Consider the following 72,089-nt stretch of genomic DNA (forward strand, 5'->3'; position numbering starts at 1 on the left):
CTATTTTTTTCTTTTTTTGGTTTTTATTACTTTTTCTTTAAGTTTTAATATTGTTTTGTTAATTAATAATATGTTTATTATGTTTTATTTGTGTATATTTTTAGTGTATTTACAATTACAAAAGTGTATTTACAAAAATTACATTTTTTTCCTGTAATTTGTAAATAAATTTCAGTAAAAATAGTAATTAAAAAACTGTAAGTTGGAAGCAACCCCAAAACTTGGTATTTAGCCAACTTCAATGAAGTTTTCTATCTATCAATCATTAAAACACCACAGGAGTGTGAAGGTAAAGTATAGATATTGGCATTACAAAAAGGGATAATAAAGGTGGAATGTAGGGGAGTTTGTTTTGTTGACAACTAGCTAGGTGTGAGAATTATCCATTGAATAAGAAAGCCTTTGGAAAGCCTTTGATTCTATCTCATTTTTTTCTTACTATTCTAATCAGAAGAAGCAAATGATAAATAATAACAAAGAAAACCAGGGAGAACAAGAAAAAGCCTAAGATTTATGTGGAATACTATAGTTTTGTCAAAGCATTCAATTTAGTTTTACTTCCTCCTTGGGTTGCAAGAAACACTCAGCCATGACTAACTTAACCACAGTTTTCTCAGTTAACCCAATTTTCTGGATTCATAAGACACACTAAAGGTACAGATTTGGTCTGTGCAATGCAATATGGTAAAATATGACTGGCCAGCTGATGGTTCAGTGTGTCATTTGAACACAGTCTGTGGGCTGGAGTAGAGGAGTCTGGTTGCCTTACGGCTATAAGCCTTAGGTGCCAATTCTGGAGGCCTGTCAAAAGAAAAGTGTAATTTTAATATAAGGGGGAAAGTATTAAATATGTGGAGTAGGTACCATTCTGAATGCATTTACAAATTTAGTTTTTGGTCTGGTCCTACTTATCACTTTCTCTAAGTCCACCGACTTTTTGGAATTTGGCTTCCAGTGTGTGGAAAACCAAATATGCCTGTTGGCTAGAAAAAAAAGGGTTATCCTCCTGTGTTAGAGCTGAACAGCAGAAGTTTAGTGGAGCTTGCTGGCTTAGAAAAATCAGCTAGAGCAAATGGAGGAACTGATTTCTGGACAAGAAGAACATGGTGTTCCAACATCTTCCAAAAATCAGCCTCCCTCTATGAAACTACTAAATGAACGCCTGACATTTGAACAAATAGAAATGACAGCTGGTTATCTGGTTGGGGAGTTCAGCCAGCTTTGAAAGACTTTGATGATATTAGTATGATTAGCCTGCAAATGGCAGATTACAAGGAGAAGAAAATACATCCAAAGATTTTGAACAGTCTTTTTTCTTTTTGCACAAAAGTCAGTGGAGTCCTGTTGAAAACTATTGTGTGACAAAACAGTTTCCATTTGGAATTTCTGACCTGTATGAGAGTGTGCTTGACATTTCCATTAGGACTTTGTAACCTGTATCAACCTAATTTTGATGTTTCCCACAGGTTTTGACTATTTATAATAACTGAGAACTGCTGTGAAAAATATCAGTGATTATTCTGTAACCACTTTCAAGATCTCAGCTGAAAGGAGGTTTAAGAATTTTAAAGCCAGTCAATAAATGTAATTGCTTTTGATCTGCAAATGCACTTGGCTGAAGTTGTATCTATGCCCACATTTAAAGAAAAAGGGAGAGCAAAATGTATGTGCCACACCAGCCTTTTTGCCTTGGCAACAAAATGGAGGCATTGAAGCAGCAGAAGGCCAGACCTCCTGCCAGTTTCTATGGAGACAGCCGGGAGCCGCTGGACACTTGTCAGTTCCACTGGTTTGTGTTACAGGCCAGAGAACTCAGAACAAAGACAGGCAGCAGTTAGGTTCCTGTGTTCCCCTGCTGAGTGAACGAAGAGCACGAAGAGAACGAAAAGGCCCAGGTGACTTTTTAGCAGGTCAGAAGGAAAAGTTTGCAGTGTTGGACTATCTGCAGTGCTTCATATGGCTTGAACTGATAGAACCAGGTGGGGGACCAACAAGGGGTGAACCTAGGTTGAAATCCACATCTTTGATGTGCAGTTGTGCTCTTCCATTCTGCTACAATTCAGTGTACAAATGCATCCTTTGAGTCTTAATAAACATACAGTTATGTAAGAACATAGTTTAGAGGGCATTGCATTTTTAATTTTTATTTAAAATTATATTTTTACTTTATGGCAGATCATTTACTGAAGCTGAAATATTGCAGAGTTTGCAATATTTGCTGCATTTACCAAGGCATTTTGTTCCCATGGGTAAGCACTTTTATGTTCAATTGTTGTCCATGAGAGATTTATGGATGATATGAAAGTGTTTCAGTTTGACTAATTTGTGAAGCATAACTGTGTCCTAAATTGCAACATTTGTCTGACCAGAAGGGCAGTTGGAGTGGGAAGTAACAGGAAAGGCCTATCCCAGGGTTTCTCAACCTTAGGAACTTTAAGATATCTGGACTTCAACTCCCAGAATTCCCCAGGCAGCAAGCTTGCTGGCTGGGGAATTCTGGGAATTGAAGTCCACACATCTTACAGTTGCTAAGGTTGAGAAACCCTGGCCTATCCTATCCTCTCCAAAGTTATGGAAAGCAAGAGCTTGTTTACCACTCATCATCCCATCTGCCAGATTTTGGCTAACCTCCCTAAAAGTACTTAATAACTTTTCATAGAGGAATGGTCCATATATAGAAATGGATTCACTACATGACTGAAGGGGTTTTGGCTCCTCACCCAGGAGAGACCATCATTCACCTGGTGCCTTCACTGAATTCCTGCAGCATAATCTTAAATGCACCATTACTGTAAACACAAGGCATTTCCAACTGCACTGTTACCTTAAATACACACTTTTTCAGAAGGAACTGCACTTTATACACCCATAAAAACACTCTTCATGAAGAGAGCAGTCTACTAAATCATTCATTGCTGGTTTGTCCCATGGTGCACCATTTTGATTTTTTATGGTTGATAAAGTGAAACACAATGAAGAAGGAGGTGTATTCTTGGCTGGCTAAACTGACTGGTAGGCCTGGCTTGGACCAAGCAATGGCCTTCTCTCTTTTGGGGCTTGTAGAAATGGGAGTTAGAAATATGAACTTCTGCTGTTGTTTCCTGGGCACTTTGTGAACTAGTCACTGTCATCTGGGGACACCTGCAAGGGAGGGGGGTGTCAAAAAAGTCAAGAAGGAGGCTACAACCATGCAATCAAAGCCATGATGTCATCGACTGATGCATGGTCTCAGCAGTTGTGGTTCTCTCATTCACAATGTTTGTATTAATTAGTTCCTTGCAACCTTGTTTTGCTCAAATTTTTATGGTGTGATCAAGAGAAGGAAGTTGTAGAACAGCTGCTCCCTTCTATTACAGAGCCGTATCTGTTTTACCTATGTACAACATAGACTGAAGAGACAGGGCTAAGAATTGTTCTGTAAATAATTTTGAATATTTCTCTAGTTAAATTACCATATGTTACCTCCATGCCTACATTTCTGATAGGTTAACAGGGTTGGTAAATTGGATGGGGACCCTTATACTTAAGGTTAGGGCTGGTAATTTTGGCAGGTGTTTGGGGTTTGTTTGTTTTTAAGTAGGATTTATCCTACAGTTTCCATATGTCTTTTCCTCACAATGGTGAGAAACTGTTTTCAGCTTCTGGAAATCACAGTCCTGTGCTCATTCCTGTTCTGTCGTGTCCAGCTACTGTAGGAAGAGTTGCATACTGATTTCCTACAGGTAGCGCTGAGAGTCATCTATCTGGAAGACCTCCCTTCTAGCAATTCATCCTCACTGAAGTCTGTAAGTAATGAGCTTTCTGGCTTGTCGGAAAAACTTTTTGCCTTTGTTTTTACTAAAAAGTGTGGAATTGAAGAATACGTAACTATAGATGTTTGGTCAGAGCTGTTCATATCCATTTACTGGAAGAAAATTTAGTTGCTCAGAAACCCAGCATTTGAGCTAAAACCCACTAATGGTGGCATTGAAAAGAAATGTTTCAATAGTTTGTTATCCTTTTGTAAGCTTATGAGTGAAGAAATAGTCCATATAGTCACTGCAAGTGCTGTCACAACAGTACGCTACAAGTCACTTACACTTGCTGTCTGTTACATGCAATCCACCCGCCTAGAGGCCCTGTTTGCCTGCTGAGCGGGAATGCAAGAAAGCCCCATGCAGTTTGCTTAAGGGACAATAAGATACTTGACGATTACGATCTTTGCTTGAGAAACCTTCTAGATAGCCCACCTGATTTCTTAAACATATAGCAGATAATGTTTTTATACCACTGCGAAATGAATACTAAAACTTTTATTTTAGTTGTAGAAGTAACACTAAGGGTCTTATTCAAGACAACTGATAACTCTGAGAAAGGTGAGTTTTGATGTCCAGATGCCCAAGTTCATTGGATAAGCCCATATATTGCCACATTCAGAATGCTATAACCAATTCAGATGATATCATCTCAAAGACACTAGCTAAACAATTATGTGGAGGGAATTTCTATTCTGCATGCCTCCTACCAAGGTCATTATTGGTTCCTAAATATCTCTGCCTTTGCTTGCCTATTTAACGTAAAAGTCCATCTATTTAGCCACAATAGCCTTAATTGCTAAGTCAACTTTCTCCTATAAATGCCATGCCTATTCCTTCATGGCATACATCCTTCTAGAGTTGTGTCTTTTGATTCACAAACTGTATGTCTCCATAAACCACAACATTCTCAGCTATGTTGATAATGGGTATGTTTACAACTCTCCCCAAAGTAGGATGCCAGGTCAAATTGTTAGTGCCTGATTGGCATTCACACTTCTCAAAGTCCAAGTACTCTGATTGTAAATTGTGTTCTTTCTGAACATATGGATATCCTGATTCCTGTGTACCCCCATCTGTACTCCTTGTCATTTACAAAACAATTCATTGTCCACAGTCAAATATGTACATATGCCCATCTTCAATCTATGTAACCCTATATAAGGACTTGGTTGACCAGTCTCTGGCACTCTTCACTCAATAGCAGGACAAAAGTGACACACTGTAACTTACTAACTTTAATTAAACAGTAGCTGGATCATCTCCAATTGGTGTGGTCTTAGCTGAGTTTTCTCATCACAGCTACCTCTCTTTTTTATATGTTGCTCCTCATATCTATGTTCTTTTCCTCTTTTCCTCAATACTTTGAATGATGTTTTTGTTATATCTGTTTCCTTTAAGAGCTCAAGGCAACATACATGGGGCTTTCCTGTCCTTTACATTGTACAAGAAATCTGTATATGTGGTTGGATTGAGGAAGAATGATTGACTAACTCCAGCTACTTCCACTGCCAAGCAGGACTTGAACCAGGGCTGTTTGGTTTCTGTGCACAACTGTAACCATTTGTCAGCCCAACAAGATAGACCAGACTAAGAAACCAAAGCCATATAGGTCAGGACTACTTTACTGTAATAGCAAGAGTAATACAATCTTGCAAGTTCCCCCTCCTTCACTTGATCGTCATGTGAACCAGGGAGGGGCTTGTCTGAGATGTTTTCTCAAGTTATTTTCTTGGCCTGGGCTCAAGCCCCTCTTATCTGACCATTGCCTTGGTAGTGGCTCTTCCTCTTGTCCTTCAAAGCCATTCCTTATGCCCTCTATACCATTTTAAAAAGTAGAACAGAGCATGATTTTTTTTAAAACTAAAACAGGACTTTAGAGATTTATAGTGGAACTATGATTTAGTGGATCTGCCTGATGGGGCATGATAGAGTAGGAGAGAGGTGAGGGGTGGGTTGTTTTCATTTCACATATGCCTGCTGCAAAGGAAATGAGAGACATGCTCTTCGCTTTTGAAAAAAAACAGCCCTTGAATGGAAATAGCTCATTTTCACTACTTTTATTTCAGCTTGTGGATTCATGCTGTTCTAACATTCTGGGCTAAGGATGCCCTGGGAGCTTTGCCACTAACTCTGACTATGCGTTAGGCTGTAAAGCACCCACTCTCCCAGAACACAATTTTTGGTGTTTTGTTTTTGAAAATGCAGCTGGTGCTGGAGTTCTCAAATTTGTTCCAGCTGCAGTGCTCATGTGACATGGCTATTAGCTTGATTGGTAGGCTAAGCAAGATGTTTTAAGGACAGTTTAATGTGATAAATTATTGTGTTGCAGGCTGGGTTTAAAAATACTTCTAAGTGAAATGACTGCTTATAGCGTTCTAGAAAGGGTCAAAGTGTTAAATAACCTGATTTCCAGGCTTTGTTCAAGAAAGTACTTATTCATGACCACTGTTACTTTTGAGCTGCCTCCTCTCAAAAACAGTTCTACCATAATGTTTCAAAGGCAGATTATGATTGAACCTAGCACATAGTTTCTGTACACACAAAGGGATTAGGGAATTTTAAAGGATGCTTACATAGATGAGAAGAAATTCAACAAAAAGAAACTAACTAGATGTTTGGGAGTGATGGGCAGTGTAACACATCTCCAGGCTCCAAGGTTGGGGAATGCTGGCATAGGAGGTGTAATAAAAGGCTTCTAACAGGATGCGCAGAGGCAAAGTAAGTGGGATGAGAGAGGGCTGCTGAATATAAGCAAAGATTAAAGAAAGGAAAAATCAGTGCCCTGTGTACAAAGAGACCCAGAAAACAGGATTCCAGATTCAGTGGCCCCTGGAGAGAGAGAGGGAGGGAGGGAGGGAGAGGATGCTGGTGCTTTTAATGCTCAGAAAAATGGCAGAATGACCCTGAAAGAATTATGCTGTTCTTTATAGGTTCACTGTGCCCTTATACAAAACATAAGGTCAAGCAACTATAGTGTATCCTGTATAAAAAAACAGAACTAACAGATGTGAGAAGAATCCAGGGGCAAAAAGAGTGATTTGAAAAGTTACATGAACAACATCCTGCTGTTCAGCTGAGTGGTAAATGGAGAAGAAAGAATGGCAGCATCAACAATGAGGATAAGGAAGATGAAATCTCACAGTAGTGCTGGGATGAATTTTCTCTGCCTGAAATTTTGGGAACTATGGCCAGTCACAGAACGCTGGCATTCTCCATCCTGCAGTCCATTGTTCATTTGGGGGGATACATTAGGAAGGCCCAGTATGGAAAAGGCTGTGACAGACAATACTGGGATAGATCATACCTGATCACTGTATGGCTTTGAGCAGCATTTGCCCCCACACTTTAGTTCAGTGCTCAGTGAGTACCTGTGCCTCTTCACTCTCACTTGTCTTCTCCCTCCCGACTTAACAATGAACTTTACAACACAACAATTTTACCATGTTTCTGCTACTACAGTACACATGTCCTCATGGATTTCATGACAGTAACAACCAACCACCCTTGATCTAGATCAAATTTCTGAAAACTCCAGTTCCTTACCACTCTTGCAAACCCAGTTTTTTTCTCCTACAACACTCATGCTATTGATGGAACAAGATCATCTCATTATTATTCATTATTCATTCATTCCTCAAAGAATGCTGGAGACTCTGAGGGAGCCATTAAACTCAATGATTAAAAAGTCCGAAGCTTACACGTAACCCATGTAACCTACTCAGTAACTAGGTTTAAAGCCACTATGTTGGAAATAAAAAAATGCTCATTTTCTGAGTAAGGGCATGATGCTCTTGGATCAGGAGAGAATTAACAATGCTCCATTACATCACTAGACCCTTCCCCATTGACAGACAGAGATAGGCATGACTTGGCTATTGCAGTCAAAGTTTGGACAATGCGTTCTGTGCTGCCGGACCTTGGCAGTGAGTTTCTAATAGGGAGGCTTCTTTTTCAGATACTCTTTCTCTAGTTTTTTTTCCATTTTTGGAGGATTAGGTAGGCTAAATGAGGCAGTTGACTGGAGTTTTGGTGTTCCCACAATGCAGTTGAAATGGAATTAATTAAAACCTATGCAAATTTGGGTTTGTTTGGAGGGAAGTTCTATGATTGCCAGAGTGTTTGGGAAGAGGGTCATTCATTAAATCCTACATAACATCTCTAAGTCAGGAGGAAGTAGGCAAGTATGCACATATACTTGGAAAGATAACTACAGGGAGAAATTATGCTTGCGCATAGATCTATGTACATATTTATAAGCATGGGTGGTTTCTACTGCATCATCAAGCATTGTATTTAACCCTAGAGGCTGAATTGCTTGTCCATCCATGGGTTAGAGGAACATGAACCTTAACATAGTGTAATGCAGCTCCTTATGTATCTATGATTTGTTCTGAGATCAGTCAATAGTTGATAAATGGGACTTTCACATTCAGAACATTTCTCAAATTGCCAGAGCAGGGCCATAACCTTTCCAGAAAGGTCACAACAACTGTTTTGAACTCTGAAGAGGCCACTTCAGATTTGAAAGGTTTTGCACCCCACTAGTTAGCAGTACCCATTCTAGTAGCAAGGGAGAAAAGTGATGGTAAAACAATGTCACAGAACATTACCCATTCTAATGTGTTTAGCACTGAATGGGGTTGATGTTCTAACCACATTCCAGGAGGAGGTTTAAAAAAAACCTTATTTAATCCTGCTCTTAAAGACAAACATGTAATGGTCTCAGGTCTGTAAAGCAAAGGAAAGCTGAAGTAAGATCATAAGCACAAGAGTGGTTTCACTTAGCAACTGCTTCACTTAATGACTGAGTTGCTGGTTCTAATTGTGGTCCCTAAACAAGGATTATCTGTAAAGAGGAGATTAATCCTATGGAGGGAAGGCAAAGGCAAATTTAGGTAAGATCATGAACGAGAAAGACATCTCAGTGAAGACAAAAATTTGATTCGTTAAAAGTTGTAGTCTTTCCAGTGATAATGTACAGCTATGAAAGCTGGGCATAAGAAAAGGAGAAAGGAAGATAGATGCTTTCAAATTATAGACATTGTTAGCAAGACTACAGTGGTCTGCAAGAACCATTCAATCAGTCCTTGATCAAACAGATACTTATTGATCCCTTGAATCAATGATCATCGAGCAAAAATATAGAAAGGGAAGACAACTGAAAAGTTGGATCGGTGGAATCAAAGAGGTTACTGGAATGTTTTTGAAGCAGGTACAAGTAATACTAGACAGAGTCAGGTTGGGACTCACTGACACCTTACATCTTTCATAGGGATGGATCCTGTTATTAAGATAAGGATGAAAAGGTTTTGATGCTAAGAAAAATCTGGAAACAATTAATACAATTTTTGTAACCAAATTGTTATCAAGGACACTGAAGGGGACTGGGAAGAAGTTAGGAATTTCTCTTGGTCAATAAAGAGACAAAAGTTGTTTATCAGGTCTGGAAATTACCATAGGAGGAAGGGTAAAATCTCCTCTGCCTTTCTCAATGAAACCTCGTGATAGAGGATAAAATAGGAGGAAATTGAAAACTCCAGCAACGACAGGCTGATGAGTAATTCCTTCAACAATAGCTGAATGGTGGTCATGTCTCATTCAATTACACTGAGGAGATGTCTGGGATGGCCCCACAAATTCAGCCATGAACAATCCATTCTGAGTAAATAAGGCTTCTTGCTTTGTTCTTGATCCTCTGAAATAGCATCCTTGGACTGGCTCCCCACCCCCAAAGACTATGAGGAGACAACAACATCCAGTTTCCCCAATCTGACTTCTGCTGAAGCTCTTTGATAATTTGTTATTAACCTTGCAGCTGCTTAGGAGGTTAGTGTTTCCCTGTCTGCTTTTGTACTTCTTGTGGCAAAATGAGTGGGTTAAAGGATGGGAGCCCCTGTCTCTTTCCATGCTATGCAAATCATTAATGATAACAGGTAATAGGAAGAAAAAAAGTATCACTGAGATACTTCAGTTTACTAAACACAGAACATAGAATCATAGAGTTGGAAAGGACCTTAGAAGTCATTGAGTTCAACCTACTCCTCATTGTAGATCTACTAGAGCATCTTTAGGGAAAGTTGAATACATGGAAAGTGGGAGCAGAGACAAGTATCTGATCCCTATCCCTCCTGTACAAATTTTGACTGAAGGTTTGAAGAAAGTTACTGTGATGTGCAACTGAGAATCAGAAGTAGGCTGCATTTTTATTGTTGTTTTTGTATTGATACTCTTGAGTATTTTGATGGATATTTTCTGGCTTCTAATCTTTCATAGCCTGAACTTTATGGTAGTATTGCTATCAAAATGGGGCTAAATTTTCTCAAGGAAGACAGAGCCATTAGTGAAGTTGGATGGAGGGGAAAAGACTTCTAGAGAAAGATTAGATTGTAGCTCCATCAAATGGTATGTGCATGCAAGCTGTCAGACTAAATAATCATCATCCAGACTTTGACATTTACAACACTGACTTCTCACTGGCAAATAAGGAAGGTACAAAGTTTGACAAATTAAGGACAATATCCACTTTTTCTTTCACCAATGTCAGAATTTTCATCCAAATAAAATCTTGTACTCAGAATTTTATACTCAACAAAAACATGAAATAGATTTCAATCAAATGGGGAATTCTAACATGATTTCTGTGAAATTCTCACTGCTAGAAAGACATGTATTAGATTGCAGAGCACTTCCACATAGCAGCCTTAAGCTGCTCTTTTTCTGTGCTGAAATGACGGCTTAATAAGTTTAGGTACTCCCTTCCCACCAAAACAGATAATACAACAGTTGTACATTCTTCCTGCCTCTTGGTCTGGAAGGGGAAACTGTCAGAAATTTTTTCTATTTCACATGATTAAAAAAAAGTCATCCCTTTCACCAGCCCACAGTGAAGCCCATAAACAAAGTGGCAGTTGCACACCAATCCACTGACGAACCAGTGGGAGATTTTGTTGTATTACAAAATCTGATGTCATGCAGGAGAATGAGTGGTTATGGAAAAGTTCAGATGTGACTTTAATGAGTGAAACGGGCAATTTTCCTAATAAAGTCTGAATTATACTGTTGTTTGAGACAAGGAAAGGATGGTGATACATTAAAGAATTTTGTAAGGCCATTTGAAAATAGAACAGATTTAAGAAAGGTTATGTATGGTTAGAAGGCAGATAATTCTCATTTGCAATTAGTTTTGCTGTCTTATTTTGCTGGATTTTCTTTTGTGTTGAAAGTATGTTGCCATAAGTTATTCATCTGACCTTTGGTATCATTCAGAAGGAAGGGAAACAGATGTTCTGAAGTGAATAGAAAGTTGTCCCATATTGATCCTATAAATATACATCAGGCACTAGGGTGAACATCTTTTATGGAACCAATTTCAATATGACTTGAAAGAATATGGAAGCTTTTAAATAAATCCAGCCCTTTCCCCCGCTATCGGATTAGGAAATCAATCAAGCAATAATTATAGTCAAGATCAAGGTTACATGCTTATGCAAGTAATTTAAATAGATTTGCATAGTTGCTGGCAAACTGCATTTTTCTATATTTACTTCCTTTGTAACATACAGATACACTGAAAGCTTTTGAAACCCACAAGTCTTCTAACCCTTCAATATCAACACAAAGCAGTAGCACCCAAAGCAGAAATCAAGACTTATGTAAAAGAAAGTGTTTTCCAATGTTCCACAGATACAGTTTCACAACCATTAAATTTATTGTATGCTGTCTTCATGAGTTTCTCTGAATCATTACATTTCTGCAGCTTTTGCTAGTAACATTTATATATTTTACAGTTTTGTTTATATTATGCTGCTCTTTCATTTTATAATTAAATGGTTAAATAGTTTCTAGGGGGGAATGATTTCTCCAGCAAAGTGTTTCAGGGACATCAAGAAAATATGCAGTCAAGAATATGTGCAGCTTGTTATTTACATAATATTATCTATTAATTTGAGTCTGAAGAACATTTTCAGAAAATAAAATATAGATCTATAGGGCAGTTTCCACAAAGATGTCTCAAATAAATCCTGGCAAGCACTTTGTGATGCTGAAGGATCATTTCCAAAGTCAACTAAAATACCAATCAAAGCGAATATTTAATATCAACTAAAATATTTCTAATTAAATTAAATTCTGGTTTGAGCAAAATGTACAAGTGAGTATGAGTATATTGTGATAGAAGTAGATCTGGTTGGCCAAAAGATACTCCTAAATTAAATCAGCCCCTATTTTCCAGTAGCATAGTATACAATTCCCACATTTTATACTGTCTTGCTGTATGGTATAATTCTCATGTGGTCCTTTTGCTGCAGCAGTGTAAGAACTATGTGAGCAGATGAAACAATTATTTCAGGAAATACTGGCAATAATTCTACATATAGGCATAACAAATTGAATCTCCTTATTGATATTGGCCAAATGATTTCAGTGAAAAATCTATATATTTTAGGTGTCAAAAGAGACACAGAGTTTAATAAAATAGAATTTTCAGACGGGACAGACTCATCTGTTGGATTGCTTTGGATACAGAACATCAGTCCCCAAAAGGATGTTGACTCTAGGAATATACTTTCACTCTCCTGACTGGTAGAAGTGAAATTCAGTTGGAAAGTGAAATTAAAACACAAACCCACAAAAGAATTAATAGTGAGGGATTTCACTAGGCAAGGTATAAGAGATCAATGCTGTTATGAACTGGTTATAAAAGACAAAACAGAGTTTCAATAGGTGTTTTTTTTTAATGCTGGAGAGATGAGCAAAAGAGCTCCCCAGGATTTGTAGCAGAACTGGACTGTCACTTCGATATCGACATGGAGGAGAAAGTGAGAAAAGAACAGCCAAAATATTAGTGAGTTACAATAGTTTGCCTGATCAGAAAAGCTACAGTACTGGGGGCTTTTGGACATGATAGAAATACATAAAACCATGGAAAATATGGGCAGACAGAAGTTGTTCTCCCTCTCCCACAGTATCAAGCTATCCCTTGAACTAAATGTGGAGAGATTCAGAATTGATAAAAGAAAAAAAAAACTTACACAGCACATAGAAAGTATGGCATTTACTGCATCAGATGTTTGATTGATGTGAACTTCAAGAGGTCTGCAGAAATTTATCACTGGTTTTTAATCTTGATGACTGCATCCTACCTCCTGAATCACCAGAAGGATGCTTTAAACGCCAGCTGGTAGAGATGACAGGAGAAGAAGTCTATTGCTCTCCTGTCCAGGCTTGTCAGCTTCCTGTCAGAGAAGCTGGATTAGATGGACCTTTGCCTATATTCAGGGTTGTTCTTTCTATTCTTAGGTTTCTACCAACTTCAACAGGTAAATCGTAACAGATTGTATGAAAGATTACTATAGGCTAAATTTGGAATAGTGCTATTTTGTTTTAGCTGTTGTAACTTTCTAGACTTTTAAAATAATTATTTTGGTCTTCCTCTGAATATACACGTTAGTGTGCAGTGAACAGTAAAGGCCAAGAAAAAATTCCCAAGCAGAACCCAACACTTCTGCTTCACTCCAGATAGATATTTATTGCTTTGCTCTTGAAAGAAAAACTGAGTCATTGCTTGGGATGATTGGGTACCCCTGTAGGTGGATGAAAGTTTGTTTAACCACCTTCTCCACAAAACGGCCCAAGATGGGGATCTGGAATCCTGCTCATAAAAATCTATAGCCCTGTGTTGCCTAGCAACAGAAAGGGGCATCAGCAGAAGGGAAATAGCTTTTCAGAAAGTTGTAGGCAACACATATTCACCTTGCCAAACCAAACAAATGCTGTGCTGTGCAAAGTATGTTTTGCTGGTGTAAAAAGCAGTGGTTTTTGCTGGTTTCAAAGTGAGAAAAACTAGGATTTCTCAAATTTCATGATATTGCAACCCCTTAAAATGATAAATGAATTAATTTAATTACTTTATATAATTTAAAACTAACAATGTCATTGAGGTTATGGGTTGAGTGATAAATATGCCACCTACTTTTAATAATTAAATGTTATTCTAAGCATAGAGAGGATGGCCTTGAGGGAGATTGGGGAGAACCGTTAGGGAGAGAAGGAAAACATAAGTCTGGGACATGTGAAATGTGCGTGCAGACATCTCAGACAGACACCTCCCTAATTCACATGGTTGAAAAAGAGGAGAAGGGGAGGAGCACATTGAAACTTGCAAGATTTTTAGTCTTCCATGGGTTTTTTTCTTAGTCTGGTCTGCCTCGTAAACATAGAACTCTCTGATCTTACAGGATGGGCAGGAACAATGGGAGAGAGATGACCCCTCAAATTAATGCTTCTTTGGGAAAATACTGTTTAAAAGATGTTATTCTTCTCTTCCACATATTTCATAAATATATGTAAGTGATATTTGAGCAGAGTGAATGGACTCAGGTATATATTGAGGGTGCCATCATGTGGGTTTCTATTTTAGATGAATACACTAGATGACTACATGACTTATTACTGAAGAAGTACCTAAACTATTTGAGGTTAAGTTGCTGGTTCGACTGTTATGCAGTGTTCTGTTAGGATCATATCCCATTTATGTACATCCAGAACAGTGCAATCTAAATATTTCTGTTATGGAGATCACTGGTGAGGAAGGAGGGGGCCTCTTCCAGGGGGAAAAAGGCACGCACGGTGTCGAAAGCCTTGGGCACCTGGCCAAGAGGATCAGACAGGACCCGCCTTAGAGTTTCTGGAGTTTTCCCCTTAGAGTTTGCTAGTTCTGCTCAGTTTTGGCAAGATTCTATTATAGGGTAGAAACAATAAAGACTTGTTGTTTCTTCACCTAATTCCTGACCATTTCTGAGTTTAGTGCTTCAGAATCCCTTTTGTGTCTACAGACTGGGGTTTGTCTGATGATCAGTAATCTCTGGTAAAGCTTAACTTCTGTCCAATGGTTCTGGTTCCTTTAATAATTCCTGGCAAATTAAATTTGGCCTGGAATGGGACCCTTCTTTTTCCCTCTCCTCCTCCTCTCTTTCCCCTGGAGGGTGTCAACTCTTAATGCTATTCATTGTTCTTGATCTTTGTTTTCAACCACTGAGGATTCTCCTGGGAAACTATAGTGCTGTAATTTTCCCTTGCCTCTGGTATTGCTGTTAGTGGTAAGGATGAAAGACATAGGGTGTCTTTCATCCTTACCACTGTATATGCCACTACATTTTTCCAGACTATACACTTTTATTTGTAGTTGCTGCTGCTAAAGCAGCTTCTCCTCTTCCAGAATTATGCTTATTTAGTGCTGGGACTGTTGCAGAATGCTGGGAAAGCCTTTAGCCCAGGAGAGATCAGAAAAGTCACACACCAGGCATTTCTATAAAAATAATTTATTTACAAAAAGCAAAACAAAAGCAAAACATATTTAAAGGACTTAGCTCTCATTGAGAGCTACCTAGCTTGGCTACATATCGGCACAGAGAAAAAGAAGAAGTAAGAAACTAGTCCGGGCAGGTTCCTCCCCCCAGGCGATTTGCATCAAGCACGTGAAAGGAGACAATCAAATACAACCTCTTCACCCGGCCAAAATGATTAGGTACAATAGCAGTCTTAATCATTAGTAGGAAAACCTCAACACTCCCCTTTTTACACTACAGATTAAGATACATAACCAATCTTCTCTGACAACTGTATATGTCTTTCCATTCACATTACTTTACCATTATCTCCCCTTTGGTTTAACAGAAAGTTACCATTCTTCTTCCTGTGTTTTTCCAAACCTAGGTTGTTATAATTCCAAGGCTTTTTAATGTGAAATGGCTTTTCATGCAGGCTTCAAAATCAAGCCTTTGTTTTTCTGTTGATGTGAACAGCAGCAAATCATCAACATAAATGCACAGATACATACAGCCTTGTTTGTCCTTCTTCATATATACACAGGGATCTGCTTTTCCTTTTTCAAAACCAAAATTCTGCAGTTTTTCATCTACTTTTTGGTTCCAGGATCTAGCAGCTTGTTTTAACCCATAGATTGACTTCTGCAGTTCACAGACTAGATTCTCCCCTTTTTCATAGCCAGGGGGTTGCTGCATGTATAATTTGTGATCTAAATCTCCATAGAGAAATGCAGTTTGAATGTCATAGTGGTGAACTGACATTCCTTTCAGTGCATCAACTTTTAACAGTAATCTAATTGATTCACCTTTAGTAACTGGTGCAAAAGTCTTGTCAAAGTCTAAATCTTTCCTTTGAGTGAACCCTTTTGCAACCAACCTTGCTTTATATTTTTGGATTTTGCCATCAGCATCCCTTTTCAGTTTGAAAACCCACCTACAACCCAGACAGCGTTCATTGGGAGGTAGATTTACCAGTTTCCATGTTTTATTTTCTTTCAAGGATGCTAATTCCTGTTGCATGGCAGAATGCCAATTTTGTGCAATCTCAGGTGGTAAAGCATTCACTTGTTCTAAAGACTCAGGTTCTGTGAATATGTGAAAAGCCTTTACTGTTTCAGCCTGAAAACGTGATGGAGGAACGCCTTTATTACTCCTCTGAGATCTGCGAGGTAATACAGGGCTTAAATTCTGACTCCTATCACTTTCCTGAGAAGCATCTGTCTCATCAGACAGCTCTTCAGTTTGCTTTTCTGGTTTAATGTCCTCATCAGGCAAAAGATCACCATCAGCAAGTCCTTGCTGTTCTCTTGTGGTGGTCAGTTCAACTGGAGAGCTAGAATTTAATCTCGCCCAGTTTTGTTCAGCAAAAGAAGCGCTTTTGCTAATTATTAATTTCTCTCCCATTATGAACCTGTAGCTCCTCTGGCTTTGTTCATAGCCAACAAAGATGGCTTTCTTTGTTGTGGGGCCTCCTTTCCTTCTCTGTTGTTTTGGAATATGAACCCATGCAGTGCTACCAAACACTCTAAGATGGTTTACTTTTGGTTTCACACCATAAAACAAATGGAATGGAGTGTCCTGAATCACAGAGTTATACAGTCTGTTTTGTACATAACAAGCAGTAGATATGGCCTCTCCCCAGTACTTAAAAGATAATTGTGAATCTTTAATCATGCATTCCATCGCATTTTGCAAGGTTCTGCCCTTTCTTTCAGCAACACCATTTTGCTGAGGGGTGTAAGGGTTAGAAAGAATTTGTTCTATCCCTTTTTCCACTAGGAACCTTCTGAATTTGTGAGAAAGGTATTCTCCTCCTCTATCACATTGGAGTGCAGATACAGGCCTAGGGAATTGTCCATTTGCCCATGCCACAAAACTTTTAAATTTCTCAAATGCCTCATCTTTATGTTTTAAGATGTAGATAAATGTGTATCTTGAGAAATCATCAATGATGGTCATTGCATACCTTGCTTGTCCAAGACTTGGAGCAAAAGGACCAATAATGTCAGAGTGTACAATTTCCAAAGGTCTAGTTGTAACTCTGTCACTGTGCTTACTCACAGGAGCTTTTAGTGTTTTGCATTCTTTGCAAACTACACAGTCTAAGTATTTATCACAGGGTTTTATCTTTAGGTCAGCACACAGCTGTGGCATTTGTGCTATATACTTGAAATTAGCATGACCAAATCTCCTGTGCATCAGGTGTACACATTGGTCATGATATGGAGTGTTGCCAACTGCAGCCTTGCAGCTTGGCTTCCTTGCATTTTGCACAATGTACAAGGAGTCTTTTAACATACCAGTAGCACACAATTTCCCATTTTTTCGTATCTCACAACCATTTTTCTTAAATGTTATGATATACCCTGTTGCAGCCAATTGTGCCACAGATAAAAGGTTTGATTGTAAATTTGGCACATACAACACACCTTTTACAGTTTCTCCTAAGCAGGATAAATACAAGTCACCTTGTCCCATAATTTTGGTCACAGACCCATCAGCCAAAGATACACTTTGTCTTTCAGTTTTAGACAGTGACACAAAAGAGCTTTTACAATTACATAAATGACAACTGGCCCCAGAATCTAACACCCATACATCAGAATTACCCTTCTCAGCAACCTGTGCAATCTGGGTTGTCTGAAGAGCCTTCTTCTGTGTTGCCCTTGTGTTTTTCTTCTCTGTCTTTCTACTCTTGGGTCTCATGGCACAGTCTCTTTGCAAATGTCCAGCTGAACCACAAGTGAAGCATCGCTGGCTGGCTAGCGCTGTGGCCTCAGGTTCCTTTCCCTTCTTTTCCCTCATTTTCTGGTATTGCAGCTTTCCAGAAGAGATGGGGGGGGATCTTTCCTCTCTCTTCTCCCATTCAGCGAGTAAGCGCTGTGTAACATACGATGGGGTGAGGTCTGCTTCAGGCAAAGCCTCCAGGGTACAGATCAGCGTGTCCCACGTTGCATTTAGTGAGGACAGGAGGATATAGGATTTTGTGAGAGGTGTAAATTCCATTCCTCTCTCCTGCAACTCAACAAACAGCTGCTGAATAAAATGCAGGTGCTCAGGAAGGCTTTCTCCTTCTGCAAGGTAGGCTCTATACAACTTTTTTGTCAGAGCAACTTTACTCCCTGCTGTTGCCTTTACATATAAGTCTCTCAAAGCGTCCCAAAGTTGCTTTGCAGACTGCATGCCTTGCACGTGGACTAGCTGATTGTCCTCAACTCCCAAGATAATGGTGGCTCTAGCCCGCTCATCCTGTCTCAGCCATTCAGCACTGGGAGTTTGGGGGGGTTGCTCACCAATTGGCAGCCAAAGATTCTCTCTGCGAAGATACATCTCCATCTTCAGGGCCCAATTCAAATAGTTGGTCTCTGATAGGTGCTCCAGAGGCATCGCTGAGGGCTGGGAGGTAGCCATGGCTCCTTCCTCCTTTTGCAAGTCACCTCAGCTGGCTTCTTTGTCCTGTAGACCGGCAGTTGCTGGAAAATCTCCAGGTGGCTCCAAAGAAAATCTTCACAGGTCTTTGCTACCTGCCTTTAAATTGTGCATGAGGTGTGGAGCTGATCTCTCTTTTCTCTCTGGGTTTTACTGGGCTGCTCACTAGGCCCATAACCTGTTGCAGAATGCTGGGAAAGCCTTTAGCCCAGGAGAGATCAGAAAAGTCACACACCAGGCATTTCTATAAAAATAATTTATTTACAAAAAGCAAAACAAAAGCAAAACATATTTAAAGGACTTAGCTCTCATTGAGAGCTACCTAGCTTGGCTACATATCGGCACAGAGAAAAAGAGGAAGTAAGAAACTAGTCCGGGCAGGTTCCTCCCCCCAGGCGATTTGCATCAAGCACGTGAAAGGAGACAATCAAATACAACCTCTTCACCCGGCCAAAATGATTAGGTACAATAGCAGTCTTAATCATTAGTAGGAAAACATCAACAGGGACTACTCTCCAGGTCACAACATTTTCCTTGCAGACAAGAAAGAAAGAGAATGAGAGAGAGAGAGAAAGAGAGAGAGAGAGAGAATTTTTTTTTGTCAATTTTACCACCATGTTGTCATTACTATGCTCTGCTTCTTTTGCTGCTAATTGTCCATGGCTGCTTATTAAACAAGCTTATATCATAGCCAATCATATTTCCAATGGTCAGCCTTCATCTACAACTCAGTGGCCATGCCTGTAGCTAAAGTTTGGCCTCATGTGATTATTGTAATGAAGCTTTCTTTCTTTCTTTCTTTCTTTCTTTCTTTCTTTCTTTCTTTCTTTCTTTCTTTCTTTCTTTTTTGTAGTTGTATGTGGAGGGTGGCAACAAATAACAAGGAGTAATTTTGCTCTGTCTCCAGCTACCATGCATAATCTTCTTTTACCTCACCGTTTTATTACGGATTGTATTAGTAACTATGCACTGCTGTTTTGCCTTAGTGTTTGGACTTTTTAGTTTTTGTAGATTTTAAATGGTTGATTACTGACCATGAATAAAGAATGTATATATTCATACATTGGCTGAAATTACATAAGAAAAACAATTAAAGAAAAACAATTAAAGTAAAATAACTCAGCTAATTAGTGGAAAAGCTAACTCACAATAGGCTATTGATGACATTCTATTATCAAAGAACTGCAGGAATTTGAGAGCATGGTAAACTTTGCAAGAAAATATATTCCAAATTTCATATTAAAAATTATATAATGTCAAATTACTGTTGAATAAACAAAGTTCTTGGAATTGGAATTTTCAGCATCACAAATGATTTCTTTTTTTAAAAAAAAATCTTCAATACCACAAAGTCAGTCAAAATAACTAGATCTAGGCTACAAAATTCTGGAAGACCACCTAGAATTTTATGTATAGCTCTGCTGTCTTTTAATAGTCATCCAGATCTGGTAGCCTGAACAACAGCAACAGCAACAACAACAACAACAACAACACACCTCAGCATACTGCACCAGGACACTGAGTATTAGAGGCCAATAGCCTGTGATTTTCTGTGCTAACATAGAGAACCAAAATGTGCAAATTTATTTGTTAATGGTCAGAGATTTGTGGCAGGAATTGATATTGTCCTCTGGTTATTATGAAAAGAAAGTGGTAGCTAGACTTCCTTGCTTACAAAGAATATTATTTTTAATTGCAAAATGACTATTAAATTAAAATGACTATGACGATTTTAATTTCATTGTCAGCCTGAATGTAAGTTAATGGAGAAGTTCTTCTCCTCTCCCCTCCCCCACCCCATCCCAGCACTGACAGATAGGAGGTAAATGAGAAGAAAGAAAAAAATTCCCTTGTAATGAGTTATGTCTTTGCCTATAAGAAATCTAAAATGGTAATATTATGCAAAAGTGCTGACAATATTGCCTAGGTAGGGAAATGTAGCACAATCAGGGAAAGATAAAGGGAAGGATTCAGACTATTCAGTATTAAATAGTACTGGAAAGCAATTATTTCTTTATTTGATTTATATTATATATTTTCTGGTTCTGATGAGTATTCAGAGTGGCTAACAAAATTTAAAAAACAAAAATAGAATGTACCATATATAGTTAAAACATACAACATTTATACTACAATTGATGCTAAGATCTTCCAGTCATTAAAAGCCTGGGGAAAGAGATAAGCCTTTATAGGTTTTCTAAAAAGAGAGAGAGTCAGAACCAAATGCAGCTTCTCCAGCAGAGGATTTGAAAGCCTGGATACAATGCAGAAGAAGAATTTGTCCTACGTGCCAGAAAGATGAGCCTATGATAGCAGTGGCATCCTCAAGATAAAAAGGCTTATCTTGATAATTTTATCAACTGGGCAGGTTTATTTGTTTATTTGTTTGATTTTTATCCTGCCTTTATTATTTTTATAAATAACTCAAGGCGGCGAACATACCTAATACTCCTTCCTCCTACTTTCCCCACAACAACAACCCTGTAAGGTGAGTTGGGCTGAGAGAGAGTGGTGGCCAATCCCATGCCCATGTGGAGTCAAGTCTTGAGGAAATCTGAAAGCTGGCCCAAGGTCACCCAGCTGGCTTTCATGCCCAAGGTGGGACTAGAACTCACAGATTCTTGGTTTCTAGCCCATTGCCTTAACCACTAGGCCAAACTGGCTGTGAGAGGGTGTTTAGGACTTTTTGAAGGGCTTACAGATATGGGGGAGCCTATTTTTTTCCTACAAGTTTGGTAGTGTGGGAATGCAGATTGATAGTCTTGTCATGGACTTACCCGTATCTTACTCAGGACCTGGTTAGGGGAGCCCCTTCTGCTACAAAAGTTGTGAACTAGAAATCAGGGTCAGCTTGAGAACAACTTGAAACTGAAAGGTTTTCAGCTTATTTTCAGGACTTGTGAATCCCCATGTAGTCTCAGCCATTCTGCCTAATTTCTAGAAGAGATCACTAACACTTGGCTGACCACAGCCATCAAATCCAGGGACACCCTTAAAGATCATCTGGATATTCAGATAAGTTGCAAGAGGTAAAACAGAGGCTATGGAGGCTTGAGCATTGCTGGAGACACAGTCACTCCTCTGCTGATCATGATAGATTTATAGCATTTTGCTTGGAATATTGTAGGGCCATTATAGGACAAATAATGTTTTCCTCTCTCCACATACTGACAAAGAACTATCCAGGGGGCCTGTGCAGTCTTATAAATCCAGACAGATATCCAAGCAACGCTATCCATTCATCACTATGAAGTATTTGCCACTTTCTTTGCTGCTAAGATGAGTCAGATTTGAGCTTGCCTCCAGCTTTTATTACAGAATCTGTAAAGAACCACACATTCATCCATGGAAAACTCCAGAACAGGACCTTCTCTGGATTGTTTCAGGCAATTCTCACTGGCAGAACTGGCAGTAGTTCTGAGGCATCTTGCAGGTTAGAGCCTTGTCCATCTTGCCTATTTCAACCCAGCTGGCAGGCCCACTCACGAGGAAGTTGGTGAATGCCTTCTTTAAGGTTTGAACATAGTTAACATGTGGTCCCTGCTCAAGAAACAGAGCCTCTTGATTCTTCTGTTCCCTTGAATTACTGGCCAGTCTCTAATCTTTTAATTTTAGAGAAGTTAACCGAGAAGGTAGTGCTTGGGTAGTTTCTCTCTGGTTCGTTTTGTTTTTTAAATCAATAGCAATCTGGCTTTAGACCTGGATACAGTATGGCACTCTCTCACATCTGTCTGTGTTGAATTTCTGTTAGTGATGGACAAAGGCCATCTGTCTGTCCTGCTGCTGTCAGATCCATAGGCTGATATTTGCTATTCTGGTGAAGAGTTACTGGTGAAGAGACTGAGCTGAATAACCTGGTTTCAGTCCTACCTGGAAGATTGTATTCAGTAATGATGAGCATGTTTTCCTCGATTTCTGTGCCCTGCCTCTGGGGTGTTCCACAAGGTTCCGTCCTCTCACCTTTCATATTTAAAAAACACATGCAGGCATTGGGAGACCTTATTAAATCTTATGAGCTACAGTGTCATATGTATGCTGCTGATGAACAATTTTGTATTTCAGCAGATTCAGATTTGTATGGGGGCTGTATCCATGTTGTCTCATTCCTTCTTGACATTTGCACATGGTATAGGCAGAGGGGAGCATCAGGAGGATATTGGTGTGTCATTCTCAGGAACTCAGTTTAGGATTGGCTGCATGTAGACCAAGTTACAGTAGTCAGGGCAGGATTTAACCAAGGTATGGATAACCATCACCAAGTCCAACTTCAGCAGGTACACCAGGCATAATTGCGCACACATGTTCCTTGCCACTTGTGGGTAAAATAATAGCTAGGGATCAAAGAATACTACTAGATCACAATCTACGGTATTCACTCAGGAAAAGTGTAACTCTATCCAAAACATTTCAGTTCCTAAGTCCACATTACTACACACCAACATTGTTTAATCCATATTTGGATTAAATTTCAGCTTTTTCTGTTTCATCCACCCCAGACTGTACTACGTGATTTTTTTTCTCACCCTGTAGTAAGCCTGAAATAGATTTTCAAATATAAAATGCAGTGGCATAGTGTATAGCTATAATAAAGAGAGTATCACTTCAAAGCATTATTATTCTAATTTTTTATATTTATATTTGTATTTATATTTTTTGTATTTGCATTTATATTTTATGGTTACTGTTTTAATTGATCACTTTTATCGTAAGCCGCCCAGAGTCCCTCTTGTGGGGGGAGAAGGGCGGTGACAAAATTTGAAAAATAAATAGTTAAATAAATAATGCTTCCCAATTATCATAGCATAATATACTGTACCTAGTATTCACATAGCTGGAGTTTCATAGTGGAATTTTCAACTCACAGGACACAAGGTCAGCAGAGATGGGTACCTTTCTTCTGTAAATTTTACTATTTTTTTCTCATATTTGGGCAGAAAGGAGTAACAGATAATGATATTTATGTATGAAAGAGGGCAAAAGATCACAAGCACATTAAAGGAAACATTTCTGATGATCCTTCATTATTTAAAGTTAGAACATGTACTCTTAAGTTCACATGAAGCTTTCTTTTTGAAAACAAATTTGATTGAAATCAACCTTATTTTAGGATTGAAGCACAAATAACTGAATGAATGTTTCATGTAATTGAGAACATGAATTCCTTCAGGGAGATTTAGTCCCACAGGAAATAAATGACCTCCTTTGCATTTTCTTATTCATTTGCTCTCAGGATGTCTTCTGGGTGGAGAGAGATGCTCCTTTAGATAGAAATATCACAATATAAATTAGATTATTCATCTAGGTTTTCTTTTCATGGTTGTTATATCTGAAGTAAAAGGTCTTTCTAGCATTGAAATTTGTTTCACAATACTATAAATAAGCTTTTAAAATCCCCTGCCTAATCAAGGAAGAAAATTAAAGCCATATCATAGAATGTATAATAGAATCTTTATTTTTTCTCTAGCTCTTGGAAAGTTACATAACAACCGTGCTTTAATTAAGACACTATTTGTAGACATTTAAAATGCATTTTAATTTATAAATATTGTACATTTGGTCCATAGAACATTGCAATTTTTTTAAATTATACTGTACTCTATCTCTTTTAAAACAGGTTCTATATATATTTTAGAATGTGTATATATTACATATATTTTTTATATAGAGATAAATTTGCTTGGTGTTTAGAGAATAATTTATTATTGCAAAAGCATATATGGTCATATATTCTTTCTTTTTAAAAGGGTAAATACTACAAAAAGATACAGTTATTCACAGTTTACACACAGTAGTTCTACCACACTATTTTTGTGCTATATATAAGTTTGTGCAGAATTTTGCTAGAGCAAATCTGTCAAACATCTGTTATAAGTGTTATACAATCAAACACTGAATACTTCATTTTTCTTAGAACAACATGGGACCTGATTACATAAACAATAAAGAGAAAGACTGAATTTGTAATGTATGTGAAACATGTAAAATATGACATTTTCTTTTTCTTCTAAACCCTGAAAATCTACAATATTTGGATTTGAGACTTCACCTATAGACATTTAGTTTCCTATAGATTTCTTGATAATTTACAGTTGATCTACTGTATGAAACAATTTAGAACCTACTAAACAATACTTTTAATAAGTTTTTATTATTAGATTGAAATATGTGTGCGTGTGTATATATATATATATATTTATATGTATGTATATTTGCTACAATAATGTGCTTGACATTCTGAGAATAATACCTTATTGCAAGAACATATGTTTGTCACCTTCAGACAAAAACAACAAAAAAACCAACTTTCACAGTTAACATGTTGTTCACATAGTATTTCTACATAAAATGTATGCTATCTAACACTGTATGTTGCACAAGATTTTGCTGAAAAGCATGTTTCATTGCACAGTTCTATCACAGTCATTGAAAACCATTTTCCTATGATCCTCACTGTCTATTCCATAGCTGCCAAACAAGAATTGTTATTGCGGTCTCTCAGAGCTTTGCAATTTTCTACATTGGAAGAAATCTCTTAAACTCCTGTGGAAAATGCATGCTAGAGCCCACCAAGACTTTTTCATCAGGTCTTCATTATTACTGTGAAAAACACATACATAAAATAAGCAACAAAAAAATAAAATTCTGTCTTCAAAGTGCTTTACAATTTTCTTCCTAGCAAAAACTTTCATTATAGATAGATCTCCAACAAACCAGCTAGAGAAGTGCTAAGTTTAAAGCCCTAAATTATATTCTATGGGAAGTATTTTGATATATAAGCTATTGGTTTGGTTCTTTTCTGTGTATATGTTGCACTTACCAGTGGTACAACTTTATAACATAAAGTGAAGTAAAACCTGGCTTAAATGATAGTTAATGTATACAGTTTATATAGGACCAACCTTTGAGAGGGACTCATCACAGTTTGAAATAAGTATGTCATCATATTGCCACTTTTGTTTTTTTTGTTTTGTTTTTTAAAAAATCCAGTACTTTGAAAGATGCTCATAGTGAAAATATTCTGATAGTTATATTACTACAAAATAACATAATATCTTAAATGCCAGAGGCCCAAAAGATAATACTAGATAGTGGAAGTATTGCCTGTGGCAGTTGTATAAGAATGATTAATATATAGCTCTACGTAAGGAGAAAATTAGAAAAACCAACTCAGGAATGAAGTTGGTTAATATTTTTAGGGCAGTATTTTCACTGGAAATTTCTTTCATAAAAATACTTTGCTGGTGAATATAAAACAGCTTTCCAATTTAACTGTTCTAAGAAATAACAGCTTGGGAATCAAACAGTAAGAAATTTATTAATAAAAACTAGCACAAAAATTCAAATTGTTGCACTAAAAGATAAAGATTAAAAATGGCCTACATGTGTGTTTGTGTGTGTGTGTTTTAATAAATTCCAGATACTCCACACTTACTGAGAGAGAATAAAAATATTAACAGTCTATGGATTGCCAGAAAACACAAAACATTGTTAACAACTAAGCCCATAAAATGGTTTGATCATACCACATTGCTTCCTATATAGTGGTGATGGTCTTTTGTGCCACTAGAGGTAGGTTATTTTATTCTCAGACATAAATTTGTGGTAATATTCAACCATGTTCTTTTTGTGTGTATATATAGATAATTGCCCCCAGAGGAAGTTTTGTATCACTTCAAAGACTGATTTTATATATATGCTTCTTTGTTTGCAGAATTACTCTGTTGGGCTTGTTCTGGTCCATTTTCAGGATGAGTAATGTCTTCACTTGGCTGAATCATTACTTGGATACGCTAACAAATACAAAGAGAGAAAGAGAAATGCAGTAACATCATTATTCATTAATGGAATGTTTTCGGTTTAAATTTCATTTATACGATTTTGCTTTCTTCCTCAGGCAGATGGATAGAGCAACGGAAATACTTCCGCAGAAACTTGCGGTAGATACCCCTAGAGTTCCTTTGAGGCAGTGTTTCTCAACCTTGGCAGCTTGAAGATATGTGGACTTCAACATGGCTGGCTGGGGAATTCTGGGAGTTGAAGTCCACACATCTTCAAGCTGCCAAGTAAAATCAGAAGTGTTTCCAGAGCAGAAACTCATCCATTTCTCAAGACTTTACAATACAGAATTAAATATGATCAGAATAATTGTTGAATTTTATAAACTAATATTTAGAGTGGTATTTAGAGGTGAATATTGATTATGTCTATTTTCCCCCCACTTTCAAATACATTTGTCTACATATCTCTGGCAAGTTGCAAAAACAAAAAGCCTCTAAAAATGTGAACAAATGCCTCTGGTGTTGCAGCTATATTGCTGACCGTCAAAATCAGCAGAACAGTGCCAGGGGATGATCAATGTCTTTTTACATGAAGGAGGTGGTGATGGAGGAAGCTTTTCTTCAGAAAGTGCATCCTGGACTCTAAATTTTTGGAAAACTAGCACCCTGTGCAAATATCGTTTTCTTGGGCAAGGTGCTAGAAAGGGTGTTAGCCAATCAGCTACAAGCAGGCTTGGAAGAAAGCAGTTATCCAGATCTGTTTCAGTCTGGCTATGCACAAGTATTTAGCATGGAGACAGCCTTGATTGGTCTGATTGATGATGTTAACGTGAGATAAATGCAAAGCAGTATAATATTGATTCTCCTGGACTTCTTGGAACCTTGGAGATGTCTTATGATTTGCTGGAGCAGTTCAGTGAGATGGGAATTTGAGGAACTGGATTATGGTGGCTCTATTCCTACCTATAGGATTGCCATCAGACAGTGGCAGTGAGAGATTTCTTAACAGTCTTCTTTCCCCCCTGCTCTTCACTATCTAGATAAAGCCATCTAGATAATCAGTTTGCAGAGGACATTCAAATGTACTGTACCTATCCTATCACTTTGAATCAGAAAAGGCTGCATAGATTTTTGACAGTCGCCATGAGGTTTTGATGGACTAGATAAGAGATAAGGAATGTAAAGATGTAAGATTCCTAGAAAATGATGAAATGGTGCCATAATCAGCTGGAAGGTATCCCAAGGAATGAAGAGGGAAAGGATGCAAGACTAAGTTAAATGAAGTTGGGGCAAAATAGTCAACTGCAGTCTGCTTATGACCGTAAAATGGCAACACAGTTTTAGTTTTAAAAAAGTTGCATGTAAATCAATTTAAGCATGATCACTTTCGGAAGTCAACTGCCAAGGAAAGGAACTGGATGAACACCTACAGTCATAGTATATTGCAACATACTTTGAGTTCCGTTATGCCTGTTTTCAGTTTATTTTGGAAAAAGTCCTCAACTGGAATGTGCTCAGGAAGGACTAAAAACTGCTGAAAATACGTATCCTACTATTATTTTACAGTTCAACAAAGTTACATTGAGAGAAAAGGCTGAGCTAAATATATTGTAACAGATATACTATATTTTGATATTGTGATTCAAAATGTTAGTGCCTCTAAATCCAGAAACTTGAGGCATCGCATGAAAGACAGCTTACCTGTTTTAAGGAGCCTTTTAAAGTAAGGAACATGTATGCCATATAGCCTGGAATCAGCACCATAGAAGAGAGCGCCATAAACCAGCCAACACCTTGGCCCCATTTGGGGAACACATAATTGCCCATAGTGAGAGGAGTCATCTGCACAGCGCTGAAGATAAATACACCCTGCAAAATGTTTCAAAAGATTAATTAGGATGCAAACTGTATTTAGAATTTAGAGATAATGCTGGCTCATGTATGACTGCATTATGTCTGAAACAGTTAAGTGGTAAGAATTGGACACATTCACACCAATTTCTCTGTTTATTCTAAACACCCAATCAATCAGAGGAATCAAGGGAAAGGAAAAAAGAAAAAAGAAAGGAAGAATTTACCAGTGTGATGGCAGAAAAAAAACATAATAGGAGGAGGAAAGTTAGGTTTGCAGACCCTAATGTGCCTGTGGTTATGGTACAATAACAATGAAACATTTGGAGACGATGCTTTGGGAAATTAATGTCATTTTACCACAGGAAATTCAGTTACCCTCATTAGCTTTACTACATTTATTTATAGATCAAAATGCTTTACTGAAAGTTAACATGTGACTAGAGCATATATTAATTGCATCAGTGTTGACATTTGCTAAATATTGAAAACATTTGCATATTGGAAAGAAAACATTTGGACCATTGTGCTAATTGAACAGCTAACATATAACTGAGTAAAGGTTTAATTAGCAGTGGTAATTTCTTCGCTGAACAGTATTATTATATTTTTTATATCAATAAACAGCTTTCTTTCCTATTCAGTTTATATGCTGAAATTTGGAGTAGTTCAGATCTGAGTATTATTGGTTAATATTTTTGGATCGTGAGAGTGAATAAATTTATTTTTCTTGCTTATTTATTTAGTTTGTGATGTTTCAGAAGTTGAGGTGAAATACTGACAAAGATGATTGGTGTTATCAATTATTAATTTTGGATATATTTTCTTTTAATTTATTTAAAATCTTAAATATAGTATAACAAAATTCTGCTATGCTCATGAATATTGGAATCTGTGCTAAGAAGTAACAATGGCCACAAATCAATTTTCCCCCCTTTGCATAATTAGGGGATGAGATTAACTCTTCCTCTACATTTATATTAGATATATGGATGGTGGATGAGTCAATACTCATCTGTGCAAGAAAAGAATATCTAAGTGTCATCTTCTCTCTGTTGAATACATGATTATTTCCCAATAGCTGTAAACATTAATCACTCAATCATGAAGTATGATGCCTTATTTTAGGAAGGATATGTACTTGAATCCTTCTTCAGTTAATTTATTTTGAATATGAACGTTCTATAAGTTACAGTGCAAAAAGTTATAGAAGGAGGTTCATTTAAAACTATACTTTTGCATAACGCTAAGGTAAATTATTAGCTTTCATATGATAAAGCAATTATTTTATTTCTTACTGCCACAACAATTGGAGTAAAGAAAGACCAACAGAGCTTCCACCAGATGCAGGGCCTGTATCCAACCATCTCTTGGATATTGTCATAAAAACGGTTTACACCTAAATAAATAAATAAATAAACAACGGTTAGTTGTCTTGAATAATGAATGCGTTTGATAAGGGGTGTACATATCTGTGCATGGGTCTGATACATCATAGGAACTTTACAGCAACTTTTATAGAAGCAGTGACTTCGATGTAATTCATAGAGTAAGCTAAATGTTTACCCAGGAGATATCTGAGCACCTTTCAGCAAGATTTTGCTGAAAAGAACATGATTGAAGGAGAGATGGATTTTAAACTGGTGAAATGGAAGACCCACGTGCCTTGTAGAGAGGCAAGAAGTGAAGAGTGGCAGTCCAAATAATATCCAATATATTGCTAATTTTTCTTACAGCAGATAGTAGGTTGAGCAACAATTTGTGTCCAGCATTCTAGAAACAGAGTTCCTCACAGGCAGTAGCATTAGGAATTGCTATCCAGGCTAAGGTCTTTCTGTAAATACAATGCTGTCTGGAGAGAACATAACTAAGATCAAATGCAAGCCAATCTCTAAATAAAATAGTGCTTCTGGTATGTATCTAAGATACATTTATACCACAAAATCAGAGAAATCAACAAAAGCAGCATTAATTTATGAAGTTTGCTTAAGTCTTTATGGAGTTGCCCTGAAAATAGTGGTTTAAAAAAAAACTTTGCACTATTTGTGAATTTTCTGCATCTGACAGACAGTAATAACTATCTGGGCTATAATTCTGTCACTTTAGCTACAGTCCTTTGACAAAGTTAACCTGCATCAATTGGATCTGAGTAATTGAAATGGTGTCCTCCTAGACCACCTGCAGGAGTTGGGGATTGGGGGCACTTTGTTGCAGTGGTTCCATTCCTTCCTCAGTAGGTGGCGGTGGGGAAAAAGAAAGCACCCCAATAGCTACTTCTTTGCAGGATGCTACGGGGTTGGTCCTCTCCCCTCTCCTATTTACATTAAGCTACTGGGAGAGGTCATCTGGTAGTGTGGAGTTCAGTACCATCAATATGCTGATGCCATCCAGCTTTACATCACCACCTCAGGCCAGCCTGTCCTGGCACCTGCAGGTTGTGAGGGTCTGGATGGGATGGGATGGGAAAGGACAGGCTTAAACTGAATCCTAGGAAGATGGAATTGCTACTTGTCCATCAGGGGTCTGCTCCTGTGGCGTCTCTTGTTAGATTTATGGAGTATTATCCTGAAAGATGCACTATACATATTTCCATGCATTGGGCAGGAAATAGTACTGCTGTGTTTGAGGCTGAACAGAATTAAAATCAACAATTGCAATAGACCAGAACTGCCTTTCAGACTCAGGTGTTCCACTGAACCGACTTAAGGCCAGACAGTTTCTCCCTCACAATGTAGGCTACTTTATAGGATTGTTTGAAGGATAAAATGAATGGAAAACCCTTATGAGCTGACTTGAACTCTCATCAAAAAAGATGTTAAACATCACATACCGTAACACCAGGATATGGAGATACACTCAAAGAACACAAGAAATAAAAGACTCATTCCACTTGCTGAGTAATAGTCAAAAAGCTTGAACACATAGAGCCCGCCCTGCAATGGGAAAGAAAGATACATTCAGTTCATCATACTGATTTCTGAAATGTCCACTTCTGTTCTGTTTATGCTTTAAGCTTACTTTTTCACTGAATTTCTGTTTATGTTATTTTGTAATATGGGCTACAAGAATTCATTTATTATTTATAGAGAGATTATACATTTCCCAACTATATAACTTCATCAATATGTTGCTTAATGCTTTAAATGTGTACTCCCCCCACCCCCAAATTCTTGATTCTGGCTTTAATATAAATAAGTAGGTAGACACTATCTACGAAAACAATGTGAATATGGTTTTACTTGTACATTCAATATTTTAAAAGAAATACTTAGCTTTAGATTATGTAACAAACCACGATCGATTGACATTCTATACTATTCTTGAACTAAGCAAAGAGAGAATAATAACAAGGCCTTTATGTGATTCTCCTAGCTGAGGTTATTGGCTAATAATGGAATGACATTTTTGCTGCAGTCCTGCTCCTAGGAATAAGTCCCACTGTAGTTACAGGTAGTCTTCATTTAACGACCACTATAGGGACTGGAAAATTGGTTGTTATGAGGTATGGTCATTAAGTGAGTCACCAAGTGACCAGGCCCAATTTTATGACCATTTTACTATGGTCGTTAAGCAAATCACAGATTGTTAAGTGAATCCAGCTTCCCCAATGGAATTTTTTTGCTGGAAACCAGCAAAAAAGATCGCAAATGGTGATCATACAGTATGACCACAGGACAGTACAATTGGTTATAAATGCAAACCAGCTGCCAAGTGCCTGAATTGCAATCACGTGACTGTGGGGGTGGTGCAACAGTTTGCGACGGTCATAAATGTGACTACAGGTTGTAAAGCATTTTTTCCAAGGCCATCATAACTTTGGACCATTGTTAAAGTGTCATTAAGCAAGGACTACCTGTAATAGGATTCCCTTTGGGAAACATAGGTGTTATGGATATCACTGGTGAGGAAGGACGGGGCCCGTTCCGGGAGAAAAATGCACATGCAGTGTAGAAAGCCTTGGGCACCCGGCCAAGAGGATCAGACAGGACCCGCCTTAGAGTTTCTGGAGTTTTCCCCTTACAGTTTGCTAGTTCTGCTTAGTTTTGGCAAGATTCTGTTATAGGGCAGAAACAGTAAAGACTAGAGCTTCATTCCTGACTCAGCCTGCTTTCATCGCCTCATTCCTGACAATAGGATGGAGTAAAACATACTTCAGATATAAATTTTGTAACCAACTACACTTGGTGCTAATCTCAAATTCTTTAGTTGATATGAAAAGCTGAAATCACCAGAAGACCTCTGGACTGTGAGGAAACAGCTTTGCATGCTTCAAGGACTTTTCTGTAGTTCTAAGGAGCTAGAATTGCAAATTCTTCCTTATTTTACCTGCATCTCAACTACTCTTCTGTTTGGTCCTGATTTCTGTTGTAAAGATTGTCTAAAAATCATAGATGAAACTCTTAATTCTTCAGTGTAGGAGAAAATGCAATTATATCAAATTTGTGACAGATAAGCCCTAATATATGACTTACCTGAGTAATATTAGACAGTCCTATCAGGTATGACACAATGCACACAATAGCAATGAAAATTTCTCTTCGAGTGCGTAACAGTTTTGGAAATTCATCCACTAGTGCTGTTATGAATCCTTCAACAGTACAGAACTAAAATGGAAGTAGAAGTTACACACAAATCAAACCAAAAATATTAGATTCAGGAATAAAAACATTCACCTTTACTTTTTTTTTTTCTGGTTGGGATGACATAAAAAATAGCTTTTCAGTGGTGCAGACTGCTAATTTTGTAGAGCTGCAACTGATCAATGTACTTGTTTTTCCCATATATTGATAAAATAAATGTTTGACTATTTCAAAAGTAACGGTATAACTTTTTCATCCTGATCCTAAGAACATTCTTAAAACATTAGAAGTTTATTTATGTGACAAGTTTTATAAATACATTAAAATGTGGCTGGAAGGAAAAAAAAATAAGGGTATAACCTAACCTGGGAAAATGTGGCACATGCTTTATTTCTGTTGGAAATGTCTCTTGGCATTTGATTGGCAGTGCAATGTTTTTTATTCTTAGTTTTTATTGGTTTTTAATGAAAGTTTTAAATTTTGCAATATTTGGCAAAGCAGATTCTCCATGGAGAATTCTGGTTAGCAAGAAGTGAAATTTTGGAAGTGGAAACAGACATTTATTTTTATCTATTTAAACTTTGGCTATTTAAACTTTGATTAAGCAATCATGGTACTTTTCAGCCAGGAGCCACTGTGCTTGGAAGCTTTTTCTGTTTACTGGTCATCCACACAGACTACTCTGCTTTGCAGTTATTCAGTGTTTTGGACAATCTCTGATCCTTTGCACTGGCACAGCTGAATTTAGAGCATTCAGAAAAGGAAGCCCAAATTACTGCCTTAGGGTTAAAAACAGCTGAGAATGAGAAATACTTGGGACAAGGTGTTGAGAAGGCCGGCTAACAGATTTCATAATCAACCGTGTAGGTGAAAACTGTCTTAATCCTCCAATCAGTTTCACTGTCCAAGTAGAAAAAAAAAAGCCACACTTTTGTGCTTTTACAAGCAGCCTTTATAAGCTAACCTAATTTGAATGCTTCCTGGCAGTTTAACAACTGTACGTGTACAAGCAGTGGATAAGAGAAGGCCAAGAACAAGCAAGCACAGCCACCTACAATGGAATTCCCCCTTTTGTTTCCTATTCCATCTGAACATGCTTTTCATTTGCATTTTCACTGAATTTCAAGGAAGCCAACAGCTGAACTGCTACCATTACTGAGACGTTAAAGATGATGTTTGTTTGCTTGTTTGTTTATTTAAAGCATTTAAGTAGCCACCCAACTCAACCAATGTGACTCTGGACAGCGTACAACAAAATAAACATTAAAACACAAACCAACCAACCAAAAACAAAACAAAACAAAAATCTACAAAGATGACATTCTACTTCAACTATTCCATTATTGGTGAAACATCAGCAAGGAATCTCTCAGGTGCATGCAGCAGAAGTGATTCTGGAAAGAATGTGGTTCCAACTACAAACTTACTGCAGTGGTAGGGATTGCTTACAATCCTGTGAGCTTTGCAAAGAGGTATTAGTTAGAAACCCGTGTAGTGTATCTGTTGAAAATGATTTGGAACTATTGAATTTCTGCTTGTAAAAATGCTATAGTAACAGAAACTGTTTAGAAAACATGGCAATTATGTCAATATAACCATAAGTTTTAAATCCATAGTAGCATATGACGCTCAGCAGTCTTAACAGGTTATGTTGCATAGGGGTATTAACTGCTTAATTTCCAGTGTTCTGAGTTACTGAAGCAGATACGAAAATTGCAATCACTTAATACTCTCTCTGGATATTGAAATGTATTTTGATTTTGGAATATTATAATACAGATGAAGCAACTTGAAAGGTTTAAAAATGCAACAATGAAGCTTATTTAGTTTGGGAAGTATTAGATTACTTTTCTCAATTATTTCAGGAGCCTAAAGCTCCATTCAAATGAAGGACATACTTTATCTAATTAAATTCAATTGAAGGTCCTTTAAATAAATGCTTCTTGTTTTTGAAAATATAACTTGGATTTCATGAAAGAATGAACAAAAATAAGAGCGTTTAATTTATTTTCAGTCCCATAACGCAGAAACTATGGTTTTTGCTAATGTGCTGTGCACTTAATCTCAGGGCTAAAGCAAGGCAAGCCTTGAACATCAGGTGTTGGCACTGATTATTTTGAATGTGAAGCTCTATAAAGGGGCTTTTTAAGAATTTACTATTTTAACTACTTATGCTTTCAAGCATATAGGTTAGATTCATGAATTGCCTGAGGCCAGTATGGAATAGTTAAATGTTTGTAATAAAAAGCCAGTTCCTCTACGTTGAAAATGTAATTATCACAGCTTTATTTATGCGATTTGGCCTGAAAGGTGTGGAAAGGAGCAGCCAGTGGTTGGTGGGGTTTGGAGGTGCTGCAGATCAGCTGGTTTTGGTGCAGCTGAGGAGCAGTGCCTGGCCAGCTCTTGGAGGGGTAGCAGCCCAGCAAGGATGAGCATCGGCCTTGTTCTCCCCTTCCATTTTGTGGCTGCTGCTGGGAACAGGATGGAGGTTGGTTGGGCTGGTCTATTGCATCAAGGTGGCTGTGGAGATGGCATCCTGGGAGTAGAAATGAAATGCTGAAATGGAAGACTCAGGAGCACAGCTTGATGGCAGCAGCAGAAGCAGGGCAGCAGTCTTGCAGGAGAACCAGTCTGCATCCGGCGGCTGCCATCTCATAGCCACATGGTTCAGCAGCCATCCTGGCGTAGACTCCATCATGGTGGCTGCCAGCCAGGGGCAAAAGATCTGGACTGGCAAGGACTTTAGGACTGTTGCTTGGAGTGAGGACTGGAGTGAGGACTGGTTATAGCTGGACTTGCCTATTACCCTTGGGTGAGAGGCAGAGGTGGGTGGAGGTTCTACCCTCCAGGCCTGTTGGACATGAGACTGCCCTAGTGACCTGGGTGAAAGCAGGGGACTTGGGAGACTGGAGTTTGATGGTGAGAGGGATGGGGTTGGAGACACTGTTTAGGACAGGTGCTGAGTGATTTATTGAAGCATTGGTAAGCTAGGTGGGGGCCTATCAACCCTTTGTTGTTTCTGTTTGGTTGGATGGGTCACTTCAGCTTGGGGTAGGAGCGTGTGAGAGGAGAGGGCAGGGGAGGACACAATGGTGATGGGCATGGGGAAATACAGTGGAAAACAGGGTGAGCCACTCTTGTGAAAAGTGGCTTTGGTGTTTAAGACTGGCCTCCCTTTGCTTAGCCCCAAGACCTGTTTTCGAGAGCTTTAGTGGTTGTGGACTCCGGCTGCTGCTACTTAAAGCCAGGCCAGCCTACAATAAAGGTCCCCTTATCCACAACCCAATTGTGGGGGATGTCATCCAATGGCACAGGGTGCATTACCATCAATATGCTGATGATACCTAGTTATACCTCTCTGCCCCTGGTCAGGTATGCTGTCCCAGTGTTGGTCCAGTGCCCAGAGGCTGTAAAGCTCTGAATGAGGAAGAACCAGCTCCAACTCAACCCTAACAAGATGAAGTGGCTCTGGGATTTTGGGCCTCCTGGATCTTGTGAGGTATCATCTCCCACTCTTGCTGGGGGAACACTCTGAAGGATAAGGCTGGTGTGCAATTTGGGGGTCCTCCTGGATTTGTCACTTGTATGCTAATTGCACCCATTCCTGGCTCGCATGCTGTTACTCAGAGAAATGTTTTTATTGTTGTTTTCTGAGCCAGCCAGGACTAGAGTACATAAAATGGGTGGCGTATAAGTCATATAAATACATAAATAAATTCCAGTATAGTTTTTAAAGGTAGTCTTATGTAAATGTTCTAACTTTAATTCATAAAAGTGTACACATTCTATGAAAAATTGCACTATGGGAAGAATGAGTATACTTTTAAAATGACTCTGTCAGAAGCAACACTGCATCCTAACTAGACTGATACCCCATTAAAATGCTTTCTCTGGAGTGAACTGGGGAAGCAAGAAAAAATGGGAAAGGCATTCTGTATGGAACACCTTCTGAAACAGGTGAGATTAGATTTCCTTCATGTGAAGGGTGGAGATGAGGGAATGTAGTGCTCCCAAAGCTATTTATTTATTTATTTATGTGTCAGATTTGTCACCGCCCATCTCCTCCAAGCGGAGGAACTCTGGGCGGTTTACAATATAAAACAATAAATACACAATAAAATTTCAATATAAAACAGATTATAAAACAATTTCGCAGAGCTACCAAATATAATAAAATCCAGATTGCTATGGTCTCATTCAGTTGTTGTATAGGAGGGGCACTTCGAGGTACTAGCCAGCCCCAAGTATGACTATTCTCCTCCCTGTCCCAAGCCCAGTGGCAGAGCCAGGTCTTCAACTTCCTCCGGAAGGCTAGGAGCGATAGGGCTAATCTCACCTCCGGGGGCAAGATGTTCCAGAGGGCGGGCTCTACTGCAGAGAAGGCCCGCCTCCTGGACTCCGCCAGATGGAATTCTCTTATCAACGGGGTCCGCAGCATGCCCTCTCTGCACGATCGGCTGGGATGGGCTGATGAAACGGGAAGAGGCAGTCCCTTAGGTAACCCGGTCCCATGCCATGTAGGGCTTTATAGATGATAACCAACACCTTGAATTGGACCTGGAAGCAAACTATTGCCAAACCTATGTTTCCCAAAGGCACAATAAATGATTGTTCATTTTGTTTTATTTTATATTCTTTTACTTATTATTACTTATTATTTTTACATCTTCGGGAATTCAAGAAAGTCTACACATGGATCTCCATCCACATTACCCTTAGAATAGCAATCTGGTGAGTGAGATTGGCCTGAAAGAAACTACCCAGAAACTACCCAGTAGTTTAAGGTTTTGAGAATAAATAAATTTGCAGAATTGTTTATTTAATTCAACAGAATAATTATTTACTGTCCAGTTGAAGTTTTTGTCTATAAATAAATGGACATTGGATTTATATTATCTTGAAAAGAATGATTCAGACACACACCCAGAGCCCCTCATCAATTCACAAACTTAGCCTTAAAGATATTAAATGATCAGTTTTGGAAAAGTCTTCCTGAGCCTTTTTAAAAAATATCTAATTTAGTATAGTTATTCCAACACATAAAGGCTGTATGAAACTCACTGGTGACTTTGGGCCAGTCACTCTTTCTCAGCCCAACCCACTTCACAGGATTGGTGTGAGGAAAATCAGAATCAGGAGCAGTAGGTATGTATCCTACCTTTAGCTGAGCAAAATAAAGGCAGGATAAAAATTTGATAAATAATTACAAATATATGAATACATTTCTAGCTCAGGAATTAAGAGTTTTCAATCCTGTTCTTAGTAGTGAATAGCAGAGATGGCTGTTTTCATGAACCAAAACCCAAAATGTGCCCCACTTGCATAGAGACTGCAAGACGTGTCCATTGCCTTTCTTCTGTACTAACCTTAACCTGCTGGACTAACATATTGGGGAATGGCTGAATATTAAATATGCCATCCGACCATGATCAAGTATGATTCTGCTATGCACGCCTTGTCCCTCAAGGCCCTATTCAGAAATGTTAAGAAATGGAAAAAAAGCATTGTAGACCATACATTTTATAATTACCCTAAAATGTTATTGGGAGTATCGATTATTGATAGCTCCACTCCCTTTCTCAATTTCTCACTTTGGTTTTTTAGCAAAATTTATAGACTGACCTTAGGTAGAAGGTTACTACCGAAGACAGCCCAGGGCATCTCCCTTTATGCAATGGATAGTCTTAGCACCTTCAGCAAAGGATCGTTACCTTGTTGTGGTGCTGGAGCTTGAGCACCTCAATGATGCCATGAACTAAACTGTGACGGGCCACCCAAGATGGGAAGGTCAAGACAGAGAGGTCAGACTAAATGCGATCCCTGGGGAAGGTAATGGCAACCCACCCCAGTATTCTTGCCGTGAAAACTAAATGGATCAGTACAACCAGAGATATGTCGGTATACCATCGGAAGATGAGACCCCCAGGTCGGAAGATGGTCAAAATGCTACTGGGAGGAACAGAGGATGAGTTCAACTAGCCCCAGACGTGATGACGCAGCTAGCTCAAAGCCGAAAGGATGGCTAGCAGCCAATGGTGCTGGTGGTGAACGGCGAATCCGATGTTCTAAGGATCAACACACCATCGGAACCTGGAATGTAAGATCTATGAGCCAGGGCAAATTGGATGTGGTTATTGGTGAGATGTCAAGATTAAAGATAGACATTTTGGGCGCCAGTGAACTGAAATGGACTGGAATGGGCCACTTCACATCAAGTGACCACCAGATCTACTACTGCGGACAAGAGGACCACAGAAGAAATGGAGTAGCCTTCATAATTAATAGTCAAGTGGCTAAAGCAGTGCTTGGATACAATCCAAAAAACGATAGAATGATCTCAATTCGAATTCAGGGAAAGCCATCTAACATCACAGTGATCCAAATATACGCCCCAACCACAGATGCTGAAGAAGCTGAAGTAGAGCAGTTCTATGAGGATCTGCAGCACCTACTGGACAACACGCCTAAAAGAGATGTTATTTTCATCACGGGAGACTGGAATGCTAAGGTGGGCAGTCAAACGACACCTGGAATTACAGGTAAGCATGGCCTGGGAGAACAAAACGAAGCAGGACATAGGCTGATAGAATTTTGCCAAGACAACTCACTCTGCATAACAAACACTCTCTTCCAGCAACCTAAGAGACGGCTTTATACATGGACTTCACCAGATGGACAACACTGAAATCAGATTGACTACATCCTTTGCAGCCAAAGATGGCGGACATCTATACAGTCGGTAAAAACAAGACCTGGAGCTGACTGTAGTTCAGATCACGAACTTCTTCTTGCACAATTTAGGATCAGACTAAAGAGATTAGGGAAGACCCACAGATCAGCTAGATATGAACTCACTAATATTCCTAAGGAATATGTAGTGGAGGTGAAGAATCGATTTAAGGGACTGGACCTAGTAGATAGGGTCCCGGAAGAACTCTGGACAGAAGTTCGCAGCATTGTTCAGGAGGTGGCAACAAAATACATCCCAAAGAAAGAGAAAACCAAGAAGGCAAAATGGCTGTCTGCTGAGACACTAGAAGTAGCCCAAGAAAGAAGGAAAGCAAGAGGCAACAGTGATAGGGGGAGAGATGCCCAATTAAATGCAAAATTCCAGAGGTTAGCCAGAAGAGATAAGGAATTGTTTTTAAACAAGCAATGTGTGGAAGTGGAAGAAGACAATAGAATAGGAAAGACAAGAGACCTCTTCCAGAAAATTAGAAACATTGGAGGTAAATTCCAGGCCAAAATGGGTATGATCAAAAACAAAGATGGCAAGGACCTAAACGAAGAAGAAGAGATCAAGAAAAGGTGGCAAGAATATACGGAAGACCTGTATAGGAAGGATAACAATATCGGGGACAGCTTTGATGGTGTGGTCAGTGAGCTAGAGCCAGACATCCTGAAGAGTGAGGTTGAATGGGCCTTAAGAAGCATTGCTAATAACAAGGCAGCAGGAGATGACGGCATCCCAGCTGAACTGTTCAAAATCTTGCAAGATGATGCTGTCAGGGTAATGCATGCTATATGCCAGCAAATTTGGAAAACACAAGAATGGCCATCAGATTGGAAAAAATCAACTTATATCCCCATACCAAAAAAGGGAAACACTAAAGAATGTTCAAACTATCGAATAGTGGCACCCATTTCACATGCCAGTAAGGTAATGCTCAAGATCCTGCAAGGTAGACTTCAGCAATTCATGGAGCGAGAATTGCCAGATGCACAAGCTGGGTTTAGAAAAGGCAGAGGAACTCGGGACCAAATTGCCAATATCTGCTGGATAATGGAAAAAGCCAGGGAGTTTCAGAAAAACATCTATTTCTGTTTTATTGACTATTCTAAAGCCTTTGACTGTGTGGACCATAACAAATTGTGGCAAGTTCTTAGTGGTATGGGTATACCAAGTCATCTTGTCTGCCTCCTGAAGAATCTGTATAACGACCAAGTAGCAACAGTAAGAACAGACCACAGAACAACGGACCGGTTTAAGATTGGGAAAGGAGTACGGCAGGGCTGTATACTCTCACCCTACCTATTCAACTTGTATGCAGAACACATCATGCGACATGCTGGGCTTTAGGAATCCAAGGCTGGAGTTAAAATCTCTGGAGGAAACATTAACAATCTCAGATATGCAGATGATACCACTTTGATGGTTGAAAGCGAAGAGGAACTGAGGAGCCTTATGATGAAGGTGAAAGAAGAAAGTGCAAAAGCTGGCTTGCAGCTAAACCTCAAAAAAACCAAGATGATGGCAACCAGCTTGATTGATAACTGGCAAATAGAGGGAGAAAACGTAGAGGCAGTGGAAGACTTTGTATTTCGAGGTGCGAAGATTACTGCAGATGCTGACTGCAGTCAGGAAATCAGAAGACGCTTAATCCTTGGGAGAAGAGCAATGACCAATCTCGATAAAATAGTTAAGAGCAGAGACATCACACAGACAACAAAGGTCCGCGTAGTTAAAGCAATGGTGTTCCCCGTAGTAACATATGGCTGCGAGAGCTGGACCATAAGGAAGGCTGAGAGAAGGAAGATAGATGCTTTTGAATTGTGGTGTTGGAGGAAAATTCTGAGAGTGCCTTGGACTGCAAGAAGATCAAACCAGTCCATCCTCCAGGAAATCAAGCCAGACTGCTCACTTGAGGGAATGATATTAAAGGCAAAACTGAAGTACTTTGGCCACATAATGAGAAGACAGGACACCCTGGAGAAGATGCTGATGCTAGGAAGAGTGGAGGGCAAAAGGAAGAGGGGCCGACCAAGGGCAAGGTGGATGGATGATATTCTAGAGGTGACGGACTCGTCCCTGGGGGAGCTGGGGGTGTTGACGACCGACAGGAAGCTCTGGCATGGGCTGGTCCATGAAGTCACGAAGAGTCGGAAGCAACTAAACGAATAAACAACAACAGTCTTAGCACATATTTCATCACTGGAACATAATGGCGGGGGGGGGGGATGTGCTCGCATTTGGTTTTATCTGGCCATGTCTAAGCCTTTCTTGAATTTGTAGCCCTTGTTTCATGTGGAAACAATATAATCCTTTTATATAAAAAGAAAAATAGTGGATTCAATGTGTTTAGGTATTCAGGACATGTTTACCTCTGCCTTTGCTTTCTCTTCTGCCCCATTTCATACAAGATTAAAATGATGATTTATAAGTCATCAGCAATTGTTGCATCTTCTGTTTACCACCACAGTGACTTTTCTGCAGCCTATTTCTATACATTTCGTGTTATTAGGAGATTTCTACATCCATTTCTTGTTTATGTATTTCTAGTATTTATGAATCTTCTATGACTATACCCTCTCAGAGTGGTGAAAGCACAAGTAATTCCATAGAAACAAAAAATTCGGAACAATATTTTTTGTGTGTGAGATAATAAAAATACAGTTTCTCAAATTTAATTATCTGAAGCCAGTGATTACCCAAATTTGTTCACCTCTGCAAGCCAGCTGAATTATTTGAGGGAAGTATTTGGATTCTATTTTTTTATTATATCATGTCTGTATACGTTTTAATTTTGCCATTTTGAACCAGAGGAACGCAACCTTTTTGTAGTGAGGCATTTTTTTTCCCTTAATGGTTTAGGAACTGAAAACTGTGGGGTAGAGGGCTATTACATAATGATATTCCCACAACAGTTCCTGCATTTCTCGCCATTTCGGAATTTTTTTGAGAAAGGGTCCATACCGGCCTGCTGTTGTAGGAATATAGACAGGGAAGAGTTAATTCAAGAGCAACTCTCTCAAAGCTCTGTTTAATAATATTAGAAATAAGATTAAAGGTACAGCACAAGAATTCCAGCAAATACTCTACTTTCAGATGAGAACCATATATATATATATCAATCAATCAATCAGAGCTTTGAGAGAGTTGCTCTCTCAAAGCTCTGTTTAATATACATATGCAATTCAAGGCAGCACGTTTCTTTTTTCTTTTTCTCAGAATTTTCTAAGGTAATGAGGCAGAAGCTGTTCTTTTGTGACAGCACGTCAGACTGCACATGCCGATTATTTTGGAAATGGGCCCTCAGACTTTACATCAGTGTGAACGCATACTCAGGCTGCCTATAGCCTATAGCCTTTAGGCCATGGGTTGTCCTGCTTGCAATGTCCTATAAATCCTTACATGAGATGGAGTATATATAAGGGGCCAAGGAGTCATTAAAAAAAGAAAAATTATACTGTCTCTGTATTACCTGACTGTCAATTCCAAGCATAAGCAACATAGAAAAGAACAGTACTGCCCACAACGGAGAGACGGGAAGTTGCGTTACAGCTTCTGGGTAAGCTAAAAATGCAAGTCCTGGACCTAGTAACGGAGGGAAAAAAATGCGTTGTCTCTGAAGCTCTCTTTTGGAATACAAATTTATTGGCTTTATTATAATTTTTAATATCTTTCAAAGTATAATGATAAATTACTGATCAGAATTGAAATAAGTGACTAATGACATGCAAATTAAAATCTAAACAAAAGCAGAATATAATTAATATTACAGAGCTCATTTTTAAAAGATTCAAGGATTCACATAGTGACAACTCTGTAAATAGCATTTACAACATTCTTTGTAAGTTGCTTCATATCAACACATGAAGCTACTTTATACCATGTCAAAACTTGGACCTATCTAGTTCAGTACTGCCTAATTTGAATAGCAGCCATTCCCCAAGGAGTCTAAAGTCTGCAGTCAAGCATCTATCACTAGAATTGCCAAGCCAGAAATTTACTGTTTTTGGCTAAGAGTGATGCATGAACTCATTCATTAGTTTAGCATTGTGTGAACCAAATACTGTAATTGGTTTTATAATCAATATTAGTTAAAGGTTACCCCAAAATTTTCAGCAGTTATTAGATCTGAATAAAAATATTCTGCCATTTAATCCAATTATTGCATCTATTCTACCCACTTTCTAAACTGTTGTTTAACTACATTGATCCATATTCCATTTGCAGTGAACTTGATATACAGTTAAATCCTGGCAATTGGCGACAGATGAATATGTTAGTTTCCTCCCACTTCCACATTATTTCTGTCTTACTCCATTTCATTTCTGACTAAATTTATGGAAAATGTTCAACTTGTGAGCTTTTGCAAACATAAATTTTGTATGTATCTGCAAGTACTGGCCATTTCTGTCACTTAAATATACATTTAATACAAAATTTATGATTCCATTTTGCCTGGCAAGATGCCACGTAATACTGTGTTTCCTTTACATAATATTTATTAGTATTACAGCAGTTGCAATATCATAATTAACCAAAATAAAGGTCATTATAGAGGTCACTATGAACCTGAGGAGCTGTTTCATTCAATAGATACTATGTTAAATATTAATGTTGTAGTGCAGTATATCATCTTGCCACATTGGCTTCGTACTTTTCCACTTTGCGAAGTTGCTCTCCATTAGGAACCTAAAGTGTTTAATAACATTAAATAACTAGCATCCTTCCCACTACATGGGAGTATGTGAACTATTATACCTTTTCCATGATTTCAGCTGCGTATTAAGAGCAGTTAAAACTTTGGAAAAATTTCTTAGGTCCTATACTTGCACTCAGAAGTGTTTTCAAAGAGTAACTGTGCATGCCTTTGTATCACTTACTAATCTGATTTATTTTAGTTTTGTCTCTACCAAGAATCCACATAATTTGATAAAGAGATGCTTTGTAATGTCTTACAAAACCTTAATAAGGCAGATGAAGGAAAAGAAATGAGATAGGAGGGAAGCTAAGAAGGGAGATCACTGGTTTAAACCAACTGGTAAGTCATTAGTTAACTTTACAGCTTATGATGAATGGCTGGTCTTTTCTTCCACATATTCCTACTGAATAACAGTGGACCCCAGGCTGATAGATGATGTTAGAGTATGCTGCCTTTCAGCTCTCAAATCCTAGGTCAATCGTTGATAGAAGCTGCTATTTTGGCTACTGGAAGCAGACGAGCAAGTTTCTTCTAGCTGCTTTACCTGTGGTCAATATAAGGGGCAGTTCTGTCTCCACCTTCCTATGATATTATTTATTTATTTATTTATTAAATTTGTATGCTGCCTGATTCCTAACAATATTTTTCCTGAGTTGTTTTATTATTTCCCAGTTGGTCCTTGAATCCCTACTGAATGATTGACATTTTGCTTTCAGGCCTCTGAAGTTTGATGGCCAGGTGCCACATGTCAGTGCGAAATGTGTGTTTTGCTAGGCATGCAACCGGTATTAATGTCTCACTTATGCAGAAAAAAGTGGTCCTAGTTGCCAATAAAAAATAAAGCACTTGAGGATGTTGCCCAAAGTGCGATTCTTCATTCTTATAACTCCATTCAGCTTTCAGACAGTATTTCTCTTGCATGGAATAACAAAACAGTTCCCACAGAAGGATGTATGCAAATAGAAGATTCTGGTCTAAGAGAAATTTTGAAGTAAATTAGGGTGCTGTGTTATCCAATCTAGTAGAGTTGTAAGATTAGCATCCTGTCTGTCCATTTTGTCCTTTCCAGATCTAAACAGTCAGCTAGTTTATTTTTACCTGGTTAGACAAACTATTTGGAGAATTTAGCAAACTTTAGAAAACTTCAATTGTACTAAAAATTTACCACTAAACCAATAACACAGAGTAAGGGATAACACACCTGATTTTGCAACATCTTCAATAGGGCGTTTGGTTACATAAGCCATAAATCCAACAATGGAGAAAATAACAAAACCAGCAAACATGCTTGTGCAAGAATTTATGCAGCATACTATGATGGAATCCCTGGGGGAAAAGAGAGAGAGAGAGGGAGGGAGGGAGAGGGAGAGAGAGAGAATCACTCCAAAACCCAGATATTTTACTCATGTTCCTATTGTCAGGGAAGACTATCTGAAGTTTATGACATTGGATAATGATTTTTCTGTCAGGAATGTACACATTGCAGGGACCTTGCATCGATGAAACATTTCACTATGTGAAGATGTATCACAAAGATATGTGACAAAAGGCTTCACTGAAGTTGAAGAACTGGAGGGGCTGGTCTCTCTCAACTGGAGTTCTGCTTCATGAATAGCAGTTCTGGCCTGCCCACACTTCACATGCTGTTGCTGAGTAAAGTGAAACAGTGTGGCTATTCTGTCATTAGATGTGGGGAACTACCAAGTAGAATGTTTTGAACAGATGCTTCATGCAAATCTTCATTAAAACAAAGTGCCCTTTAAAAATCTGCATAATCCTACTATGTATGCCTGTTTAATCTCTGTTGAAGTCTTTTCTATTAAAAAAGCCCTCACTCCTTGCTCTGTATCTTTTTAAGTCTTGTGCAGAAAATATGCACTTCACATCATCTATCACAGATACAATTTAATGAATCTCACCCATGAATAGCCAATGTATTGGACCATACAAAGCTATCGTTAGTGTCCTGGATGCCCTGAATTCCAAAACTTGCATGGAGGGTCAGCTTAATATTCTGAGTAAAATAATTGCACATTAGTGCTGTCCACTGTTTAGGGTTTCGGGTACATTTTTAGAGCTGTGTATTCATTGATCACTAAAAGGGATAGTTTCAAAAGAGGGGAAGGAGTTCATTGTTCCCACCCTCTTGAAGCTCTCTCCTAGTGTATTAAAGGACTTTTACTTGATAGTATATTGTGTTAATGTTGCCATTAATGTTGATTTTATTAATGTATTGTCCCTTTTATATATATCAAAGTCACCTGGAATGACTTTTGCCTTTAAAGGAGGCTGAGCAGAAATAACAACAGTGATTAGGATAGTCAGTAGACCATCCACATTCAAATGGCAACTTTGCCTTCCATTTCAGTTTCAATTTTTGCCTTTCTATTGTAACAAGGGCTCACCTTCAATAGAGCTCTGAGTGTGATATGGGCATTCACTAGTGCTTGTGTGTAACTAGAGTAGATCAAGGACACTGTAGTACACTCTATGAATTTGATCAATTTTTTTATAACTCTAATATCTAGGACACTAGGCTGGTGCAGAATAGTAATTGCTTTACCTGTAAACATTGTTGTTGAATGGGTTGTAACTTCCAAGGGCAATCAATGAGCCAAGACCCAAACCATAGGAAAAGAAGATCTGTGTGGCAGCATCCAGCCAGACCTAATTAAGAATGATAAAACCATTCCAATAAGATTAGGATAGGTGGCTTATAGGTAATTCAAAACTGGAAAGAGTATCGATCATGAATACAGCAGCAGGAATAGCCATGTGACTGTCAGCAATCACCATGATGACAAGGTTATTTGTGGGACTGCTTACCTCAGAGTCTGAAAGCTTCTCAAACTTAGGAGTTACATAGAATAAAATGCCATCTTTTGCTCCAGGTAATGTAACTCCTCGGAAGAACAAGATAAGCAACATGATGTATGGATATGTGGCAGAGAAGTATACCACCTAATGCAAAGAATAAGATGGATAGCTTGAAAGCAATTGCTATGCTAAGCTCTCTCTTGATTAATTTAAAATTGGATTCAAAAAATACAATAAGAAATGTTCCTAGTTTGCTGTCTTGAAATATATGAAAGATACAACAGTATTTTAAATACCTACAACCACATCAGTAGCATCACCTTGCACAATAAAATGTGTACAGTAATAAACACAACTCATATATAATAATTAAGTTTAAGTTATAGAGGTGAAAAGTAAATATTAAAAATACTACAGCATTTAAAATATAATATAAATCTCTTGGGGCAGGGAAGGATGACTCATCAAGCCTACTTTTACCTCTATAGAATAGTGGGGTTTTTTTTTTTAGAATACTGTATTGATTCAGTCTGCAATATATGGCTTTATAAAATATTCTTTTACCTTTCCAGTCCAGCCTACTCCTTTCCAGATGCAGAAATATACTAAAACCCAGGCAATTGCCAGAGTTATTGCTAATGGCCAACGAATCTGGCCTGGTTTTTCCAGTCCATCTGTCATTTGGTGCATGTTACGTCTAAAAGCAGAGAACAAATGTAGAAAAAATTGTATTTTATTTGGTTTTGAGAAAGTAACAATGGAAATCCATAGGACATAAAAAGGTATAGACTTCTTGACTTACTCCCAAAATTCCATAACAGCACTTGTCATGTTGGTGGTATTTACTATGCTGTAGTTGGAGAAACAGTGGTTTGTGTTCCAGGGGTTATCACAGTGCCTCCATGGAAGAATCTGATTAAAAAAAAAAAGGGAATTGGAACAGAAAAATAAAAACAGTGTTTAATAGAGCAACATAACTTGGTTTTATCTGCTTTTCTAGAATAGCAATCAGTGTGGAAGGATGAATCAGAACAGTAATCTCTCCTGGATTTATGTCAACTATGAACTAGACCTTTTTCTTTCCAAAGCTCATGATTATATTGCATTTTTTTTTTTTTTACAATTCCTTAAATTTTAATTAGATGTGCACCTTTCTAAACATATAAAAGTAGTGAGTAATAGAGAACATGAAGCATTGCATGTAATTTGGGGACCTGTTTATAATAATCTAACTTGCAATATATCATTGTTTCCTCCCTCCATTTCCTATTGCATTTGACATATATTGATTTGAAAGATTGGTTGCTATCTAAAAGTATGTTGGCCTTTCACTATCTGTTTATGTTTCCAGGCATTTGGGACAAGGTTGCGTTATATTTAACATCCATCCATCCTTCATTCATTCACTCATTCATTCATTCCCAAACAGGGTGCAACTATACAGTTGCTTATAGCAATATTTCATAATTTAGAGGTATTCCTTTATTTGGAACATTAATCGGCCCATTACTTTAAAAAATAGTAATTTATAGATATGTGCAAAAATGAAAGTTTTGGACTTTCCTCAATGTCTGTAAGAGTGTTGTACAAACTATAGACTGATTCTGTAGATTAAAGTTAGATTTTATTTTACTCCTTATTCTGTTTTGTGGACCCACAAGCAATTAGGTAGAATTTTCAATAGTTAAGGAAATATTTATAATTATAGACATTTATAATTTTTTACGATTTTGTTAGGTAGTTTTTATATTGCTTTTAAGTATTGTTACCAACCCAGAGTTATGAATTTCAGATGGGTGGCCATAGAAATTGAATGAATGGATAAATAAATAGCATAAATCCTATTCTAAGCATTTGGTACATCCTATTCTTTGCTTGTGCACAAATACACTTCTGCAAGGAACCCACTGGAGAGAGAAAGTAGAAATGTTCTATTAATTTAATCACTTCTAAAACATACATATTTTAAACTACTCTGTTACAGTTTAGCTACAGTTATGCTACCAAAATATATTTAAATTGATCTTACTCTTCTTTATAAAGAGAAAAATATCTTTGGGTTCAGTATGGGCCCAAGAGTGATGGATTAATCAAATTTCAGCTCAGCAAACAACTCACCAAGTGGCCTTGGGCAAGTTATTATCCCTCAGCCTTTTCAGCAGGATAGATTAGCATGAGGAAAAGGGTAAAAGTTGGATGCCAATTCTTATTTGGTTGTTCATAAGAACTTTCTCAGCAGGCAACGAAAAACAAATTTCAGCATCACTGGAACACTACATGAATGAATGAGTGAATAAATACAATAGCATGACTTCCAGACTAAGAACAGATGAGAGAGTAGTAGTATATTGCATAAATGTATGTGCATGTGTGCATGTATGTGTACGTATATGTATATGTATGTATTTAGGTTAGAATTCTATCTATTATCTATCTATTATCTATCTATCGATCTATCTATCAGAAATCTAAACTGGTATCCTGCTTCATACCATAGATATCTGGTAGACTAAGAAGTGTATTTTCCAGTTAGCCATCGCATTTTAAATGTTGCTCTAATATTCCCTAGCCCTTTGAATATTTTAATTGTTTAGATTAATACTATTTGATTAGCTTCTATCTTGTTGGTTACCATTTTTAGGTAACACTTTGTTATGACTTAAGCAATGAAACAGGCAAGTTATTTTAGTCAAATATAAAATGGGTAGAAATATAATTCCTGGATCTGAGTCTGTAATGTAACATACCTTAAGGCAATATTAATCAAAGCAAGCTGTTTTTAAACAGCTAATTTTAAAATAAAGGAAGAAAAGTCACTTACTGTAGTAAAAGAGTTATATAAGTAATATATGGCCCAGGAAATAATCACAATGTAGTAAATATTAAGCCAGAAGGACAGAACAGCAGCAGCTAATCCCACACCTGTAGGAGAAATTGAGACATTGCTGTTTATTCATTTATTCATTATTAATAGTGGAGCATGGGGCTACTAAAATAACTTTTATAAGTCTCTGCTTCAAATAAGATAAACTATTTTATGTTCTTATGCATTTATATTTAGATGGTAATCAAGATGGAATATAATGGCCACACTTAACAGAGCAGGGTCTACATGATTTTCTCTTTAGGCTATCACTCCACAAGCCATCTTAGTGGGGTTAAACTCCACCTTCTACTTGTGTTGAAAGAGTGTCAAAAAAGGTCAATAAATTCACTGAGGGTATATTTACTGAAGAGAATGAAAAGGAATGAATAATATGTTGTTCTGAAAGAATGTTTAGAGTATCTTGGGTAGAGCCTACACTGAAGTCCTCTTTGTTCTGATTGATAGATTATGTGTTGATGTTGATTCTTAGCAACCACATAGATTTTCTTCAGAAGATCTGTCCCCAGTCTGATTCTCTGGGTCCTCCAACCCATCACTGCTGCAATTGTTCCTGGTTGTCCTCTTCTTTTTCCTTCTGTCTTTCCTGGCATTAGAGACTTCTCCAGGGAGCTAGGCCTTTGCATACTGTATCTGAAGTATGAAAATTTCAGCTTGGTCCTTTGTGCCTCAAGTGAGAACTCTTGATCCACTTGTTTTCTTGGTTATCCATGGTATTCTCAGGAGTCTTCTCCAACACAAAAGTTCAAAAGCATCAATACTCTTTCCATCTTGCTTCTTCAAAGTCCATCTTCCACTTCTATGGAGTGTCACAGGGAAAATTAATGCCTGCATGATTCTGATCTTTGTAGATATAGATACATTCCAGCATCTGAGTATCTTTTCCAAGTCTTTCATGGCTACTCCACCAAGTCCCAATTTCTGGTGTATTTCTGGCTGGTTCCTTTACTGTTGATAGTCGATCTAAAATGCAGAAGATATCCGCCAGTAACTTTATTGTTAATTCTAAGCGTGGTGAGTGTACCTGTTGCTATTAGTTTTGTCTTCTTTATATTTTAGTCCCATTTTTTCACTGTGCTCCATGACCTTCATTACTAGAACTTGCAGACCATTTGCATTTTCAGCTATCAGAGTACTGTAGTGTCATCAGCATAGCGCAGGTTATTGATGTTTCTTCCTCTGAGTTTAAAACCATGCTCGTCTTCTCCCAGTCCGGCTTCCCTTAATTTATATGCCTTATATATATTGAATAAACAAGGGGAGAGTATACAGCCTTTCTCACTACTTTGCCAACCTGGAGCTAATCTGTTTTCCCATGTTCTGTCTGTGCTGTGGCTTCTTGATCTGTGCATAGGTTTTGCACGAGGAAAAAGAAGTTTTCCATCTCTTGCTTCATTTTGGTTTCCTAAGCCATACAATCCAACTACATTTTCCTCTTTCATGTTTCCAACTTTGTCATTTCAGTCTCAGCCATGTGCTTTACCATTTTTGTTATAGCATAAACACGTTACAAGCTAGAGCATCGGGCTGAAATTGGAAGAAACATGGGTGTGAATTACTGTATAATATTGCACAGTTAGTACTCATTTAAGCTAGTTCTGTCTGAAAATCTCAATGATTATGTGTAAGGACTTAATAAAAGACTGTGTGAAGAATATTCATATATAAAATGTTGATGAATGTATCATCTGTTGCATGGAGAATCTAAATAATATATAATGGGTGAAAACAAACAAACAATCTCTAGTTAGTTCCCTGGAATACATTCAGTCTGCACACATATCTCAGATAAGTTCTTGTTCTTAATGGGCACAAGCAAACAGTAAATTGTTTTAAGCATTGAATGTACAATAAGAATGTTACTTAAGAAGGATTAGGATAAACTATACAGGAACAGTCCTGAGAAAATTATCAGTTCCAGGAGTTTATTCCATTCTTTTACAATTCTGGAGATTTCCAAAAGATAAAGACTCATGTTTGTTATTGTGCTACATTTTACAAGGGTTTGTTTGTTTACATTTAGCAGTTATACCCATGCCCATCATATATATATATATCTATTTATATAAATAACTATATATATATATTTATTTATTTCAGTTTTACACTTCCCGAGTATTAAGAAGTGGAACAGTAAATATTCAGCAATAATATCAGACATCTCAATTTCATCATTGTCTAAATATTTATTAATCCTTTAAAATTAAGTTTCTGTGTGTGTCTGTATGTTTGTATGTTTGTATCACTGGCAAATATTTAGATGATCAATATGTTTTTTCCTTCCAATTACATCTTGTATTCCCTAGATTTGCAAGTCCATTTCAGAAGTAGCAGGAATTCATACAGTACAAAATTATACCTTTGAACATTGGAGCAAGCTTCCAGACTCCAAGACCTCCTATGGACGTGTACTGGCCAAGTGAGCATTCCAAAAGAAACAGGGGAACTCCCGCAAAAATTAAAGTAAGGAAATAAGGAATCAGGAATGCCCCTGAAATGATACAAAAATAAGTCTTGAAAATGAAAAATACTAAGCAGAACAATAAGGAAAAGAACATTAACATTAAATGCAGATAAAAATATTGCTTATACAGTTTAGATGATTCCTCTTCCCACCTAGTTATAGAATGTGAGAACTCATCCCTTTTATTTTTATTTTGTGCATCATGCAGCCAAAATAAAGCCTTTTCCAGGTCCACTAATATTTTTGTGTAAGATGCTGCTTGGGATTATATGCTTAGCTTTAGAAATGGTGGTACAATTGCTGCAGACTTTTTCTGATACCACTTTCTCCTACATATAGAACACTTACCTCCAGAACTGCACCTTTCTTATATGTCATGGAGAAACCTTGTACCTGTGTTCCCCTCTAGTAGTCATTCAGTGCAGAACAGTGGAGCAAACCTTGAAACAGGAGCAATCAGCAGTCACGGGGACACTGCTTTCCTCAAAGTGAGGATGAGCTTTGAGCAGCCACCCCAATTTAACCCTGGCCCAGCCACATAATCTAGGTTTTAGAAATCAACTCTGCCAGGCTCACTTTGGGAAAGCATGCTTTCTGGTAAAAGACTAAAGCAGATGCTTCCAGAATAAACGAGACACAAATTAGCTGCTGTTCATGATAATTATATATCATTATATGGAGCAGCCACAGTAGTCCTCAAGATATGGAAGACAAAGAGTAAAAAAAAACCACTATTATACAGCAACTGTTATTTTGGTTGCTGGTGGCAGTTTCTATTCCCCTCCCAAGGATGTAAACATAGCAAGATAATAATTCAAATACATTATTCTTTGTAATGTAAATTTGTTCCAAGGTGCAGTATTGGACTGATTGGTTTACCGCACTTTTATGCTGCCACATTCACTTAAGATTCATAAATATTTACAATATAAAAACTAATGTAACAATCCAATAAAAACAGTATATCATAAAATTTATTACTACTATTATCCTCAACTACTTCACTACTACTGAAATGCACTGGTTTCTACCCCTCCAAATCCTCCATATGGCAGGTACTCTTTCAGCATCACTACACAAGAGTCTGAACCAGACAGCTGACACAGGTGGTCCTGCAGGTACCTGATTGTCAAGCCACCTAGGGCTGATAGAATTCTGAAGTGTGTCTGGAAGCCAATTGGTAACCACTGCAGAGGTCACAACACCAGTGTTATATGCATACAGTATATTGGCTCTCCCCCACCAGGATTTTATACTAACTGCAGCCTCAAGTAGAGTCCACTGCAATAATCAATAGAAGAGGTAACAAGAGTATGGGTTTTCACCAGGGCTTCCTTTTCCAGGCAGGGCCACATGTTGTGCACAAGCCAAACTTGTCAAATGTGTTTGCAAATAGGAGAACTGAAATGATCACCTGTTGAGGACAAGACAGTGAGTGGTGGTACAACTGCAGTAGAATTTCAAGCTGTAAAATTTATTTAGTTAGTCCTGTCTAAAAGTCTTGTCATATATTTTGATACCTTGTTAGGAGATTCACCATGTTTCCCTTGTCTGTGTTGATCACTGAATTCTGGGTTCTCATCAAAGAGGGCTTTGAGTTCTAATCAAATATATTCAGCACACTTAATTATAAATAAGTTAAATATGTACCTCCTCCATTTTTCCCACATAGGTATGGGAACCGCCACACATTCCCCAAACCAATTGCATAGCCAACACAGGACATAAGAAAGTCAAATTTTCCCTTCCAGATGTCTCTGTCTGGAATATCTCCTCTTTTCTTCTGCACCTTTACTACTAAAGTCTTAGGCTTATCATTAGTAATTGAGGCATCACTGAGTTCTGTGGAGATTTGCCCATCAGCTACTTTTGCTCCATTTGTGGCCATGTCTCTAGGTTTAGAAGGAGACGCCCTTGCAGTTGGACGAGAAACGTCAGCACCAGTCCACGTGGACAGCAGCTTTGCGGTTCTTGATTACCAAACTAAGAATTGATGGGGTTGTTAAAGCAACAATACAAGTGATCCTTGGTTGTGTTGAAATCAGAACAGATGTCCAGTCATATGTGTCTGCATTAATCTGTAAAACAAATTAGAATATATTTTTACTTGTGCTTCTATGGAAATTGCTAAGAAGCTGTAGAAGGGCATAGAGGGGGCCTTGAAGAAAATATGCTGCAGCTGTTAGTAAAACATGAGCCTAGCCCAGGAAAACGTAAGAAAGAAACTCAAGATCACCCTATCTTGACTCTCTTTGGTATGAGAGGGAAAGAAGGGAAAATGCTGTCAGGCTTTCAAAATTCTGTTTTCATAGCCTATATCAATAGTGTTCCAATATTTCTTGAGGTGTCTGTTTTCTGACCTGGCCTACCTAAAATTGCTGACAGAAGTAACTAAATTCAAGTAACTGTGCCTTCATTCAAAAAAGGCATGCAATTGTGTCACCTCTGGAAGAAGGCTATTTCCTGGGAGTGTGCAGACTTTTACTATTAAATTTAATGAAAAATTAACAATTTAGAAAACTAATATTAACTGGGAAAATGTACAACTCTGCATGTTTTGCTACTGTTTTACTAATTTTGCTGTTGCTTTATAAGGTGGTTCTCATACTCAAAATGAAATTACGATTACAATAGAAATTGCAATAGTTTCTCTGTTCAGAAATTAACCTTTTGAAATATGCTATTATTACTATAGATCATAGACTCATAATTTTAACTTTTATTATTACAAAGACCTGGAAGATAAACACAAATATGTAATAACCTATAATTAGTACAAGTTTTGTTTTAAGTAACAGTGAAATGAATGCATTGAGAAGTAGTATTGCCCTGGCATTACTGATAATGAATCTAACAATTATAAATTATAATCCAAATGTATTTGCTTTACAATAGAGTCTTGCATCTATATTGCCAATTGAGACTTTCCACAGTTCTTAGCTAAATTGTTCCTTACTTTATTTCTGGGGTTGCATCTCAGGGCATATGTATTGTTCTTGCAGAAGTCGTCTCAAATTTGCTGGATAAAGAAAAGGGTGCAAAAACAATTTAGCATGCATGCTTTTTGTCCACAGCTGTATTCAGCTACTGGCATCCAGCCTTTTTTTGGTATTTGCACATTGCCTTTTGTAATGCAAGCCTTGCTGAATATTATTAGGATTACATTGTACAATAAAAACAATTTTATATACAGAAAACTGGTGGATTAAGATTTATAAAGGCAAGCCTTCCATTTTATTATCACTAGCTCAGATCCTTATTTGATTTGCAAAAATTCTCTGTTGTCTTCAATATTCTAGGGTTTTTTTGAATCCATTATAATCACTTGATAAAAAAGTAACTCTTTTTCCAACTTTGAAATAAGTCTTAGGCAATGTTCTCCTTTTCCCAGATATACATACAGTACTCATGAAGACTGCATTCACTAGACATACAAGGTCCTTATTTGTGCCCGTAGAATATTGTGGGATGCTTCTAATGCTATGTGGAACGAAAGTTTCCTTTCTAGGCCAAAAAGAAAAGTTGTATCACCGAATAACATCAGAAACATGTCAGAAATAGGTGATGCACAATTTTGTAGCACCATCTATTGAGGAAAATAATAATTACACATGTGGTATTGCTATTTTACATCAATATATTGCTTACTATATTTTGGCTGGCAGAAACCTGAAGATGACATTTATAGCTGCAAATTGCCACTTTTTAGCCTCTAGGATTTGCCACAGTACAATGCCCCTAGACTGGCTGGACTAGGCCATGCAATAATGAACAAGCAGGCCACTAAAAAGCATAAAAAGCTCCAGAAGAGGTTCCTACATATCACAAATGTAAGAAATGAAGCTGGCAAGACAGGAACCCATGGTTCCCAGGCTAGAGAGAATCATTATGTCAACAGAGATCAAGCGACTCCCAAGGCAATCAAAGCCTTGAATTCAGGCGAGAGAAAAAAAATCTAAAAATTAAACCTGGAGCACCAATCTACATAAAGGTGTTGACTGTTTTGTACTACAGCAGGCAAGTAGTCTGTGTGTATCTTCATTCCTGTGTACAATAAAGAGACTAATGTAGTAGAGTTATATCTGAGAACTTTCTGCCAAATCTGCCAATTTCTGAGTAAGAGGGTTAAGGGCTTTGACAGTTGATTACAATTAAGTCTGGTGTGAAGCCTGCCATAACATTACTTTCTGTTTTGTTTTACAACCGTATCTGTTAACAATTGGTCTTAAGTAATTGCCATGTCTGCTTGAGAAAGCCAAACGAAGGAAGATAGAAATGTGCAGTGAATTGTTAGCCATGATTTGAAATCAAGTGCTTGAGCAGCCCATGAAGATGGAAAAGCTGGGTTTACATTACTGAGCAGTCTATTAACCATGAAAAAGAAGAAAAAAAGAAAAAAACATAATTTTGGAAAATTGCCATGAAAATAGAAGTCATTACTCCCAATTGGGGTAAATTCATAATGAACTCCAGTGAGGCTATCATGAAGGATCTAATGGAATCTGTAATACGAGCACAAGTCCTGATGGGAGCTTAGGTATACCTGCAACCACCAAAATTCTCAGGGAACCAAGTGCAAAACCTTGTACATATCAAAAAGCCAGTTTGGTCTAGTGGTTAAGGCACCAGGCTAGAAACCAGGAGACCGGGAATTCTAGTCCCGCCTTAGGCAAGAAAGCCGGCTGGGTGACCTTGGGCCAGTCACTCTCTCTCAGCCCAACTCACCTCACAGGGCTGTTGTTGTGGGGAAAATAGGAGGAGGAAGGAGTATTAGGGATGTTCGCCACCTTGAGTTATTTATAAAAATAATAAAAGACAGGATAGAAAATAAATAAATAAATAAATAAAAAATAAAAGCCCACAGTCCAACTGCCATGACAGAAATGCAGAATCTTCTTGGTGGAGCCAGACAAAATGTAAAGCCAGTCTTGGTGGTGTAAAACCCTGAGACATAAATAAAAGGATTAATTCCTTCATTAGAAGATAGCAGAATTCTCTGGGATGGGTTTAATCGCACTAGAGCAAAAACGTCCTGCCTAGCAAGGGCCTAGGCCATCTGGTAGTTACAGGATTTTCTCAATAAAGGACAAAATGAAGTGGGTTTTTGTTCCATTCCTTAGTATATTCAGGCTTTCAATCAAGGGCATTGTTTATTTTTTACAGAAAGGAAGAAAGTAAGAGATTATACAGTTGAACTTAGAGAAAAATAGAAATAGCAAATTTCTCTGTGGATTAATGCCAAGGCATTACATTACTCTAAATTCCAATAATTTATATCAGGATTATTATATTATTAAATATATAAGGTGGATCCCATTATTTGTGGGAGCTTCATTCCAGCCTAGCAATTACAGGTAACCAAACTGTGGATAACAAGACCTTGTTAAAATGTCTTTGATGTATGTGAAAAAGCCTGCCCACTATTTTGCACGTGCATAAACCATCATAAACCAAATCAAAATCCACAAATACAAGAAAACTTTTGCTATGATACTGAGGACTATATTGTTACATGAAGCCACAGGTAAGAGAGCCAAGGGGCATTTGGAGGGGGAAATCAGTCAGCCCTCAAAAGCTGACTTTATTGCCAGAGGCTCTTTTGCCCAAAGAATATAATTGAATTCTGATGAATTGTGCTTTCTTGAACAGTAAGGACATGATAGTAAATGTATAATCCTTTCCATATAATTGCAGGAACAGCACATAGATTACTTTGTCAAAGGCTTATGCTTTCACCCAAGACCTTTTCTGGATCTGGGTAAGCGAATGGACTGGGAAATATAGGGCCAATTTTATAAGTTGGAAAGTCCATTGAGCTGCTTCAATCTACTGGAAATGTATTTAAGATAGAGGAAAATGAGAAATGGAAACTATGTTCTTGAAACAAGCCAAAAAAGCACTGTATATCTAAGAAATTATTGGCTTTACCTTGGAGGAATTTATCAGATGCCACTTGCTGAGATACAGTGCCCCAGAAAATCCCATTGTGAATTGACTGAAGTCACATTTTCCCAGCTTAGTGAGAAGGCAGTGAGTCTAAAAGCTTTATAACACTATTTGGAGATGCTGCTTATAGTATACTCAGTGTGCTCATGGTGAGTATGAAACATAGCCTTCCACTCATTCCCTTTCCAGATCTGAAAACTTACTTCAAAGGATATTCAAGTGAGAGCACAATAGTCTGATTTAATATAACACTAAGCAACAGTTAAGTATTAGAAGCTTCCCCATTGGCTTGTGCATTCTTGAAACTCATTAGCCATGTTTACAAGGAGGAATTCAGATGTCATTGCTTCTCTTATATCAGCCACAGCTTGCAGTGTCATCCCCCCCCCACAAATTCTGCTCTCTTTTAATAACGGCTAGTAATAAATAAACCAACTTCAAATCATACTTTACGAGACCTGAGTGAAAAAGGTCCATAACCAAAGACTGCAAGCCAGACTCTAATCATCATCATCATCCCAAGTAAAATATGGAGTTTCTGTTACAAGATACAGCCAGCCTGAAATCAGATGTTACTCAAGGCAGACAGCCTGAGAGCAGAAGCAGCCCACAGGAAAGGCAAAGTTGCAAAGTGGATGGAGTGAAAAATGACTGGCTCAGCCATACTTGTATGTCTGAGAGGCCACAAGGCCAACAAGGTGCAAGTAAGTCCCAAAAGGGAAAAGGGCCTCTGATCCCAGGGTATGGGCGACATTGCTACATATAAAAGGAAGGAGAAGCAAGAGGGAACTGAGAAGCTTTGTGATTCAGACCAATGTCCTAGACGCTGTTTGGTCAACAGTAGTTGAAGGTGGGCACAATAAGTATGATGGGTGTCTGTGAGAGAGTTTGAGGAGCATAACTTTGCTTTGCCTTAATAAAACAATCTCAGTTATTGAAAGAACTTCTTGGTATTCACTGGGGACCTTAATGGCAGGGGAGTATTTTACATAGAGACTCATGAGAATGTATGTATGTCTGATAAAAAAGTCTCCAATGTACCAGGATTGGGCATCAGTCCTCTCTCTGCTGCCCTCTGCTGTTTGGCTAGGCAAAAGCCTTGGAGTAAGAGGAGGGGAGAGGTTTGGCACTTGGGTCCCTATGCTCAGGGAATGAAGTATGTATGTTTATGAGTGGGATAGGGAAATTTTTTTACTACCATTATTATTTCTATTATTAATAGTATATCCCACCTTTCTATTTTTATAAGCAAACATATAATCACAATTAAGTCTAATCAGAATTTAGAGTCAGGCAATGCACTAAGGTCCACTAATTTAAAATGGAGGATTCATTATCCTCACAGTTGTGCTAGAAGAAAAAACAGGAGAAGAATTTGCCAACCTCAGAAGCTGCTCTGTGAGATAACAAATCAGTGTCTTCCAACCTCCAGCTTTTAAAGCAACATTATTTTAGAATTCTAGAAGCCAAAGCAAATTTACTTCATTCTTTAAGATGGATACAAAAAGCTCATATAATCAGGAAGTTCCTCCTGAAGTCTGTCCTGAATCTTCTTCTTTGTACCTTTCACCCACCGGCTCTGGTTTTGCTGTCGGGGGAACGGAGAATAAGTCCACTCCCTCTTCTGGGTGACAGTTTTCCAGATATTTAAAGACTACTATCATTTATCCCCTTAATTGCCTTTTCTGTTGGCTGAACATGCTTCACAGGATTATTTAGTTATTCTGCATAGCTTTGTTGTCACAATTTATCTGAGTGGCACTGAAGCATTTTTCTGCATAAGAGAGTATGGGACAAACTGGGATCTCGAGAGAGCAGAGGCAAAACATCAAGGCTTCAGCCCAGCTCAGGATTAGGTTAGCAGCAACAGTTCACATACTGTTTCATTTGTGAAGTAAATACAAAAGATTAGGAGACTAATTATTATAGATTGCTTTAGAAATCTGGTCTGCTTATATCATTCTATATGGTTAATGTTCCATTTAATTTTTCCTCTTTCAAAGTTAGACTGATTGAAACGTAAGCAAATTTATTGCATAGTATGATATGAATATATATAAATCAAACTGTGATTCATTAATGTTTCTGTAAATTATTCCTTATTTTTCTTTTTACATATGAAGTAAACAATAAATTGCAGACATATCCAAGTCTGTTCAATAAGGCTTTTCCTTCTGCTGCAGCATTCTCTATCAGTGGGCCACAGAGCTGCTTTGAGTCAACTGTACTCCCCTCAGTCACCCACAATATATATAGTAAGTCAGTCAGCTGTATCTGCTCTTTCACTGCCACACTTTACCGTGGACAGAGGAAAAGGAAATGGCAAAAGAAAGGAAGGAAGCATGGAGAGCACAGGAGAGAAGAAGGCTGTGGGGTAATAGACCAGATTGTTACACTATGGTTAAGTAGTTACTATAATCAAATATGCAAACCAACTAGAGAATTCCTGCTAGGTTGGGCTACCTCTTTATTTCTTCCTACCGTTGTTTTCCTAGATGAAATAGAACAGCCATCCCCAATAGAGGTACAATCCAGATGTGTTGATTTCAACCCCCAGAATTCCTCAGGCACCATACTTCTGTGACTATTCTGTAAATTCACACATCATGCATGTTCAGAAAAAAACTGGAATGGGGACATGGTCACCATCAGCAACCCCACAATGACGGCTAGAGCTGAAGCTGGTGAAAACATCTGATGAATCAAACTGCCCGTATAAGAGTTAGGGAAAATGCTGCTGCAGGGATTCCTAAGAACAATGGCCCTAGTTCTACAAAGCAGGACTGGCAAGAGTTGTATTGATTGCAGTAGGATATAAGGTGTTGACACAGTATATCTCCACTGTATAAAAGGCCAGCAGCCCATTAGGGATAAGAAGAAAGGATATTGCAAGTGGAGATCCCAATATTGTAATGCCCTTATATAAATCAGTGGTGTGACTGCATCTGGAATATTGTGTACTGTATCAAAAAGGATATAGTGCAACTCGAGAAGGTTCAGAGGAGGGCAGTTAAGATGATCAAGGGGCTGGAGCAGCTTTCCTATGGGGAAAGATTGCAACGTTTGGGGCTTTTAGTCTAGAAAGGAGGTGAATGACAGGGAACAGGACTGAGGTGTATTATGCAGGGGGTCGACAAAGTGTACAAGGAGAAGCTTCTTTTCTCCTTCCCAAAATTCTAGAACCAGAGGTCAGCCAAAAAAACTGAAGAATCAGGACAGACAAAAGGATTTTTTTTGTTTGTTTACACAATGTGTAATTGAACTCTGGAGTTTGCTACCACAAGCTGCTGGCTACCAGTTTGGCTGGAAGAGAGGAGGGGGCTCTCTTTGGTGCTCCTAGGCAAAGTCATATTCTGGTGCTCCCTATGGTTTGGCCCTTCTTCTGATTTTGTTAGGAATTTCAAAAAGCCACCCTCTTGTTTTTTAATTATATTTAACTCTCAAGCAAGTGTGCTGCCTCACAGAGCCATTACTGCTTTTTGCTCTTAAAATTTTATTTTCTATCCCGCCTTTATTTTTATAAATAGCTCAAGGCTGCGAACATACCTAATACTCCTTCCTCCTCCTCTTTTCCCCACAACAACAACCCTGTGAAGTGAGTTGGGCCGAGAGAGAGGGACTGGCCCAAGGTCACCCAGCCGGCTTTCATCCCTAAGACAGGACTAGAACTCACAGCCTCCTGGTTTCTAGCCCAGCACCTTAACCACTAGACCAAACTGGCTCTCATAGATTTTGCTGTGTTTTTCAGAAGTCTTTTCAATTTTGATGCACCCTAAGTCATGGCACACCTAGGTCGGTGCCTACTTGGCCTTAGCCTAGAGCCAGCCCTGATGGCTAGATATCATGAAACAACAGCTCATTCTTGGCTGACCACCTATAAAAAGGCAGGGAAACTTTAGGCATATTTATTTCTTGATTGATTGCAACAAGACAACAGCGCCCTGTAGCCCAACAGCTTATTAGATAGTACTCCCAGAGACAATTCTGCCCATAGACCATAGTGCAGGGCATACCCTCTGGGGAGTATAAAGCGACCGGCAACCACTCTTTGGAACATCCTTTCCCCCAAGGTAAGATTGTCCCTGACCCTACTGATCTTCTGGAAGGCCCTGAAACTTGGTTCTGTTCTATGGAAAGAGGGAGCCCACAAAATGGTTGTATGGTAAGATTCTGAATATGCCCTCTCATGTTTTTTTGTTTTATATTTATAGTTTTTAATTCTTTTTTAACGGTTTCGTTTTGGTTGTTTTGGTTGTTTCTGGTTTCTTTTTGATTGTGTGTACTGCCCAGTCACATGCATGAGATGGGTGGCTATATTTATTTCTCAGATTTGTACTACTGCCCATCTCCCCCCAAAGAGGAACTTGTATAAGTTCAATACATACATATATACATACATGCTTGTTTTTATGAGGGCAGGGGTCCAGTGGTCTATAGAGTCTCATGCACAGAGAATGAATCAGTGTAAGAGCTGACCTTTTCCCCAGTCTAATTCTATATGACAGTAAACCTAATTTTAATATTAATTCTGTGTTTAGTACAGTGTTGTTGTTTATTCATTCAGTCGCTTCCGACTCTTCGTGACTTCATGGACCACCCCACGCCAGAGATTCCTGTTGGTCGTCAACACCCCCAGCTCCCCCAGGGACGAGTCCGTCACTTCTAGAATATCATCCATCCACCTTGCCCTTGGTCGGCCCCTCTTCCTTTTGCCCTCTACTCTTCCTAGCATCAGCATCTTCTCCAGGGTGTCCTGTCTTCTCATTGTGTGGCCAAAGTATTTCAGTTTTGCCTTGAATATCATTCCCTCAAGTGAGCAGTCTGGCTTGATTTCCTGGAGGATGGACTGGTTTGATCTTCTGGCAGTCCAAGGCACTCTCAGAATTTTCCTCCAACACCACAGTTCAAAAGCATCGATCTTCCTTCTCTCAGACTTCCTTACGGTCCAGCTCTCGCAGCCATATGTTACTACGGGGAACACCATTGCTTTAACAATGCGGACCTTTGTTGTCAGTGTGATGTCTCTGCTCTTAACTATTTTATCGAGATTTGTCATTGCTCTTCTCCCAAGGATTAAGCGTCTTCTGATTTCCTGACTGCAGTCAGCATCTGCAGTAATCTTCGCACCTAGAAATACAAAGTCTTTCACTGCTTCTACATTTTCTCCCTCTATTTGCCAGTTATCAATCAAGCTGGTTGCCATCATCTTGGTTTTTTTGAGGTTTAGTTGCAAGCCAGCTTTTGCACTTTCTTCTTTCACCTTCATCATAAGACTCCTCAGTTCCTCTTTGCTTTCAACCATCAAAGTGGTATCATCTGCATATCTGAGATTGTTAATGTTTCTTCCAGCGATTTTAACTCCAGCCTTGGACTCCTCAAGCCCAGCATGTCGCATGATGTGTTCTGCGTACAAGTTGAATAGGTAGGGTGAGAGTATACAGCCCTGCCGTACTCCTTTCCCAATCTTAAACCAGTCCGTTGTTCCGTGGTCTGTTCTTACTGTTGCTACTTGGTCGTTATACAGATTCTTCAGGAGGCAGACAAAATGACTTGGTATCCCCATACTGCTAAGAACTTGCCACAATTTGTTATGGTCCACACAGTCAAAGGCTTTAGAATAGTCAATAAAACAGAAAGAGATGTTTTTCTGAAACTCCCTGGCTTTTTCCATTATCCATCAGATATTGGCAATTTGGTCCCGAGTTCCTCTGCCTTTTCTAAACCCAGCTTGTACATCTGGCAATTCTCGCTCCATGAATTGCTGAAGTCTACCTTGTAGGACCTTGAGCATTACCTTACTGGCATGTGAAATGAGTGCCACTGTTCGATAGTTTGAACATCTTTAGTGTTTCCCTTTTTTGGTATGGGGATGTAAGTTGATTTTTTCCAATCTGATGGCCATTCCTGTCTTTTCCAAATTTGCTGGCATATAGCATGCATTACCTTGACAGCATCATCTCGCAAGATTTTGAACAGTTCAGCTGGGATGCCGTCGTCTCCTGCTGCCTTGTTATTAGCAATGATTCTTAAGGCCCATTCAACCTCACTCTTCAGGATGTCTGGCTCTAGCTCACTGACCACACCGTCAAAGCTATCCCCGATATTGTTATCCTTCCTATACAGATCTTCCGTATATTCTTGCCACCTTTTCTTGATCTCTTCTTCTTCTGTTAGGTTCTTGCCATCTTTGTTTTTGATCATACCCATTTTGGCCTGGAATTTACCTCCAATGTTTCTAATTTTCTGGAAGAGGTCTCTTGTCCTTCCTATTCTATTGTCTTCTTCCACTTCCGCGCATTGCTTGTTTAAAAATAATCCCTTATCTCTTCTGGCTAACCTCTGGAATTTTGCATTTAATTGGGCATATCTCCCCCTATCACTGTTGCCTTTTGCTTTCCTTCTTTCTTGGGCTACTTCTAGTGTCTCAGCAGACAGCCACTTTGCCTTCTTGGTTTTCTCTTTCTTTGGGATGTATTTTGTTGCCGCCTCCTGAACAATGTTGCGAACTTCTGTCCAGAGTTCTTCCGGGACCCTATCTACTAAGTCCAGTCTCTTAAATCGATTCTTTACCTCCACTGCATATTCCTGAGGGATATTAGTGAGCTCATATCTAGCTGATCTGTGGGTCTTCCCTAATCTCTTTAGTCTGATCCTAAATTGTGCAAGAAGAAGTTCGTGATCAGAACTACAGTCAGCTCCAGGTCTTGTTTTTACCGACTGTATAGATGACCGCCACCTTTGGCTGCAAAGGATGTAGTCAATCTGATTTCGGTGTTGTCCATCTGGCGAAGTCCATGTATAAAGCCATCTCTTAGGTTGTTGGAGGAGAGTGTTCGTTATGCAGAGTGAGTTGTCTTGGCAAAATTCTATCAGCCTATGTCCTGCTTCGTTTTGTTCTCCCAGGCCATGCTTACCTGTAATTCCAGGTGTCATTTGACTGCCCACCTTAGCATTCCAGTCTCCCGTGATGAAAATAACATCTCTTTTAGGCGTGTTGTCCAGTAGGTGCTGCAGATCCTCATAGAACTGTTCTACTTCAGCTTCTTCAGCATCTGTGGTTGGGGCGTATATTTGGATCACTGTGATGTTAGATGGCTTGCCCTGAATTCGAATTGAGATCATTCTATCGTTTTTTGGATTGTATCCAAGCACTGCTTTAGCCACTTTACTATTAATTATGAAGGCTACTCCATTTCTTCTGTGGTCCTCTTGTCCACAGTAGTAGATCTGGTGGCCCATTCCAGTCCATTTCAGTTCACTGATGCCCAAAATGTCTATCTTTAATCTTGACATCTCACCAATAACCACATCCAATTTGCCCTGGCTCATAGATCTTACATTCCAGGTTCCAATGGCGTGTTGATCCTTAGAACATTGGATTCGCCGTTCACCACCAGCACCGTCGGCCGCTAGCCGTCCTTTTGGCTTTAAGCTAGCTGCGTCATCACGTCTGGGGCTAGTTGAACTCATCCTCTGTTCCTCCCCAGTAGCATTTTGACCATCTTCCGACCTGGAGGTCTCATCTTCCGATGGTATACCGACATATCTCTGGTTGTACTGATCCATTTAGTTTTCATGGCAAGAATACTGGGGTGGGTTGCCATTACCTTCCCCAGGGATCGCATTTAGTCTGACCTCTCTGTCATGACCTTCCCGTCTTGGGTGGCCCTTCACGGTTTAGCTCATGGCATCATTGAGGTGCTCAAGCTCCAGCACCACGACAAGGTAACGATCCTTTGCTGAAGGTTTAGTACAGTACCTGCTACAACATCATTTGAACTGCAGTAGTGATATGCAAGGAGGAAAGCTCAAGGTCAGAGGCTTTTAAGCCAATCTTAAAAACTGCAGGCTCCATGAGAAGTATTTCTCTCTTCATGTGGTTCTATGACCTTACTTTAAAGCCCTTCTTTCTTTTTCTTTCCTTTTATATGCATCTCATTCTTTTAATAGAATGGTTCTGAGCAAATTGCAGAATTGTTGGACATATATGTATATATTCTCTATTAGATTTTTAACAATTACCCCATGGTTCATACCAGCCTTAATATATAGTAAAATGGGAATTGTGAATAGTATAGTTAATGATTAATGCAGTTTACTATCAGTTGGAGTATAAATACCATTTTCCGTAGGAACTGTTTTCCTGATGAATATTAATCAGCTATATGATAGGGGAAATGCTGCATTTGGAAATAATATGTGAATTCTTGACATTATTCCTGGCTATATTTGTTATATCCTAAAGCAGTTTCTAACATGCTCCATTTTAATTTGCTTGAAGATACCAATATAATATGCAAGGAACTCTGCAGATGTTGATTCTTGGATGCCATGAAAGTGCTTCAAACACAAATTGAGCATATGTAGGGCATAATTCATCCAGTATCCCAAATAAATATATTCATAATGAGTCAGCAATACTTTGCAAAATATTCCTAAAGGAGAAAACACATTCAGAATTACAATCTGGAGTGATACAGAAATGCAAAGGGATGCAAAGGGGTAGAGGGAAGAAGGACATACTTCTTTGAGTTCAGGGAATCCTATTAAAACTACATTTTGGATTTTGTAGTGAGATCAAATATTACATTTATTATATACAATTATTCCTATATAAATTATTTAACAATTCATACATCGTTAAAGCATATTTTCAGACTGCAAATTGCACATTCTTCTAACAATTAATGGAACACACATGAGACATCCATACTGCTCAATCAGAACAATGCTTTCCTTAATACTGAAACCAGTTTCCTTCATTTATAGCCAGGTGTCTAGCAAATGGTTTTAATATTTAATGCTGGTATTACAAAAATGCACAAGTTCTATTTATTTCTTTTCTTTGTTAGATTTATGTGCTACTTTTTCTCCTGGATTTCATAGCAGGGTACATGGGAATCTTCATTTTTTTTTTTCTCAACAAGAGCTCTGTGAAATACATGAGGCCGAGAAAGAGTGACTGTCCTAAAGAAGGATATCTTGGGTTAAAAAAGGTTATCCTGGCTGAGAGTGGCATTGAACTGGGACCACCCCAGTCCTAGTTTTACACTTTAACCACAAAACACACTGTTCTGCCTTGGAAATGGTTTTTCAATTATAGTAATCCTCCTCTATCACCTAGGAACCTAGGTTTGACCAACTGATTCTTGAAACTATCTTATAGGCTAGCAATTTGAATTAATATTATTTGAATCTGTAAGCAAATGTGGGCCTCAGGTAGCGATTACATATATTCTCTCTGTGACTACGCTATAATTTTGGTGCCAGTCAAATGGCAATTTCATCAACAGTGCAACCTATACCTGGGTAAGAATTTCATTTCCCCAGATATATGATGTGATAAAAATAGTGGGAATCTACTATTATTCATAATAAAAACACCTGGAATAGTATAATAAAAGAGGAATAGGAGCTAATCACATTTGTTCCAGTATGAAAGCTTCTATGATAGCTGGTGCTCTAATGGGAACAGACTGGATAGACTGGGAGGGTAGACGTTAGGGGCTGGAGATGATTTCATACAATCTGAGGACAGATTATTGGGCCTTGGAGCCAATAATTATTATTGTGAGTTTATTGGGCCTTGGAGCCAGAGGATGGGATTGGCATGACTTTGGTAAAATTGTTTGATAAAATTATATTCCTCTTTCCCAGGTCCATATTATTCAGTGGGTAGACGAAAGGTGGATCCATACCATGTGCTCATTACATGTGATTTAATATGTGCTTCTGTCATTTTAATTAGGGTAACCTATTGGTTGTATTAGTTATATGTTTGTTTTTGTTGCCAAAGAAAATGCAGTTATGTCACAAATCACATTTTTTTCAAGCCTTTAAAATAAGAATAGTAGTTCTAATAGTTAATGTAGTTGTTAGTTGAAATAATAGATCATTGTTACCCTGTTTGCCAGAGGGACAGGGTTTGTAGTTATTGAATGGATTTTTTGAACAATCTTGACTAATCAGCACTAATGATGTAACCTAGCTGGGTAATGAAATGTCTGCAAGTGAACAACCAAGCTCAGAGAGCACCAAGAATCCACACTTCAACCCTGAACTACAGATGCTCTCTTCTATTGGATCATGACTAAGATAATAGATTGAAACATATGAAGTTCTATTATGAACACAGAAGAAGACAGGTAATTCCACTTGGCCTGAGTACAAGGTAAGGGAAAAGCAATTAAATATAACTGTTATTTATAGCTACCAATTCAAGTTAAATCTAACATGTTTTTTCCCTTTCCCTTTGATCCTCAGGCTTCAATCAAAACCTTTAAGTTTAAATGGGATTGCATTTTGAAATGAAAGCAATTTAAATGGAAAGAACAAATCTCCACCTCCTGTCAAATCAGGAATTTAATAGTGTGTGCTGCTGAAGTGTCTAGCAATCTTTTCAAGTTTCTGGCTTGAAGTGATAAGAGTAAACAATCAGTAAGCTTGCTCTGAAGGTAAGAGATAAACTAAGGCATTGCCTTTCATGTCACTTCAAAAACTAAGAGCTTAAGATAAGTTTTTATTTTTTCCAAAAAGTCAGTAGGTGAAAACTGTCTGCCTTTTGCTTTGCATGCTGATTGAATTTCATTAATGTACTGACAAAGATACATACATTTTTTTCTCAGTAGCTGTCATAGTTTGAGTATTGCAGTCTGTCTGAGCTGTTGTAATTTTTACTTAAAATACTCTTAACTATATTGCTGAAAATAGAAGCTCTGAACTTCTTTTCTCCAAAATAGACTTACTAAATAAACATGGTTATATTGTTATACTGGGAATAAATCTGTCCTTGGCATGCTAAATGTGTGTCAGTACACTGAATGTACATCCTCACTGGTAGAGTCATGGCAAAAAATAACCCCCAAGAAAGCCAACAAATTGGAGAGTGTCCAAATGATTGTTTTATTAGTCCAAAACTGGCAGGTTACAGTGAGTCACTTGTGTCTTGCATCCCAGCAGAGAGGAAGAATCACAAAGGTGATATAGATCTTATGTAAAATGTTGATCAAGGACAGTTTTGAGCATGTGTATACATGAGGAAAAGATCCCAAATACAGAAAGAATAGCTTTGCAACCATTAAGGAAACAAGGTAACAACAAAGGGAGGCATGGCTATCTTTCATGGTGTGAAAGCATTATCAACACATTCCTAGAAAGGAACATAGGAGCTTGGAGTTTAGCGTCCTCTCAAGGCATGAATTCTATAGCCAGTTAGTCATTACCAGGCATGCATTGGCACAATAATAAAATTTCATTCTTAAGGATGTTACATGAGAAGTACAGCAAAGAACATGATACTCTAATCATGTAAGTAAGCACAAGCATGATTATACAACTGATTCAACCTGAGTTCTTATCCCAACCCAACACAGTAGGAAGTGGGCAATGTGTTGAATGACAAAGCAGTCATAGATTAGACATCCTAGTTTGCCTAGAAGAGCATTCAGATGCCTGGGCTGCATTAGTTGCGTAGGTTAGGCTGCATTAGTTGCATACTAGCTGCATTAGGCTGCATTAGTTGCATACTAGCCATAATGTGTCCAAACTGATTGTTATTGTGCTATTACACTTATATGTACAACTAAGGCTGGTAATCTATACTTTTTCTGTAGTACTAAAAACTGTTATTTGAAAGCTTTAAATGACCAGAGCCATGATGGGACTTGGAGACTGGACCACTATCTATTGGCCCATCTAGTGATGACCATTGCATGTGGAAGATTGTAACTTACAATGTGAGAGGAGTAAACAATTAAAAAGTGGAGAGGCAATAAGATTAGGGATGCAGAAAAAGTGAGCAGGCCATTTAGAGACCCAATAATGAATTGAGTTTCTGCTTAGAAAAAGATCTGCTTGTTTCAAATACATGATTTAAGACTATTCATATGTAACTATGGCAGAGGAATTAATATAATTCTAAAAAAGTGGCTGATTTGGTTGATGAAAGATTCAGAAATTTAATGAAGGATACAAGGATGATAAGAGGTTCTGAATATGGAACAGATCATTTTTTGTTGTCTCAAGAATATGGTGCTTAGTAAAAATAGAAGGAAAGAGGTGTCATAGGGGTTACACTAATGAGAAGTATGAAAAGGGATGTTTGGTGGAATAATAAAATGAAAGATGCTGTGGATGAGACAAAATACACGTAAGAAAATAACTCCAGCAAAAAATAAGATGAGATAAATATATTGTGTTGTATATATGTAGGAGAGCAAAAAAAAAAAAAAAAAAAAAACATGTGGGAGACAGAAAAAGAAGAGTTAAAAGAGGAAGAGAAAATGCAGAAGGATTTTGATGGTAACTAAAAAAATTAGAAAGGGGTAAAAAGGGCTGAACCAGTAGCTTCTAGCAAAATAGACGACATTCAGAATAAAAGTGATGGGAAGATGTGGGATTAAATTGACATTAGGGCATGTTGGAAGGAATCTTTTAAAGATCTGGATGAAAATGATATTAATATGGTAAAGAGTAGAACAGAAATGCTATAAATGTTAATGTCCAAGAAAAAAATGATGAAAAAGGAAATTTGTAAATGCTATGAGAATGTTGAAAAATCCAGAAACCCAGCCTTATATTCAGTAACTATTTAAGAGATTTGACACAGCTAAGTAAGTTGCTTCACTGAAAACAAGCAAAAGGAAGGTGTGCACGTGCATGCACATGTTTATTTGTATGTTTATTTGTATTTGTATTTCTTTATAAACATGCACACACATGTTTATTTGTATGAGACGGTTTAAATCTTAGACTCTTTCTTCCTGCCCCTTCAAGTTAATGGACTTTTCATTGTTCTTTTCTTTGGCCTTGAAAACTGGAGACATCTGTTCCATGTGTACATAATAATTTTATCTGGCCTGAGAAGTACTGGTTTATGCTCCAGCCACTTCTTACCCCATATGTCCGAATTATCTCCCTCCCCTCTCACTTTGACCCAGAGTTGCCAGATGCATCTTCCTCTCCATTCTACTGGTTGTGTGCATCTGGAAAACACTGGCCCTCCTTCCATTTTTATTTCTCCATCATCTGTTGGTGACAGAGTCTCCCGAATTTTTACATTTCTCTATCCCACCCTCCTCTTGCCTGAGAATCTCAGGAGTGGCAATTCCATTTCTACTTTTTCTGAACTTCAAGAGATTTCTCATCTTTCAGGACCTTCTTTGCTACCTTCCCTCCTAACACTGGGCAGGTATCTATTCTAGTTCTGCATTAGGAGGTCCCCACCAGGAAGGCAGGATAGTCTCTGCTGACAGCCACCAAAGCCAGAAGATGTGGTCAGTCAGATGGCTTGTGCTTGTGAGAGCATAGATTAATATTATTGTACTTGTCCTCCCTATTGTTGTTATTATTACAATTAGTATGTTGCCAAATCCAATCAGACTCATGCAAATGAAACTTCCACTGGATCTATAAGGGCATGTAAGTTACCCGTTGCTTTCCATTATTGTTCTGGTTCTGTCTAGCCTCTTCAATGAATTCAATATTCCAAAATATGTTTGCCTTTAATTCATCCTTGTATAGGGGCAGGGCAAGGATGTGCAAAGGGTAAGAAGGTCATTCTAGGACCACAAGGGAGCAGTGGAAAATTTTATGTATTTTTAATATAGGTGGAAGCCACAGACAAAAGGCATCAGAACTGAAATGCTCAATTACAGGAAATGGTTCAACAAATTTAGCATCCAGGATTTTAGATTGTCATGTGGAAGGTAGAAATCTGGTAGAAAGTTAGCAATAGGCAGGGATATTTCCAGTAAAGATGATCAGTAAAATGTTTGCATGAGGATTTGGCA

The 72,089-nt window shown here is 38.2% G+C and overlaps 1 protein-coding gene across 1 annotated transcript; it reads right to left on the reverse strand.

Annotated features, from left to right (window-relative positions):
• Positions 1-24,020: 24,020 nt before the first annotated feature.
• Positions 24,021-54,425, reverse strand: SLC6A1 (solute carrier family 6 member 1). Its single transcript, XM_063291852.1, has 14 exons — positions 54,004-54,425; positions 52,249-52,380; positions 49,827-49,927; positions 47,808-47,917; positions 47,570-47,702; positions 47,015-47,149; positions 46,752-46,855; positions 45,390-45,514; positions 42,962-43,074; positions 32,652-32,783; positions 31,010-31,112; positions 29,478-29,578; positions 28,030-28,197; positions 24,021-26,340 (listed from the first exon to the last, which is right to left on the reverse strand). The coding sequence occupies exons 1-14, from the start codon at positions 54,239-54,241 to the stop codon at positions 26,236-26,238; spliced, it is 1,800 nt and encodes a 599-aa protein (XP_063147922.1). The 5' UTR covers positions 54,242-54,425; the 3' UTR covers positions 24,021-26,235.
• Positions 54,426-72,089: the final 17,664 nt, after the last annotated feature.

Source organism: Candoia aspera, chromosome 2, assembly GCF_035149785.1.
Source record: "Candoia aspera isolate rCanAsp1 chromosome 2, rCanAsp1.hap2, whole genome shotgun sequence".
Classification (NCBI taxonomy): domain Eukaryota; kingdom Metazoa; phylum Chordata; class Lepidosauria; order Squamata; family Boidae; genus Candoia; species Candoia aspera.

What these genes read in the sequence shown, in the direction of transcription:
- SLC6A1 (XM_063291852.1), bottom strand. Translation starts at nt 54,241, where the DNA reads ATGGCCACAAATGGAGCAAAAGTAGCTGATGGGCAAATCTCCACAGAA. An exon ending in GAGTAGGCTGGACTGGAAAG is followed by an intron (nt 47,150 to 47,569) that starts GTAAAAGAATAT and finishes TCTTTGCATTAG; the next exon opens with GTGGTATACTTCTCTGCCAC. An exon ending in TGCTTGGAATTGACAGTCAG is followed by an intron (nt 32,784 to 42,961) that starts GTAATACAGAGA and finishes CTTCCATTTTAG; the next exon opens with TTCTGTACTGTTGAAGGATT.